The 72,089-nt window shown below is 38.3% G+C and overlaps 1 protein-coding gene across 3 annotated transcripts; it reads left to right on the top strand.

The window, feature by feature from the left end:
• The first annotated feature begins 34,802 nt into the window (after positions 1-34,802).
• Positions 34,803-69,309, top strand: LOC131243191 (mitochondrial import inner membrane translocase subunit TIM23-2-like). Of its 3 annotated transcripts, none has more exons than XM_058242355.1 (2): positions 34,803-35,609; positions 57,296-57,585. In XM_058242355.1, the coding sequence occupies exon 1, from the start codon at positions 35,051-35,053 to the stop codon at positions 35,606-35,608; it is 558 nt and encodes a 185-aa protein (XP_058098338.1). In that variant the 5' UTR covers positions 34,803-35,050; the 3' UTR covers position 35,609; positions 57,296-57,585. The 3 variants fall into 3 exon arrangements, with proteins under 3 accessions (XP_058098338.1, XP_058098339.1, XP_058098337.1); XM_058242356.1 differs by lacking the exon at positions 57,296-57,585 and adding an exon at positions 42,828-43,024; XM_058242354.1 differs by lacking the exon at positions 57,296-57,585 and adding an exon at positions 68,793-69,309 and having other exon boundaries at positions 34,804-35,609.
• Positions 69,310-72,089: the final 2,780 nt, after the last annotated feature.

Below are 72,089 nucleotides of genomic sequence, written 5' to 3'. Positions count from 1 at the left end.
TAGAAGAACTCGTAGGTTCCGTACAAACATTTGAACTACACTTCAAGCAAACTCCTAAACCCAAAAATAATGTCCTCAAAAATTTAAAGCACACTAATGAAGAGGATGAAAGTGAAAAGGAAAATGAAGATGAAAAAGTGGCTGTGTTGGCTCAACGGTTCAGAAATTTCTTCCATAAAAACCGTGGCCGACCATTTAAAGGAAAATAGTTGGACAACAAGCATTATACAGGCAAACCTGTTAAAAAGTCCAAAGAGCCACAATGCTACACTTGTCGAAAGTTTGGGCACCTGTCCACTACATGCCCTAATAGGAAAACTAAAGGAAAGGCGATGGCAGCCACATGGGATGATACTGAAGAGTCAAATTTAGAATGTAGTGACTCAAAGAGTGATGGAAACCAAAAATCCCTAAAAATTCTTATGGCCTCTACAGCCTCCAACATTTCCATAGAGACTGAGAAAATCAAAGAACCTCAAGCCACTAGATCATTTCCATCTGATGATGAGGAGACAGAGAAAGAAGAAGAAGAAAAGGATAAATTACAGGATGCCTATAATCAACTCTATATCCATAGCATCAATATCCTTAAAAGACTTAGGAGTAGTGAAAATAAAAATAAATTGTTGTAAATGGATCTGGATAAAATGTCAGAATTCAATACTCACCTAATCAATGATCTTCAGCAATACCACTCTGAAAATGATAAGCTAGAAAGAATCAATTTATCCCTCAAATCTGAATCCTTAAAACTGACTAAACAGATTGAACTATTGGAAGATGAAAATATACATCTTAAGAATGAAAACCGCACACTTAGGTTTGATGCAGAACAATCTAGGAAGTCTGTTGAACTAAATTACAAATTTTCCTAGAGTAGTGAAAAATTAAAAAAAACTCTTAGGGATGGGAAGACCTGGAAAAGACAAGAGTGGATTGGGATATGACAAATTCAAATCCAAGTCCAAAAATGCAGCACCAACGTTTGAGAAATCAACTACATCAGGGAGTAAAACAAGGGCTACTCGCATTTGTCATTTATGTGGAGATTCTGGCCATTATAAATTCGAATGCATGTCTCCTAGGAGTACTTAACTCAATTCTGGTCTAAATCATACTAGTAAATACAGACCAACCGGAAGAACAATACAAAGTGTCAAGAGTCCACCTAGGAATATGGCAAAAGGTATAACACATCCATCTCCACCCAGAATGACCAAAAGAATGGAGGAACTACTGAATGAAGTGGCTAACCTGAATCAGAAAACAAATGATCAAATGAAACAAGGAAAACTGATTCAGTTACCTAATGTACCTAGACATGTTCCTGACAAATCCTCAAGAAAACTTGTCACAACATGAGTAGTGAAAGAAAAGAAAAATTGTCTTGTTACTCACTCAAATCATTCAACAAGCAATTGTACTAAATGGTACTTAGATAACAGGTGCCCAAAACATGTCACAGGTGACAAATCCCTTCTTTCAAATTACTCAAATCTTGATGATGGGATAGTCACTTATGGGGATGGAAGCACCGCTAAGGTAATAGGGCAGGGAACTATCAAAGGAATGGATATGCTCAAAAATGAGAATGCCTTTTACATAAAAGGATTGACACATAATCTTCTAAGCATTTCTCAAATATGTGACAACGAGCATGTGGTTACTTTTGATAAACTAAAGTGCAAGATCCTAGACTCATCAGGAAAATCCGTTATGGAGGGTCTTCACACCAGCGACCACTAATATGTCATCAAAGGCAATGGAAAGGTTAATCCATATTCTTAGTAACAATTGAGCATGGAAAACATGTTCAGGTCATGGCATCTAGACCTAGATGGATGTTGAAATGATGCACTTTTGATGATTTTCATGATATATCTGAGGTCTCTACACCTCAAACACTTCTTTTTGTGTATAAGCATTACTGATGTTTATAATTTTGAAGGTTACAACTTTTTGTATAAATTTTGATGTGTATACAAGCTGATATGACAATATACTATGATATGCAAATATGAAAGATCATCGAAATGCTCAAACCAATATCATACTCTTACTCTTCGATAAGTCAGTCGATGAATCGGACTAATCCTCGATTATATCGATTAGATATTGATATCATCGACGACCGTTCAGAATTCGAAGCATCTCACATTATAAATTTTTATCAAAGACCTCTTCGATAACACCGACCTAAGGCGGTCGATGAGATCGATGTAGAATCAATGTTATCGAGAAATGTTGGATTGCATCGAAATCATCGAGAAGCTAAAATGTTGGAAAGATCTCCTATTACTCCCAACGGTCATAGGATCAGAATTTAATGTCATTATGAGTTATCTATTGATGAAATTAGCACGGATTCGATATCATCAATGAACTCTGTATAAAAACCCGGTCGACGTGTAGAAAATCCAAATCAAAACTTTTTGTGGAGAGTTTTATCATCTTCTTTCCCCATCTCAAGCACGTCCATCTCAAAAAGGAGGAAAATCCATCTGAAAAGAGAAAGGATGGTGAAAGGAAAAGGTAAGGAAGTCCTTGATGAACTTTCGAAAGGCAGAAAATTCAGAAAGGGCAAAACGATAGCTCATGGGCCTCCTCCCAAATGCCTTGAGTGGGAGAAGGCTGCTATTGTTAAGCGTGTTGTCCTTCCCAGCTGTATTGAACCATATGGTATAGACTTAGTGCTGGAAGTAATCGGATGGGAGAAAATACTAAAAATGGGAGGAACCTACCAATATGAACTTATCCACCAGTTCCTTCAATGTTGCCATTCCATTTGTGAAGATCCACCGAGCATCAGTCTTAGAGTTAGAAATCAGAACAGAATTATCCATCCTATGCTACTCAAACTCATATTGGATGTGGAAGTCACACGTGTACCCGTCACAGAACGCAATCTGAATGCGTTAGGGGTGTGGGGAGAGATAACGCATGCTCTATGTAATGGTCTCACTATTCCTAGAACCTAGGGAAACCTCCTCTGTGTTAATCATCTTGAGACTACCTATAAGATCATGCATGACATTTTTGGCACCAATTTTTATCCATGTGATATCTCAGGAAAACATCTCTCTCCTTTCATGCTCAACATCTTGTAAGACGTCTATCTCGAGATTCTTGTGTGCCTGCCTACTCTCATTTTAGGACAACTGATTCGCATTGTCAAAAGTGAAGGCCTTGTCACACTGCCTTTTCCATCCCTCATTTGTAAGCTTGTAAAATTTTTAGGACTTTCATCCACATCCAATGCAATATAACAGGAGGTGTGTTTCAATGATGATACTATTCAGCTCTTACTTCTAACCACCTCCTCTCAATCATTAGTCCTTCTCTGCCAAATCATGATGCTGAAAACAGTCAACATCTAACTCCATTAGGCTCGAATCGCACACCTCTCGATAGTCCGACCTTAGTCAATCACCAAAGGGACAATCATCCCAAAATTGGGCACTCCCTGCTGAGAGGTCAAGCTAATATCGAAGAGTGTCTTCACAACTGCGAGAGGCGCCTGACTGGGATCGAGGACAAAATCGACATACTGCAGCACACAGTACAGTAGTTCTTTGATCTAATGACGTGTTGTCGATATGACACGGTGCCATCTTCATCGGCACCAGCACCATAGAGTCGATAGGTCTCCTGCCACCACATACACCGATTACTCATCTGCACGTATGGGCATGGGTATCTTTTTGAATGCCCTATAGTCTTGTGAGTATATGTGGTGGCTAGCTAACATTGGAAAGTCTGATAATTTTTTGTTTTGGGTCATTACTTACTATGGTTTACGGATATCCTCTGGATGAGGAAAAACTTTACTTTGGTGTACCGGGTATTTGGATAATTTGTTTTGGGTTGGATGTTTAATACTACCAAGCTTGGGCAATTTTTATTTTGGATTTTTTATGGTTGATTGATAACTTATATATATTTGTTGTCAAGTCTATCTGCTCTAAATCATTATCTGATCTTTATGAATCATCTTATCTGGATTTATGTTGCATATCTGTGGAATGATGAATGGAGCTGATATAAATTGTGATCAATTTCTCTTAAATATCCTTTAAAGATTGAGACTTGGATTGTGTTTTCTGTCATTTGAAGTTATACTCCTATTTTTTTTTAGAACTCACAGCTCTCCTTTAACCTGATATGCATGGATGGTTTCCATGAGTTTGGAGATGTCGTTATCTGTTCTACATCTGTCTCTTACTGATTATGCATTTTAGAGATGTCATTATCTATTATGAATGGAAATGTCTGGGTCTCTATTGATTCTCCCATGTCTTTATGCTTCAACTTCAGTCAACTTCTATTGAGATATTGCCCTTTGCCAATGACTGATAAAAGGGGGGAGAACAAATCCCACCATAGGAAGAAAATTATGTGTCTCTATGTATGAATGGTGATGCAGGTGTTAGGGGGAGCAGCTGCAAGAAGATAGGGGGAGCAGCTACTACTGAATGTTACAATCTTATGTGTGAACTCAATAGCATATATGTAAATTTGTCTAAAGATCATGTAGACACAATTTAGGGTGTTGATCTAGATGTTGTTCTACGATTTCAGGTGTTTTGTCACATAACTGACAAAGGGGGAGATTGAAAGTGCCCTGGTTTGTCAATTAGCGTGAGTGTTGAGTCAGCAAGACAAGTGAGCCCCATAGGAAGAATGTTCAAGTATCTGCCTCAATCAGATGTGGCCTCAGAACTCTACCAAGGTAAACTTATCCTCACATCCCTTGTCCTAAAACACCAGGTAAAAATAGTTAGAACAACATAGGGTTTAAGGTGTGAAAACTGTTTTGCAAAATTAGGAAAATCTCTAAGTTTTCAGCCTTTGTCGATTTATCGATACGTGCTTTGATGAAATCGGACTCTATTATTGATGTTCTCGATACTCACTTGATGTTATCGAAATGAGGACTTCAGATGTCCAGTAACTAAAATGAACCTTGGGCTGAATTATCGATGAATCGATGACAGGATCGATATCATCGACCTTCGAATATCGAGTTCATCGAAATAGCTTGATAAAATCGACGTTTGGTCAGTTTGTGTCCTGAAAACAGTTAAGAAAAATCATGAGATTATCGATGTCTTGAAGAGAGCCTCGATATCTTCGAAATTCAAATCTCAATGAAATCGATGGACCTTCGATGATATAGGATTGAGACATAAATCCGACCAGCAAGCTTTCAGGTAAATTCTTTTAAATTATTCGAGGTATCGAGAATCACTCGATGATATCGATATTCAAAGATTGATCATATCGAGACCAGGTCAATGTCATCGAAATAGGACGCAAACTTTCTAGCGAGTTTATAGGAAAATTCCTTGAAAAGATCGATGAATCAGAACTGGTATCGATATCATAGATATTCAAAATCAGATGATATTAAGGGATGATCGATCATATCAATACCTGTTAAGTTTCAAAGGTAAGTTTGCTCTCATATTTTTAAATGTCGAGGAATCAAACCATGCATTGATGAAATTAGAGTTCGAAATTCGATGACATCGAAGCATCTTCGATATCCTTGATCTGTTAGCAAAAAAGTTCAAAAGCATTTGACAATTTGAGTTTGTGTCATCGAGCGGCCATTCGACGTTATTGAGAGTATACGCTCGATGATATCGAAGCTTGCTTGATGATATCGAACTCTATAAAAAATATGACTATTTTATTTTCATTGGAAGTTTTTGCCTATTTAATGAGAGCTTGCCTTAGGTTGTTTTTAGAGAAAAGAAGATAGAGCTTTTGAGTGTTTAATTCAGATCACCTACCCTAAGCCCTTTTCTCTTATGGGAGTTCATCCTCCAACCCACCCTCATCATTGATATTCAATAGAGTGGATTGGGGAATGAACTTCCGCATTCAAGGATCCTTTAGCTACCACCTTAATGGCAAATCATTGAGCTGGGATACCTTGAATGCTTAGATGCTTGGAATCACTCTATTTCTAAAATAGAAAAACATTTAATAGAGTAGGATTCCAACATTACCTTGACCCAACCCGTCACCATACATTGGAGCATCATTTATGTTGCGGTTCAAGGGAGCTGAAGATTCTTCATCAATAAAGGAGGAGATCTTTATCAACGTGCTTAATGGGGCTCATCTACTTATCTGTTAAGTCATTAGAGTCCAAAGACCCTGCTAATCATTCCTTTGTATAGGATTGGGTCACAGGTGATTCTCACCCCTTTTAAGTCCTCATAGGAGGCTTCCAACGGGAGAATACATGTGGGTGCTGTGTGTTGTCCCTTGCTCCTAGGGAGCATAAACTCGAGATTCCTTGTGTGGATCCGTGGCCTGTGTGGCCTAAAACTTAGGTATTGTGTGTTAACATTTGCTCTTGTGTAGGGCATAAACTCTTAGGTTCCTTGTGTGGATCCTTGGCCTGTGTGGCCTAAAATCTGGGTGTTGTGTTGACCCTTGCTCTTGTGTGAGGCATAAACTTGTGTCTTATGGAGACATGTTAGGTACCTTGTGTAGGTCCTAGAGTAAGCCTTATGTAGGTTGTACTGGTTTAAGGGGAACATGATTTGAAACCTCTGTTAGTAAAATTTGGTACACTCAAGGGTTGAGTGCGTCCGCCGGGAGTGGAGTAGGCAAGTGGTCGAACCACCATACATGACTGTGTTTAGGATTGTTATTCTCACTTTACTTTTCTATGTTTACTTTGAATGTTCACATGATGCATGATGACATGACTATTTAGAACTAATAAATATCACATTCTACACATAGTCACTCATTTAATCCAAAATAGACTAAATTTATATATTGCTTAGATATTGAATAGTCTTTTGATTGGATCCTCTATTTGGCTTAAAAGCCATTATAGTTAACTTAAAGATATCTTGATAAATTGTTGTATTAGATCAAGATAATAATGATAGGATTTTAAACTGTCATAAAATTTTATAAAGTCCTATTCACCCCCCTCTAGGACACTTTGACCTATTCCTACTTCTACTAGAGTGGTCATTACCGTAATTTCAGTTTTTGTAATTATGTAAGCCCATCTAAAGACAATTATGAAGGTTATAAGGTGAACCTTGGAAAACTTTTTTCATAGTGAAAGCCAATATCTCGTGGCTGTGGATATTGGGAGTAAACTAGTTGTGTGGTTGTTTTTCAAAAAGTTGGTGTACACACAAACGGACCACTATGATTCCTGGAGTTGTGGTGGATGTTTGGATTTACTTTTGTGTGTGAATGTTGTAATTTACTTTGAGCATTTGTGGTGAATGGTGTAATTTATTTTATGCACTTGTGGTGAATGTTGTAATAACTTAGTTTATTTCCTTTACCTCTTTATTGGTTTGAATTTTTTATACTTACAAACGTTCTAGCAAGGTTGTCCTATCATAAGCCTTTGGTTTTTGGTATTAGGTTGTCCTTAGAACTAAGTTTGTATCAACCTCTCAAGACTAGTACATTTGAGTTGTTATTTACTTGTGCATCTTTATTATTTAATTGTGCTATCTATCTTTCTATTCCGCATTTATTTTTAATTTGGCATTGTCCTATTCACCCCCTCCCCCCTCTAGGATGTTTAGCTCGGCCTTTTCAAAATCCTCCTTGTAAGATCCCAAAATCAGAGCTTGGCATTTGGGAGTTAGGAGCCGATAATGGGGTATTGTGGAGGCTATTAGTACCGAATTCGGTAGCCGGGAATTTAGTGAGCCCGATTCCCAAGTTCGGAATGTGACAGCCTCTAAGTCCATGTGGAAGAAGGTGAAGTTACAGCTAATAGATGAACCTTTTCACTTTTAAAGAACAACCTCTTTCACCTCCCTAGCTTTGATTAACATCCTTGAGAATACGTACTCATCCCACTCAATTTGGAAGTTGGCAACAAAGAGGGTGTGTGGGAAAGGATGCTTGTTTAAGTTGAAGGGTTGGTTTGGTTTGGGGAGCGTCGCCTAGAAATGAGAGTCAAGTCATCATCCTTAGTGGGAGTCAACATGGGAATCTTTCCAAGGATGCCCGGGTCATCATCTATCTACAGAGCAGAACCTCTAGTACGATGACCTCTACTCGCTAGGGGAACCTCCTGTTTGCCTCTGCCGATATTGTATCTACTGCTAGACCTGAAGTCCAAAGGATTTCTCCTCAACAAACCTCTAATAGAACCACTAATAGGGAGTAAAGGATATGAGACCAGAGAATGACGCATACCAACAGGAGGAAAAGTTTCTTTCATAGAGTGGGAATGCTTTGAGGAGCTAACTTTGCAAGAAGGATGGAGATAAAGCTCTCTCGGATAGGATCTGAAAAAAGGTTGGCCTCTGAAGTTATCGAGATGGCAACCATCACTTTATGTTTAAGAGGTCTCTCGTCTTGGATCCTCTCTTTGCTTTTAAGATGACTCTTCCCTTCGACACACTCTCTAAATGTCATTCCTCTTATCGTCTCTCTCTCTCTCTCTCTCTCTCTCTCTCTCTCTCTCTCTCTCTCACTCTCACTTTCTCTCTCTCTCTTCAAGTTTCTCTTTAAGGATCTTGCAGGAACTTTTTAATGTACATCACCCTATTCTACCCATCATCAATTCATTATTTAACATAAATAAATAAAAGAAAAATGGTTGCTAATGAAAATTATTTTTAAAAATTGACAAAATGTTGGCATTTTGCAATAACAATGAATTAGTAATATAATTAGTTGCAATTTTTTTACTCATATACACCCAAGGTTTTGTGAGAGCGTCGAAATACTGTCACTTTTTAAAACGTTATTTTTCTATATGCCTGTTCAATATTATCAATTTTCTCCAATGAAAATGTTTTAAACAACCTTTTCAATTTTCTATGCAACTATACCTTCTATTTTCATTATTCTCTAGCACACTCTTCTATTTATGCACCCTTTTTAATTTTTTATTCACTTTTATTTTCTTATGCATCTCAAAATTTGGTTTTTCTTCTTCTTTATTCTAAGAATTTTGCTTAGATGGTCCATTTGCCAAGAAACAAATAAAAGTAAGGAAAAATTACAAAAACTCAACTTTTAAGAAATAAGTTTTACTTTCTGGAAAGATTATCCTCAAATGGATCTGCTTAGGAATAAATTGATATAAGGATAGAAGAGATATCAAAAACTCCACTTTTAGAAAATAGGTTCTTTTTCTTTCTTTAAAAGATTAGGCTTAGATTAATCTTTTGCCAAGAGCTAAAGATTGGCCCACTTTTGAAAGGTTAAATAGTATCCCAATGAGACGACTCCAAGGCTATTTAAAAGTTTGTCAAATTATCGTTCCAGACAACCCAAAATCACCCTAATCAGACTTATAATGAGAGACTTATGACCATTTTCCTAAGATTGCATGATGCTGGAAATGAGAGAGAACTGATATTATATTTTAAGCCCACTTTTACAAGGTCAAAAGGTCTCTAAATGAAATGATTTTAAAGCCATCTGGAAGTATGTCGAATTATCTTTCCAATGAGTACAAGATCGTTCCAATCTAACTTGTAACGAGTGAGTTATAACCATTTTAATAGGATCGCGCAATGAAAGAAATGAGAGCAAATGCAACCTAAGGCATCATGGATTTTGGACCCACTTTCGAACAGTCAAATGGTGTCCAAATAAGATGATTCTAAAGAAATGTGAAAGTTCATCGAATTATCATTCCAATGAGCATAAGATCACCTCAATCGGACCTATAATGAGAAAGTTATTATCATTTTAGTGGGATCACATGCTGCTGGAAATGAGAGCGAACGTGACCTCACACATCATGGATTTTGGGCTCACCTTTAGGTGATCAAATAATTTTAAAATGAGACAGTTCTAAATTTATTTGAAAATTTTGAATTATCTTTCCAATGAGTACAAGATCACCCTGATCGGACATGTAACAAGGGAGTTATGACCATTTTTATGGGATCGCATGATGTTAGAAATAAGAGCGAAAACGACCTCCCTCATCATGGATTTTAAGCATAGTTTGGATGGTCAAATGAATTCAAAATGAAATTATTCTTAGTTGTTTAAAATTTCATCGAATTATCTTTCCAATGAGCATAAGATTAACCCAATTAGACCTATAAAGATGGAGTTATGACCGTTTTCGTGGGATCATTCGTAGTTGGAAACGAGAGCGAACGTGACCTCACACATCATGGAATTTGGCCCCAGTTTTAGATTATCAAATGGTATTCAAATGAGATGAATTTAAAGCCATTTGAAATTTCATAGAATTATCTTTCCAACAAGCACATGATCACCTCAATTAGACCTGTAACAAGGGAGTTATGACCATTTTTGTGGGATCGTGCGTAGGTGGAAATGAGAGTGAACGTGACCAAACACTACATGGACTTTAGGCCTACTTTTGAATGATCAAATGGTGTTCGAATGAGATGATTCCAAATCTATTTGAAATTTTATCGAATAATCTTTCCAACGAGCACACATTCGCTCTCATTTCCAGCATCATGCGTTTCCACGAAAATGCTTATAACTCCCTCGTTATAGGTCTGATTGAGGTGATCTTATATTCATTAGAAAGATAAGTCCATAAGATTTCAAATGGATTAAGAATCATCTCATTTAGACACCATTTGACCATTCAAAAGTAGGCCTAAAGTCTATTATGGCTTGGTCATGTTCGCTCTCGTTTCTAGTTGCATGTTATCTCACGAAAATGGTCATAACTCCCTTGTTACAGGTCAGATCAGGGTGATCTTGTACTTGTTGGAAAGATAATGTAATGACCTAAAAAATTTCGTGCTAAGACCCAAGTACTACCTCTATTTTCCTTAGAAGTTATGTGTGGGTTAATTAGCGTTAAACTTAACTGCTTGTGAAATTAGCATCAATCACTTTAAATTTGATCTGCATGACTCAAAACCTATAGAATCGTTAGCACTATGTTACTCTTAAATCTAGGATTCAACGCTAAATCCAGTTGCTCTTGGAAATTTTTAGAAGCTTTGGATCAGACCTGGACCACGTGTCGAAAGTCCGATAGCAATGATCTTAGATAGTTATGGTCACCATGTTGGACTTGACCATCACCTCAAAAATCAAGTCCAGATGATGTCCTGGGTCAATTTGATTGAGTCCAGAGTGAAGAGTGTAAGAACGGTGAGAAATTAAATGTGATTTTATGAAATTTGAGTCGTGTCACTTATGCGATGATTTTAAGCAATCTGACCGTTGGATTCTGACCCAATTTCACCCTCGGATCAGGGAAGATGGCCCAGGCATGTCATAGTGCTTGTGGACCTGATCGAGTTTCGGTGACCGTTGAATTGAGTGTGGTCCGCCACGGCTGATCTGTAAATCCGATCGGTACGAAAACTCAGCCTGACCTAGATCCATGGTCAGTGAGCTTAAGTCCGACCGCACGTGAAGAAAGGACTACCAGAAGTGCTCCGTTGGATCGAGAGAAGCCTGATTTGGTTATAACCTAAGTATACCTTGGCCCTGGGGCTATTTTCATCAATGTCAGGCCTATATAAAGACCTTAAAACCCTCACTCTCTTTTCCATACGAATTTCCTAACCTTAGCTAAGAAAGAGAGAGGAAAAGAGAGAGAAAGTGAGAGAGAAGTTGGTGAATCATCTTTAGATTCTTTCCTATTACTCTACATCCTTAACCCATCACTTTTGAATCGTTATTCTGGTGATTCTAAGTTCCTTCTTGGGTAAGTTAATCTAACCTTAATCTGTTTAGAGCTTCGAATAGCCTATGTGTTGTTGTAGCTTATTTCTATTCTTGCCTTAGGTTATCTAGTCGCCGTTGACGAGGACATATCGTCTGAATCAGTTTGGTGTGCTTTTTTTGGTTTAAGGTGCAGACTATATTCGCATAGGTTATGGTTTTCAAGGCTTTCAATGTCAGTTAATGGTTTATTCTTGTTGTGGGTGCAATTTCACATGTCAAATGCTATGTTTATTTTGCGTTCCTGATATGTATGTGTCATATTGAGATTTGTGTATTCTATGTATATGTAGGAAGTATCGTATATGTATAAAATATGAACATGTGTTTGCCATGATTATTTGTCGTGTACTTGTGCTAATTATATGTATGTCAACTCCTTAGCAAAAGGAATTGTCCAAATGCGTGTACTCCAACATACGTCATGTATGTTGAACTATGTAGTCTAAGTGTTTGTAGAAATGTTTGAATGGGCTAATGTGTAATACATTATCCTATTTGCGGGCATTGAGAAGAGATTCTCCACTCTCCTATTGGTGTGTATGATTTCTTACATTCAATTTACATTCCTTGTTCTTTAAGTTTAAGCACTACTTATGCTGAAATCCATGTTAAGTTGATATTCTTCAAATGCTCACATACTGTATGATTTGAATTGTTGTTCCATTACTATTCTAAATTGATTCTAAATTGTTGATATGAATATCTGTTGTAGTGGAATATGTTTGGGACTAGGAAATACTCCAAGAAATCGGTAATCGGCCTTGAGTTCGTGGCTGAGGTTGCTTTCGCCACAAAGGACGCGATTTGACGAACCAAAGTCGTATTAGAGTTGTTGGCAGTGGTTTGGCCACACGGAGTGTTTACACACTCTATGTCGTTCAACCCAACGTGCCCTCGTGCTAGTTGAGTTCGTCAAGTAACCCGATTGTCTAATGTATGTTCACCATGTATGGGCGCTATTGTTTGAATCTAGGGTACCAAACTTACCGATGAAATCTCGTTAACCGTGGTACTTTGATCCGCTAAGACTCATGAGCCGGACATGGTGGTATGGGACATCGTGGTTGAGCTGTCGGCCTACGCTGGGGTGACGAGCCTCCCTGTAACCAGTGAGCAACCAAACTCGTGAGCCGATTATGGTGGTATGCGACACTATATTCGTGCTGTCGACCTACATTGATTGGTGATGAGCCCTTTGTAGTGACCTCTAGCATACCTTGATACTGCATTAGGGCGACGAGCCTTAGAGTAGTAACGAAGGTATGATAGGCATGCATTGATTGGTGACGAGCCCTTTGCAGCGACCTAAAACCATATGATCGTATGAGATGGCCTAGGACTGACGACCCTAGAATGGATCACTGTATGGAAATTGATATGAGGAAGGTACCTTAGCTTCCCAATCCGGCTGTATGAAAAGGACTAATAACAACTTGGTAATCATGTTCATGCACCGCATCTGCATGTGCGTGGAAGTCGTTGGCACTGCGGGAGGATGTCATGCGTAACGTGAGATGAAGACGCTGAGGGAGTAAGGCAAGGGCATGCAGCATCCTTGCATTAACAAGAGTAATTAGGACATGTTTGATTGTTCTGCTTTATCATTACTGCTTGATTGAATTGATAACATATTAACCTTTGCTTTATTATTCCACTGAGTTGATCACTCACTCCCACGTTCTGGGCGGTGTTTAAACACCAACCAGACTCTGTCTTAGATGCAGATGTTGATGCAACCCCTGAGGCAGAGTAGGAGTTCGAGGGTGATGAGGCCGCATTTTCTTTTATGTAGTTCTCAGGTGGGTTCTTATGAGCCATGTCCTGATGCGTGGGAATTCTAGGTTTTCTTTTGGAATAGATAATGTCTTTTGATACTTGTATTTTTTGATAACAACACTTGTAAGTATGACCTGGCATGTATACGTATTTCAGGGATTTGCACACGTACATATATGTTTCTTTAAGTCTTCCGCTTGCGTCTTTCACTTATCTTTGAATTATGTTTGCAATTTGGCTTAATCTATTCCATGTTTTATGTACTATTACAGACAACATACATCCATCATTAAATATGTTGCATAAGTGATGTTTTGAAACTCGGGAGCTGAGTTATGCTCGACCCCCGAATTTTAGGGCGTTACATATAATTCAATGAAATTTCAAATGACTTTAGAATCATCTCATTTGGAAATCATTTGACAGTTCAAATGTGTTGCCAAATTTCACGATTTGGGAAGTTGCATTCACTCTCATTTCCAATTACATATTATCCCATGAAAATGGTCACAACTCTCTCGTTACAAGTCCGATTGGGGTGATCTTTTGCTCATTGAAAAGATAATTAGATGCACTTTTAAATGGATTTGTAATTATTTCATTTGGACACCATTTGATTATTGAAAAGTGGACCGAAAGTCCATGATGTTGGAGGTCGCATTCGTTCCCATTTCTAGCATTATACTATCCCACAAAAACAGTCATAACTCCCTCATTACACGTCTGATCAGGTGATCTTATGTTCATTAAAAAGATGATTTGATGAAAATTTAAGTAGCTTTAGAATTATTTCATTTAGACACCATTTGATTGTCCATAAGTGAGCCCAAAATTTGTGACGTATGGGTTGCATTTGCTCTTGTTTTTAGCATTGTGCAACCCTACTAAAATGGTAATAATTCCCTCGTTATAGGTCCAGTTAAGGTGATCTTGTGCTCATTGGAATGGTAATTCGATGAACTTTCACATTACCTTGGAATCATCTTATTTGGACACCATTTAACTATTTTAAAATGGGTCCAAAGTCCAAGATTTGTTAGGTCGTGTTTGCTCTCATTTCTTATATTGTGTTATCCCAATAAAACGGTTATAACTCAATTGTTATAAGTCAGATCGAGGTGATCTTGTACTGGTTGGAAAGTTAATTCGATGTGCTTTTAGATGACTTTGAAATTATCTCATTGAAGACCATTTGACTTTTCAAAAGTGGACCTAAACGCTATCTTGAGTTCTCTATCATTTTCAGCATTGTGCAATCTGAAGAAAATGATCATAAGTATCTCGTTATAGGTCTAATCAAGATTATTTTAGGTTGTCTTAAAAGATAATTCAATAATCTTTCAAATAACTTTGGAATCATCTCATTTGGATACCATTTAATCTTTCAAAAGTGGGTCAAACTCTAGCTTTTGGCAAAAGATCAATTTAAGCATAATCTTTTGAAGAAAGAAGAACTCATCTTCTAAAAGTGGATTTTTTTAATATCTCTTCTTTCTTTTTCTCAGTTTCTTTCCAAGCATATCTATCTTAGCATAATCTTTGTAAAAAGAAGAACCCATTTTCTAAAAGTTGTGTTTTTGTATCTTGTTTCTTTCCTTTTATGTATTTCTGGACAAATGACCCATCCAAGCAGAAATTTTTGAAGAAAGAAGAACAAGGACCCATTTTCTAAGATGCATAAGAAATTGAAAAAAAAATGAATAATTTTTAAAAAAAAATAATGTGCATATATAGATGAGTATGCCTGATAGTAATGATAATAGAATGTGTAATTGTATAGAAAATTGAAAATGTGTTTAGGACATTATCGTCAAAGAAAAATGGCAATATTGCACGGGCGTGTAGAAAAATAATAGTTTGAAAAAATTATGTTATTTTTGCACTCCCACAAAACCTTGGGTTTCTATAGGGAAGAAACCTTATTCGCAAACTTATTATTTTAAAGTTTGATTACTAAATACGTCTGTGTCATCCACAACACTCAAATAATGTCATAAATTTCTCTTATTGTCTAATTTCCCTTAGGATGATTGCATTCACTACCCAATCATTTATTCTCTATTTCGGGAACAGTCTACATTAAGGCACACCAATTTAACCATTTAAAGTCAACTGATGTGGTGGATGTGCCCTGATTAGCTGGGACGTCCAGAGGACTACCATAAGGGTTCATTTAACACAAATTTGGAGGTAAATTGGTGTATTTCAAATCCAAGTAGCTACTTTTTGCATTTGGGAACCTTGGATTTGATCATAAATGGAATTGAAAATATTTTAAATACCACCTTTTGATGTGTTTTGAAATCTCCGCAAAATGTTCTGAATACAGTGTAATCCAAAGGAAATGCCTTTTTTATTTTTATTTTTTGTTCTTTTTTAAAGGTAGAAGAGTCTCACGTGTAACAAAGGTGTTGCTAGGCTACAAATCCAATATGCATGTTGAAATTACGATCTAAATTTAATAGCCGCTACGATAGGAACTAGAAAGTAAGGATACATCCTAGAGGGGGGTCAATAAGACCTTTTAAAATTTTCTAAATTGAATTGTTAAGGTCCACCTTCAATCCCTTAACAAGATATAGATATACCAATTTAGGTCAACTCTAAAGCGTGAGTATAGTGAATCATTATGTATGCATTTCATCAAACATGTTGGCTACACTAAAGATATGCATTCATGAACATTCATCAAAAAATGAAAACCAACAATAAACAAGATTTATTCAACCCATTACACATTATGTATAGTGGTTCGACTATGTGCCTACTCCACTCCCGATTAACTCACTCTCTCCTGAGTGCACCAAATTTCACAATCATGATAGTTTTAAATCAAGTTTACCATAAACCTTTACAATCTACACAAGATCTACACATTTTGCATCCATCGATAGCCTGAACAAGGTCTTAATGAGTTTAGATCTCAAACTCAACAAGATGTCCTACAAAAGGATGACATACGTATGCTATTGTCGGAGGCCTATATAAGGACTTGGTAAGTTTGGTTTATTGAACTCTGAAACCCAACTCTACACAAGAATCAGTTTCCAAATAAAATGGACTTAAAAATAACTTTCTTACTCAAAGTGGATGAGTCCCCATAAACGCACATTGTTGAAGAGCTTCATCTATCATGAACACTTCTTCAACTCGATTGAACCACAACCTTGAAGTATATGTGCCTTTATAGTGTCGAGGTAAGGGAGAAGGGTAAAAGAACCTAACTCAAGGTGAGTGATCTTTATGGTACATGGTAGGATACCTAAGGACAAGCATTCAATGCCCTTTAACATTGAAGATTTGTCATTAAAGATCGGTGTTAGGGCATTAATGAATGATGGAGTTCATGTTTCAATCCGAGCTTTAAATGCTCAATGAATGTGATTAATCACAAGGATTGAATAATGAACTCCATGAGAAAAAGAGCTTGGGATGAGGGATTTTAATAATGGAATAGCACTCTCTCAAGACTCTATGAATTTCTCACCACCTTGCAAGGAAAGCCCTCTTTGGGTTAAATAGAGAAGTTTGTAATGGTAAAAAAAAAAAAGGCAAATTCTATTAGATTCAATGGCATCAAGAAAATCTGAATTTCATATATGAAGTTGATGGACAGTTAACACTTCTCTACTCGATGTCATCAAGTGGTCTTCGATGCCATTGAGGCAACCCTTTGATGTCATGGAAGGTCCCTCGATACTATCGAGAAAATAAGATAATATTGTCAATAACTTCTAGACAATCTGATTGCAATTACTCGATGCCATCGAGTGGTCTTCTATGCCATCAAAGACCCCTGGAGGATCACTTGATCGGATCGAATTAATATAAAATTTAAAGATTTGATGTAATCTAATTTCTTCCCATGCGTATTCGTTTACCTAACACTGGAATAGTTGTTCCTATTGGTCTTGGGCTAGCTAGAGAGACATAATTTTGAGACTTACATAGGGATAGGTTTTAAGGAGGACAAGGCACTTCATGGTTTTCTCATTTCTTCAATGCTTTGAACACCAGTAATCTTCGATGCTTCAATCTTCAACATTTTATGGGGCTCTCAGACTTTGACACATCATTCACACTAATTGACAAACAGTGTACTTACAATCTCTCCCTTTGTTAATTATGTGACAAAACCTATTCTAAGCATTGTTAAATGCTAACCCAAAATACAATACAACTCCCACACTTACATATCTCACATCATTTAATACATGACTCACAAATACAAATACAAGTATACAACTTAATATATAACCGACATGTATACACAATCTTCATTGCACCCCCTAAATCCTTGCACTAAAAATGCCTGCAAAAAGATATATCCCACTTTTGGTGGGAGTATGTTCTTCCCCTTTTTTCAGTGATTGAAAAATAATGCATCATGATAATTGCATACAAATGATAGCATAAAGTCCATAGTGATTTATCATAAAGACACATATAAATCATTATATACCAATCGAATATAGAAAATATGTCCATGGGCATAATAAGGAGAAACCGTAAACAACAAAGCAATCATGATATATATATATATATAGCAATGCAACACTATATGTAAAAAAACACAACACAATTACATATCATCCAAAATACATAACATCCCTAACACATACATGTATATCAATGTTCTTAAACCCATTGTTAGGTCATCAAAAAGTAATATATGATAGAGATTATCAATGAGTCATAAAAAAAACAAACACCCTTGGACTCTGAGAGCTCTACTCTCCCTAACTCGATGGGCCCGATCTTGATACGTAGTCACAGTGACAAGTCAGATATGCTAATATATCTTGAGCGGTGTGCTGTAAAGACTGAATCATCTGCTCTAGTCTGGTCAGATGCTTGTCATGCTAGACCTACTTTGCTTGTATTGAAGTCTGAGTCGCATGAATCTTTGTCTATGTCGCAAGTAATTGATCCATGCAGTCCTACTGCTGAGTTGATGTCTCTGATGGAGCAGCATCTGTACGGGCCTGGTGCACTGGTGAGGGCTCATCGGGCAGTATGTCACCAGCATCCATGTGCACATTATCACGCCCCAAACTCGGGAGCCAGGCTCATAAAATTCTTGGCCACCAAATTGGTGTCGACAGTTATTAGTATCAAAGCATAACTTGGGAATACCCGCGAATAACATCACATATATGCTAATGGTCTTATATTAACTACCCCTCACTACATGACTATTGTGAACTTAGAATGATTAAGTCCCCGAGCTCGAATACTTAGAAACTCACCTTAGGATCTATTTTCAAACTTAGATTAAAAATAGGATTCACTGTTGTGAACCTAGAAAATTTATGATATAGCTCCCTAACTTGTGTGTGTGTGTGTGTGTGTTCAAGAGTACTCAAAGCTAAAAGGTCCCTTATTCCTTCGTGTAGGACATGCCACCCAAGATGCCAAGGAGTGGGGTTGACGCATCCTAGACAGGTGCGGCCCCAGCTGTATTAGTAAGTGTAGACCAGTTTCAGCAGATGTTGTATGCGATGACCTCTATGCTACAAAGGCAGAATAGGCGATCCACTGATGCACCAATCCAAACCGAGCAAGAGCGCGCAAGCTCCCTTCTGCGTGACTTCAGTCGACTCATCCCCCACGTTTCCAGTGCAAGCCAAACCTGACGTAACGGAGCGATGAAGATTGAAGGTAGAGAAGATCTTCAACATGATGAGGTGTACGATGTAGTAACTGGTCGCTTTAACAGTATTCCTTCTACAAGGTGAAGCCAAGCATTGGTGGGCGTCGGTTACTCCGATAGAAGGAGCTAATTTCGAGTGGACCTGGGAGGACTTTTCCGAGCATGTTCGTCAGCAATGCACATTGGAGTTTGAGACTCTAGTCTAGGAAGACATGACGGTGTCCCAGTATAAGGCTCGGTTTGTCGAGTTGTCCAGATTTGTGCCATATCTTATGGCCGAGGAGGGGTGGAGGGCCCATTATTTTGAGGGCAACTCGCATCTTGGCCTTCAGAGTCGTGTCACTGGACACAAGCTCCTGATGTTCGAGGAGGTTATAGAGCCAGCCCAAATTTATGAGGTAGAGTGGACCAATGCGCAACGGATCCGTAGTCAAGGCAGAGACCCGAAGAGGAAGGCCCCCTCTGGTAACTCCTAGCAGCAGCAGCTTCGACCACCGCAGATGTGCACGATCCGACCACCCTTTCGAGCTCCAACAACACCCTCAACACTGCCTCAGAGATAGTTTATAGGTGTTTTCTATGGATATGGAGGGACAGGGCATTGTAGGTAAGAATGCCCAACCCACAGCAGCAGCCGAGAACGCCCCAGCAGCAGCAGAGAGCGCCCCAGCAGTAGCAGCGACAAGAGTATTAATCACTAAGACCCCAGCAGCAGCAGTGGCAGCTGCATCAGCCGCCGAGACCTCCCCCATAGTAGCAGAGGCAGTATATAGGTCGCCATAATAGCAACAACAGAGAGGACAGGCACCTCCCCAATAGGCTCAAGGTAGGTTTTACGCAGCCTAGCAGGATCCTCGGGCATCAGGAAGAGTCATTAAGGGTACACTTCTTGTTTCCTCATGCATAGCACACGTCTTATTTGATTCTGGCACATCCCATTCATTTGTATCCGAAGATTTTTGCCGATCGACTGGTTTTACGTTAGAGTTTGCGCGTAAGGGTCTGTCAATGTCAACGCCCTTAGGGAAGACCGTAGTATTAGGTTTGATTTACTTGTCTTGCCCCGTTCTGGTTAGAGAGACCTTATTGGATGACATGTTTTCCTTGTTGATGTCCGAGTTCTATGTTATCCTGGGCATGGATTGGCTTGCTGAGTACCAAGTTGTATTGGACTGCTCCATGAGGATAGTCACATTTTGTATACCCGGTGCGCCACAGTTCCATTTTGTAGCCGAGCCCATAGGTGAGCAGCTCTCTTGCCTTCTATCATGTGTCGTGGAGGAGCCAGTTGTGTTGAGCATCGACTAGCCATCGGTCGTTTGTGATTTTCTGGATGTGTTTCAAGAGATTCCAGGGTTGCCACCTCATCGGCATACTAAGTTTCATATTGACCTCATGCCCAGTACAACACCTATATCAAAGGCCCTATATCGCATAACACCATTGGAGTTAAGGGAACTGCAGAAGCAATTGGACGAGTTGTGCGAGTTTAGGGCGTGACAAACATGCTCTCTTGTATGTGATGCATCTTCTCCCACATTTCGTGTTTCCTCCTTTGGTTGTGGGAGATTCATCTTCTTCAAGCTATCCCCTATGATCTTGGTGGGGGGAACCGAGGTATCATTTGTTGGAGAAAATTTGCAATCCCTTGCCAATAGACAAATAAGATGACCAAATGGCGAAATCGTCGGTCGACTTCTCTTACGACATGTACAATTTAATGTATAATTATAGAAGGAAGATAGAGTCTAGCATGCATCCCGACATTATAAAGTATATCGACCATAAAAGATATCAAGTCAACACGGTTAAACCCTCTTGGATAGACATTCGTAGAGAAGATCGAGTGAAGAAGCCTATACAAATAGGGTTGTACACGAATCGAGCTAGCTCAAAAAGCTCGATTGACTCAGCACGAGTCATCTCGAATTGACTCGGCTTGAATGGCCGACTCGGGGCGAGTGAAGCTAGTTTTAAAAAAGCTTGAGTTGAGTTCGAGCTGAGTTCGAGCATGGTGAATATCAACTCGACTCGACTCGACTTGAAGCTCAAACTCGAGCTGGACTCGGTTCGAGTAATAAATATTATTATTATTATTATTATATTAATATATAATATATGTATATATATAACTTTTTAAAAAAATAAAAACATTTTACAAACCATACTCGACCCTACCTGACTCCCCATTCCTCTCTTTCCCTTACCCTACCCAGCCTGTCGTAGCCTGCCGGTTGCCATCTCCACCCACCCGAGGAGCTCTCTGCCCCTCTCTATCTCTCTCTTTCTCTCATTCTCCTGGATCTCCTCTCCCTGATCCATGCCCAAGTCCCAACCCAATTCGAATCAGCCCACTTAGCGACTTCTCTTAATCCACGCCCAATCCCGACTCGTCTCAGGCTCAGCCCATTCGGCCATTACAAAGGTGTGTGATTAATTTTTTTAAAAATTTATATATACATAGATCATGGATTAATATGAGTTGAGTGCAGGTTTGGGTTGCGGTGGGGGCTGGGTTGGGTCGGGTTAGGCACTGGGTTGAGTCGAGTGTGGGTTTCGGTCAGGTTGAGAGATGAGTTGACATATGAGCAAGATTGACTCGACTTGACTCGAACCACTAGCTCTACTCGAGATCAACTTGAAAGCTTTGGCAAATAAGCCAAGCTTCAATGTTGAGCTCCAGGGTGAGCTCAAGCTTGAGCTCGAACTTGAGTATAGCACGGATGAGTCAAGCCGAGCTTGACTCGACTCGGCTCGATGTACAGCCCTATATATGAACTAGACATCATGGATGACCAAAGGGCATTGCCTTTTATCCATGGCTTCTCGCGCCTATTGCAAAGAAACTTGGTCATCGTAACACGTATTTATGGGGAGGCCAAGTCATAATCTAGTTTGGGTATCTCAAGACACTAGAATACCAATGAGAGTGGCTATAATGAGCGAGGGTAATCCAAGTGAGACGACCACCAATAGTAACATATATGGATAGGGATGAAGGATTGGGTTTGACAGAAATTTATATACCAGTTTCTTTTGAACCATTCCCCCGAACTTTAAGACATTTTCCCAACTTATGGACTGCGATAATTCATCTATGTCATAAGGTTGAACTCACTTAACGTCAATGCTATGTTCGTAGATAATCTTACAACCTTTGTATTTGGCCAGTGGGGTATCCTTTACTTGTGTTTTAAGCACCAAAGTCTCCCTTGATGGTTTGGATGCACTAGATGAGGGTTGAGGAGATGGTGACTGATGGGAAGCATGGTTAGCCCTCCTAGGCACCAGTTTTTTCGTGTGGGTCTGTCGAGATGGCATGCCATCCATTAGAGCCTTCCTTTTGTTATCTTTTGGCATGATGTTGATTGAATTAACACAAGAACAACAAGAGGCAATCCCAATTACACAACCAATGGTCATCACAAAACCTTAAAGAGAAAATTGCAAATGAGGACAAATGGGGTATGGATTGTGTTGAGAATCTAAGTATTTCAACCTCTAACCACAATTCCTTGATGATTCAAACCCTAATCAAGAGAATGAGAGAGAAAATGGTGAAGAGCACAAAAAAACATAAGAATGTCAAAAGAAGAAGACACCCATCGATTAAGAGATACACCAAATCGAAAGTATGAAGGTTGAAGACGAACATTTGATGCAAGAAGCCACGGATTCGGAGCTTAGCTTGAGCAAGCACTCCCTCTTCAACCAAAAATCTGTTGTAAGCAAAAAAAAAAAAAACCCTAAAACCGGAATATGAATATGAAATGTCGCGAAGGGTTTTAAGTTGCTAACCCAACGATTCAATGGCATCAAAGTAACGGTTCGATGTCATCAAAGCATCCCGATGACATCATCGATGACCCATCGAACATACGGAGCCGGGGGGTTACTACATTCCAACTTTGTCAAAAAAAAGAAATTTTTTAAAAAGTTTATTCAAAGTTTGGGATTTCTAATCTTGAAATACACACTCAACAATTAAATAAATAAAAAAAAAAATAAAAAGAGGCTCGAATCCTCAAATTTGCCTATGAGGTCCACTATATGAGGCTAAACTCCTTAGATATACCAATGAAACCATTTAACATGATGACATATCTATAATGCACACACCTTAATGGACTTTTGAAGGTCTTCAAATCAAGGGTTTGGTTAATATATTGGCCAATTGCCTCTTAGTAGGCACATAATCCAGTGAAATGATTTGCTCATCAATGAGCTCTCTAATGAAATGGTATTGCATATCAATATATGTCATCCTAAAATGTTAGACAGGATTCTTTAATATGTTGATGGCACTTGTATTATCATAGACTCGTGTCATCTTGTCATGCTTGATCGCGTAATCCATCAACAATTACTTCATCCATAAGAGTTGGGCGTAACAACTACCTACCGTAATGTACTCAGCTTTCACAGTGGGTAGAGGGATAGAGTTTTGCTTCTTGCTATGCCATGATACTAAGCAGTTCCTGATGTAAAAACAATTGCCGCTAGTGAATTTTCGATCATCCATGTTCCCATCCCAATCAACATCTGAGTACCCTGCAATTGTTGTTGTAATATCAAATGGGTACCAAAGGCTAAAATCCGTAGTCCCAGCAACATACCTAATAATTCTTTTTACAGTAGTTAGATGTTTCTTTAGGGTCAGCCTGAAATCAGGCACATGGCCCCACACTAAATGTTATGTCTAGCTTGCTGGCTGTGAGATAAATGTTCACAACCCCAAGTGTAGGGTCGCGATGCAGTAATAATCTCAGTGAGACTGAGGTTGAATCCACAGGGACTAATCTCGTGTGTCATCTAAGAGCAACTAGAAGTAGAACTAGAAGACGATGTAAACCTAAATCAGGAAAGTAGAGGGAGTAAGTATAAAGTGTTCGTGTAAAAACTCAAGTAATTTAAAGGTGGGAACTAGGGTTTCCAGGGATCCACTTGCAGTATTAGGATATTTTTTTATTTGATTCAAGGCACTCAATTGAAATTGGAGTCTTATCCTATCCAATTGGAAGATATTTAATAAACTCAGATATGAACTTCTATTGACCTAATTCTCAACGAACGAAAGTTGTGAGGATTAGAAGTGATTCCATCACCTAACCATGCCTAGGAGACTATGGTAGACAATAGGATATACTGATCTAACAACCATCATGGGAGAATTGTGAAGAATAGAAGGGATTCCATCACTCAGTCATGCCCAAGGGACGATGGAGAACAACAGGATTTCCTATTCTCACAAACTCCAAACAGAAAAAGAAAATACTTCAAGCTATTACAGATCTATTGTAATTTAAGTCACAACAAACCATTAAAAATTAAAAGTATTCCTTAAATATCAAACTATAATTAAAGGAGTTCAACAATAAGAAGAATCAAACAAGAAAAACATCACAACCATGCTACAAGATTCACCCCTTAGCCCTAGCTAAAGGATCTAGCCAACCATATACACGATTGGATTAAAAACCCTATAAGAAAGCATTAAAAACTAAGAAGAAGGGAAGAAGAACTCTTGGGAAGCGGCTTCTCCCTTTTTCTCTACTTTTCCAAACCCTAGATATCTTAAAAAGACTTAGGAAACCCCTATTTATAAGTTAAGTTTTGCAAAATTGCAAAATTAGATCACCTTTACCCAGTCCACGTAAACATTGTGTAACGCCTTCGATGTCATCGAACACCTTTTAATGTCATCAAAGCGGTTTGAATCCGGAAGTCGTGCCTTTTCGCTTTTTCACATTGCCTCTTTATGTCATCGAACCGTCCTACAATGTCATCAAACAAAGCTTCGATTCATCAAACAGTTCTTCGAGTCATCGAAAATGTGTCCAAAACAGTCCAGCGAGTTGCTTCAATTTCTTCAATAAATTTGATGTCATCGAGTAGTCTTCGATGTCATCGAGCAACTTCCTTCGAGTCATCGACTAATCGAGAAAAGCACCCAATATGTCCAGCAACCAACTTGATTTTTCCTCATAAATCCAATGTCATCGACCAGTGTTCGATGTCATCGACCAGTGTTCGATGTCATCGAACGAATCTTCGATGTCATTGAACAGGTCTCGATGACAGTCTTTATGATTTCTACGCTTATTCTTTCGACTTCCTTCCTTTTCCACTTGGTTTTCTTGGATCTTGGAGTCCTGAAATCTTCAATCTTGGTCTCCAAATATCCCTTCTTTGCTTTGGTGACTTTTGAGAACTACATTCATGCTTTTAGCATTCTTTTAAATCCAATCTCTTAAATTCACCTTACAACACAAATACATGTAAAATATAACATTAACCCATATTATGTTTGTAAAACTAAGAAATAAATGGGGCATAATATGTAATATTTGACCCTCAACAATAAAGAAGGTCACCGATCATATCTCGGTACAGGTGTGAACCTACACTTTTTCCTAATATATCTTTAGATAACTTTAGTGTGGTGCTCATAGGCATATGATGAATATGACTAGACTCAAGGCCAAATCTTTGTACTTATTCCTTAGTTTACTTGGTCTAACTCACAAAAGTGTCATTTCCGAGTTGTTTGACCTATAATCCTAGAAAATAATTCAGCTCACCCACCATGCTCATTTCAAACTTAGATTATATCAAGTGGACAAATTGGTGAGCCATCTCCTCACATGTGGAACAAAAAACTATATCATCCATGTAAATATGAGCTATAAGAATAAAATCCTCAGTCTTCTAAACAAAGAGTGTCCACACCCCCCCTAGAAAAACCATGGTCGATCAAAATTGAGTTAACCTTTCGTACCATACATGAGGGGCTTGTTTAAGACCATAAAATGCTTTCTTCAATTTATATACCTAATGAGGATATTTAGGGTCGACAGACCCTTTAGTTGTTCTACATAGATTTTTTTCCTCTAGTACACCATTCAAGAAGGCACTTTTAACATGTATCTAAAATAATTTAAACTCTAAAGCACGTGTTATGGACATAAGGATCCTGATAGATTCAAATTGTGCAACTAGGGCAAATGTCTCATCAAAATCAATTCCCACAATCTGAGAGTAGCCCTGCATAACTAACTTAGCCTTGTTTCTAATTATATTTTCCATATTCATCTGATTTATTCTTAAAAATTCATTTAGTCAAGGTAATATTTATATCCTATGGCCTAGGTACCAATTGCCAAACCTCATTTCTTTCGAATTGTTACGGCTCTTCTTGTATAGCTTATATTCAAAATTTATCTTGTAGAGCTTCTACACCATTCTTTGGTTCTATTTTTAAGGTGGAGCAAAGATGACTATTTATAGTCTCAAGTTGTCTCCTGCTTTTCACACTGTGTTGAGTGTGAAATATTATATATTTTTCCCTATTTATACCTTAGTTTTATAAACATGATAGTGCTTAATTAATTTAATTATGTATATTTTCATGTGCGAGATAATTTCGAGAACTTAAGGTGAAATTGATGCTAAAAGGAAGATTTATACTCGAAAGATTACTAAATGAAGATTTAGAATTTGGAAGTCACTGATGAAGAATTCACATGCCAAAGATCCAAGAAAACCAAGTGAGGAATGAAGAAAATCAAATATTTGAAATGAAGAAAAGGAATCCTAAAATTATCCTGAAAACAAACATATTCATGAAATTATCCTGAAAAAGTATATTATGAAACTTCAAGTATATTTTGGGAAACCATGCAGAGTGCATAAGTTTAAGGCTGTTTAAAATCTGAGTTTATTTTGGAAAACTGCGCATAGTATGTAAATTTGAGGCAATTTAAAGTCCAAGTCTATTTTGGGAAACTACACAGTGTGTAAATTTGATGCAATTTCTAGATTTTTCCAATTCGGTGCGAAAGTTGAAGTTCCACAACTATAAATTGGACTCCCTAGGATGCTCCAAAGCATCTTCTAGTGTTTGAAAAGGTCTTAAGGAGCATGCACAAGAGTAGAGCAGCCATCGAAGAGTTTTCCTTCTTCCCTAGTTTATTTTTCATGCTTTGTTTAAGAGATTTGGTTTCAATCATGTCTATAGTTGGCTAAACTTCTTAACTAAGGCTAAGAGGTGAAGCTTGTGACATGTTTAAATGTTTATTTTTCTTTGATTCTTGTTCTTATTGAATTTCATTGATTTCTGATTTGATATTAAATGAATATTTTCAATTTTTTATGATTTATTGTAACTCAAATTACAATAAATGTTGTGATAGCGTTGGATATCTTATTTTTTTGTTTTAAGATAGTGAGATTAGTAAATCCCGTTGTTCACCATCGTCTCCTGGGCATAGTAGGGTGATGGAATATATTCCAATCATCACAATTCTCCTCCATTAAGAATTAGGTCAATGAACTGTTCAGATTTAATTTAAATTGCTTTATCTTCCCATTGGATAGGATAGGACTCCAATTCCAATTGTGTTCTTTGAATCAAGTAATGTAGCATCTTGATAGCTACAAGTGGATCCTTGGCACCCTAATTTCTACCTTTAAATTCATAAGTTTTAATCAACATTATTCATCATTACTCTTAATTATTCAAATTTCAATTTAGATCTTTTTCTAGTTCTAGTTCTAGTTATTTTTAGAATATGTACAAATTTAGTCCCTGTGGATTCGACCTTGGTCTTACCGAGTTATTATTACATTGCGACCCTACACTTGGGGTTGTGAACACACCGGTACTAGGATCTCTAATAATTTGATTGAGGGGATGATCCTTGATAACCATTAAGTCAACCGAAGGTTGAGACACTTTTAGAGATGATGGTTTTTCATTAGATTTACTTATATGCTTGGACTCTCATCCTTATCCACATCAATTAAAGGACCTAAGTTGTAAGTGGATTAGTCATCAACAACCACATTGACTGATTCTTGAATAGGAGGTTATACTTCAAGCCCTCCACGCAGAGAACATTCTCAATCTTGGGCAACCTTTCCCGGTAACAGTTCCTCACCCAACAATCCGAGCGGTGCTTTCATCTTTAAAATTGACTAACCCATTATCAAAATTAGTGTAATGGTAAAATTGGATCCTGTCACCTTTCATGTGTCTAGAGCAACCACTATCTAAATACCATCTGGCATTACTACCAGCTTTGGCAGCTATATGAATTACTAGACAGTTTGTTTTGTCATTTATGACCTGTTTTGATATAACTTTCTTTAGGTCTGGATTATTTTTTTGGAGATAGAGTTTCTTTCTTGGACTCATCTATTAGGGGCAGACTTTTTCTAGGAGAATGACTTCTCTTCTCAAACTGATCGTTGTCCTGATTCACCTGAATCATCATTTTCTTTGCCTTTTCATTCATTTGGGCAACTTACTTGGCCAATTCCTCCATTCTTTTATCCATCTTAGGGGGAGTGGAAAACTTTCTCCTCACATTCTCCTTTTTTTGTGGTGACTGAAAGTGCCCTAGTTTGTCAATTAGCGTGAGGGATGAGTCGGTGAGTCAAGTGAGCCCCATACGAAGATTGTTCAAGCTATTGCCTCAACCCAATGTGTGTTCCGAGCTCGTTAAAAGGTAAACTAAGCCTCACATCCCATGTCCCAAAAATACTCAGGTGAATAAATCCTTAAAAGCCTTAGAACAACATATGAGTTAAAAGTCTGAAAACCTATTTCAAAATGAAAATTTTCTAAGTTTTCAGCTTAGTTCAATGACATCGAACACTCAGGTTCGATGACATCAAACAAGCTTCAATGACATTTAATAAGACTTTTTATGTCCAGTAACCACAAAATATTTGGGCAGAATATTCGATGAATCGAACATACCTTCGATGACATCAAACATCAATAATCGATGACATCGAAGGCTAGTCGATGTAATCGAAGAACTTATAGCTTTGTTCAACAAATCTTCTTGGTAAAATATTCTGATATTGCTCGAGGAATCGAACGAGATTCAATGTCATCAAAATTCAAACTTCGATGACATCGAGCAAGGTTCGATGACATCAAATCTGGACAAGTCTGGTCGAGCAAGCTTGAAAGGAAAATCAAATGGAAATGTTCAAGGAATCGAGCTAGCCTCGTTGACATCGAAATTCAAACGTCGCTGACATCGAAACTAGTTCGATGACATCGAAAGTGGACAAGGAAGTGTCCGGCGAGCTTTCAAGGAATATCTTCTGAAAATATCAATGAATTGAACTAAGATTCGATGAGATCGAACTTTAAAATTCAATGCCATCGAATCAGGCTCGATGACATCGTGGTGAGCCTTAAAGCGTTTAACAAGCTCTTGTGTAAAGCTATGTCGAGGAATCGAACTAAAATTCGATGACATCGAATTTCAAATCTCAATGATATCAAATCAAATTTGATGGCATCGAAAGTATACGTTCGATGACATCGAACTTAGTAACTAACAATTTTATTTCAGTTACAACTTTTTACCTTTATAAGGAGAGCTTGTTCTTGGTTGCTGTATTGAGAAAAAGAGAGAGCTTTGAGAGAGTAATTGCATACCACCTACCTTAAGCCCTTCTTCTCATGGGAGTTCATCCTTCAATCTACCCTCATCATTGATATTCAATAAAGTGGATTAATGAATGAACTTCTTCATTTAAGGATCATCCAGCTATCATCTTAATGACAAATCATTGAGCTGGGATCCCTTGAATGCTTAAAGAGCTTAGAATCTCTCTGTCTCTCAAAATGAGTAACATTCATTAGAGTAGATTCCATCATAGCCTTGACCCAACCCGTCACCTTACATTGGAGCATCATCAGTGTTGCGGATCAAGGGAGCTGAAGAATCTCCATCAACAAGGGAGTATATCTTCATCAACGTGCAGAACGGGGCTCATCTACTTATCTGTAAGTCATTAGAGTCCAGAGACCCTGTTGATCATTCCTTGTGTAGATCTGGGTCACAGGTGCATCTCAAACCTTTCAAGCCCTCATAGGAGGCATCCGATGGAAGAGTACGTTTAGGTGCTTAGTGTAGGACCTTTGCTCTTGTGTAGGGCATAAACTCAGGTCCTTTGTGTAGGTCCTTGGCTTGTGTGGCCTAAACTCAGGTCCTTTGTGTAGGTCCTTGGCCTGTGTGGCCTAAAACCTAGGTTCCTTGCGTGGACCCTTGGCCTGTGTGGCCTAAAACTTAAGTTCCTTGTATGGACCCTTGGTTTGTGTGGCCTAAAACCCATGTTCCTTGTGTAGACCCTTGGCCTGTGTGGCCTAAAACCTAAGTTCCTTATGTGGATCCTTGGCCTGTGTGGCCTAAAACGTAGGTGTTTTGTGTAGGACCTTTGCTCTTGTGTAGGCCATAAACTTTTGCCTTGCGTAGGCATATTTAGGTACCTTGTATAGGTCCTAGAGTCAACCTTGTATAGGTTGTAAAGGTTTGAGGTGAACCTGATTTGAAACCTCTGTTAGTGAAATCCAATACACTCAAGGGTTAAGTGCGTCTGCAGGGAGTGGAGTAGGCACATACCTGAAGCACTATAAGCGACTGTGTTTGGGATTAATATTTGCATATACTTTTATTGTGTTTACTTTGAATGATCACATGAAGCATGATAACATGAATATGTAGAACTGATAAGAATCACATCCCACACACTTTCATATAGTTCATCCATCATAGACAAATTGCTATATCTTGTTTAATATTGAGTAGTCTTGTGATTGGATCCTCTACTTGGCTTGGAAGCCATTAGAGTTAAAATGAGTATATCTCGATAGTTACATTGTAGATCAAGATTAGGCAAATAGGATTTTAAATTACCATAAAATTTTATGAAGTCCTATTCACCCCCCCTTTAGGACACTTTGACCTATTCCTACTTCTACTATAGCGGTCCTTACCGCAATTTCAATGATCTCTTTGGAGGACTTCTCACTAACTACAGCATTCTCCCAATTGGTATAAATTTACCTATATCGCTTGAAACTGGGTTGGATCGTGAGTTTTTAAATACCATGCATTCAAAATTTAAGTGACCAATGTCACCACATGCATGGTAAACATGGGATGCTCTTGGTTTGCTTCCTAAAGCTATTGACTCGTTTCTTACCACAGGAGACTAGATGTTGAACTAGTCTTAAAGCTATTATAACCTGTACCACTCTTGTCCCCCGACCTCTTACCTATACCTAATAGTTTTTCTAGTTTTTATTCACGTTGGGTAAACTTGTGATTCACGTTGGCATATGATTTTAATTTGTCAATTTTTAATTTTAGACCATGGTGAACAGATTTTAACATTTTTAGTTCCATTTTAAGGTTTTTATTTTTCTTTATCAATTCAACCACTTCGCTTTCATATCTTATATTTTGCACAGTATAGTTAGCATTGTCTCTTGTAAATTCTTCAGCCTCATCAGCCAATCGTTCTTTTTCAGCATTAACTTCTTCAAGTTCATTTCTCAATTGTTTGTTTTCGGTCTTACCCTGACCAAGCTTCTTAAAGACTTTTAAGCTTCAGTGTACAACTAGCCATAGGCTTCTTGTAGACCGTCATTACCATCTTCTTCCTCTTCTTCCTATGAGGAAGACTTGTCTTGCTCATGATCACCATGCTCTCCCGTGTTCTTTGATTTTGGGAGAGCTGTGGCAATGGAGGCCATAAGTAATCTCAATGAGACTTGGTCTCCATCACTCTAGGATTCATCTAACTCCGAATTTGAATCCTTTGAGTCATTCCATGCGGCAACCATTGCCTTTTGATTTATTTTTTGTGGGACACTCGGATGTAAGATGACCATAAGCTCTACAGTTATAGTGTTGAGGATCTTTTAACTTTTTAGGAGATTTACCTATTTAGTGTTTTGAGTCATATTTCTTTCCCCTTTTGTAAAAGTTTTTTCCTTGGCTCTTATTGAAGAATTTTCTAAATTTCTTGGCCAATAATGCCATTTCTTCATCATTCTCATCATCATCACTATCTTCTTTAGATTCCTATTTCTTTTACGATGTTTTTAAGACAATATTTTTTTGATTTAGTGGGAGTCTTGAAATGTAGTTCATAAGTTTGTAGGGAACGTACTAGTTCTTCTACTTTCATTTCATCAATGTTTTTACATTCCTCTATTGTTGTTACTTTGAAGGTGAATTGTTCCGTTAGTGATCTCTTCCTACAAATGCGTGTACTAGAACCTTCTCTCCTAACCTCAACATGGAGTTACATATGACATTCAGTTTAGTGTAAAAATCTATAAAGGTCTCATGCTCCTCCATCTTATTATTCTCAAATTGAGTTGTAAGGAGTTGGAGTTTTGAGTGCTTAATTGTGATAGTCCCTTCGTTGATGGTTTTCAATAAATCCCATGCTTGTTTGGCAGTTTCACACATACATATGCATTTGAACTCTTCTTGAGAGTTTGTATAGTAAATTGCATTTAGTGCTTTTACATCACAACTAGACCTTGTTTTGTCATAATCAGTTCAAAGATATTGTGGTTTGGGTCTTGAGGTGGTAACACCATCATAAGATATTATTTGTTCCATTGGTACTTGCCACCCATTTTCAACAATATCCCAAACTGCATGTTCTAAGGATCTAAGGAAGATTCATATTCTTGCTTTCCAATATGCATAATTAGATCAATAAAAAAATGGTAGTTTACAAACTGAAGTCCCCTCGGTCTTAGACAAATTTTCAAGCTCCAACTAGAATCTCCCTTTAGGTTGTTAAGCCCTTGAAGAGGAACCCTCTCTAATACCAATTGAAATTGCTATCTAAGTTCAATAGCTACTAAGATAGGAGTTAGATATGAATCCCTTAGGATTAAAAATTTCTAAATTAAATTGCTAAGCTCCACCTCTAATCCCTTACTTAACTATACAAGATATAAATTTACTAATTTAGTTCAACTCCAAAGCATGAGTATAATGAATCATTATGTGTGCATTTCATCAAACATGTTCTTTATACTAAGGATATTCATTCATGAACATTCAGCAAAAAATGAAACCAACATTAGACAAGATTCATTCAATCTATTGCACACTATGTATAGTGATTCAATTATATGCCTACTCACTCCCATCTAACTCACTCTCTCCTAGAATGTATTGAATTTCACTATCACAATAGTTTTAAATCAGATTTACCATAAACTTTTACAATCTACGCAAGGTTTACACATTTTGCATCGTCGATGTTCTAGGCAAGGTCTTAGTGAGTTTGGATCTCAAAATCAACAAGATGTCCTATACAGGGATGACACACGTATACTCCCGTTAGAGGCCTACACATTTTATCAAACTCTAAAGTCCAACTACATAGAAGAATCGATTTCCAGATAAAATGGACTTAAAAATAACTTTCTTACTCAAAGTGGATGAGCTCCCATGAATGTGCCTTGTTGAACAACTTCCTCCATCATGAACACTTCTTCTTTAGCTTCCTTGAACCGTAACCTTGAAGTAGATGTGGCCTTGTAGTACTGAGGTAAAAGAGAATGGTAGGAAAACTTAACTCAAGGTGATGGATCTTTAAGGTACAAGTTAGGATACCTAAGGACCAACATTCAATGTCCTTTAACACCAGAGATTTGCAATTAAAGATCATGGTTAGGGCAATAATGAATGCTGGAGTTTATGTTCTAATTCGAGTTTTGAATGCTCAATGGATGTGCTTAATCACAAGGATTGAACAATGAACTCAATGAGAAAAAGTGCTTAGAATGAGAGATTTTAGCAAGGGAAGAACACTCTCCCAAGGCTCTATGGATTTCTCACCGCCTTGCAAGGAAACCCCTCTTTGGGTTAAATAGAGAAGTTTTCAACGGTAAAAAAATGGACCGAAATTTGTCAACTTTGATGACATCGAGGTTCCCTTTGATGACATCGAGAAAATTCGAATTTCATATGTGAAGTTGTTAGATGGTTTACACTTCTCTACTCGATGTCATCGAGTGGTCTTTGATGACATCGAGGTGACCTGTTGATGTCATTGAAGATCCCTTAATGTCATCAAGAAAATAAGATAATATTGTCAATAACTTCTGGATAATCTGATGGTAGTTACTCGATGTCATCGATGACCCTTTGAGAATCACTCAATGGGATCGAATCAGTCTGGAATATGAGGATTTGATGTAATCTGATTTCTTTCCATGAGCATCCGTTTACCTAGCACTAGAATAGCTATTCCTATTGGGTTTGGGCTAGCTAGAGAGACATGATTATGGGCCTTACACAGGGATAGGTTTGAAGGAGTTCAAGGTATTTCATGGTTTTCTCATTTCTTCGGTACTTTGAATGCCAATGATCTTTGAGACTTCAATCTTCAATATTTCATGGGGCTCTCTGAGCTCAATGACTCATCATTTACACAAATTGAGAAATAATACACTTACACATGTGGCGAGATGATGATACCCCAAAACAATATGATTATCAATTGCAACATTAAAATCATATCAATTGAATGTCTAAACCATCTGAGCACTGGACATCCAAATGTATGGTTAGAAAGCATCGATGAATCACTTGTATGAGATCCTTACATTTGTGGCCCACATAAGGCTAGAAAATTTCTCAATTTTGGCCAAAATATATATTTTAATGAGCTTATTACAATTATTCTATTAAATATCTCACACACACATAAATATAGATATCCATACACATTATTTTGGGATATTGATTCCAATGTAACCGTAATTCACCAACTATACTTGAAGATATGGAATAACCTTAATTCCAATGGAACAGTGATCTAGATTCCAATGCATTCCAAGACCCAAGCTCCCAAGCGGGCGCCAGCGAGCGCAGCTCCCGCGAGTTAGCGGCCATTGTTGCGTGATATCCACGCATACTCGACCCAATCAGCAACGTTTCAATGTTTCGACTTTTAGCTGAAGGCCTCGACCATTGAAAAGCTTTCTCCCTCCTGCCTGCTCGCTCGTCAAACGCAAGAAAACCAAAAGATCCCTGAAACCCTAACATTGAGAAAACCACAATCCTTAACAAAAAAAAAGCAGAGATGGCAGATCCAAGAAGAGATCGAGGAGCAGAAGACGATCTCCGTCGCCTCTACAACCCCTACCAAGATCTCCAGGTCCCGATCAAAACCCTCTACAATCTCCCTACTTCTCCTGAATTCCTCTTCCAAGAAGAATCCATTGCTCAGCGCCGCTCTTGGGGCGAGAACCTCACCTACTACACGGGCTCTGGCTACCTCACCGGGGCCATAGCTGGTGCTGGCAAGGGCTTTGTCGACGGCGTCCGATCCTCCGAGCCTGGCGACACGCTCAAGCTCCGCATCAACCGGATCCTCAACGCCTCAGGCCAGACTGGCCGTACGTTTGGAAACCGCGTTGGTGTGATTGGGCTTCTATACGCTGGTCTCGAGAGTGGGATTGTGGGTTTTAGAGACACTGATGATGTGGTGAACAGCGTGCTGGCGGGGTTGGGTACGGGAGCTCTGTTTAGGGCGGCGCAGGGGCTGCGGTCTGCAGCTGTGGCTGGAGCCATTGGAGGGTTGATGGTTGGAGCTGTGGTGGCTGGTAAGCAGCTTCTGAAGAGACATGTGCCCATCTAGGGTTTGTTCCCCCCTCTCTCTTTCTCACTCTTCCTGTTTCAGAATTCTTCTTGGAAAGATATAAATGTTCTATTTTTTTTTTTTTCCTTTCTTTTCTCTCCTAATTGTTGTAATTGTAGAATATTTGTATGGATGTTGAATAAATACAGGGAACGCACCATGATTGAGTTCTTTTATCAGTCTATAAAGGTCATGATTCACATTTCCTATTGAGTGTTGCGTTTATCCATATGCTACATATAGTTTGTAGAATGATTATGATTTGAGAACTTATCAGCTATTTTCGCTTTGGAGTCTGCCATTGTTCGTCAAGGATAGATGAATGTGTACTCTAGCATGCCATCTCGGTATATTTCCTGAGGCCTGTTTTGATGCATAACTAAAACAGACTGCAAACTATAACAACAATCTGGAATAATCCTGGCGAAATAAAATGCAATTTCACTGAATAGTGGCTGGTCACCTATTTGGATGCCCATACTCCCCAGTGCACTAACCCCATTAAAATCACACCTTCTCATTTAATAAAACACCCAATCCCATAAACAAATATGCATGGAAAGCTTCTAATGTGATTAGTAAGATTCATTTTCCGTTAGCAACTAAATTTCTGATGGATCCACTTTCCTCTTGTATTTTGTAATGACAACAAAGTTAACACTCATTCTCCACTACTAGAAATGGTCTTCTTCTTCTTCTTCTTCTTTTTTTTTTCACCCACTAGGGTTGTTCTATTCTTTCCTTTAATGATAAGTTTGTCAAAGTAATGCACTCGTCATTCATGCTTAGCACATTTCAATGCCCAACAATCATTAGTTTCCAAATTGGGCGAAATTACACATCTAGAAGGCTATTTCCAAGTTTTTATATGGATCGAGAGGGGTCATAGAAATCTTTGCCAAATGGGGAAGATATGAAATTGGTTAAGGTGACAGAATTCAGTTCTAGGTGACCTTTCAATGAACGATCGGTTTTTGTTGCAGTTTTCAAGATTGCACTTCATTTTTGAAAGGATCATTCTTGTCATGTATGCCTCTTTAAAAGAAATTATCTTGTCAAAGACTGCTTTGAAATTTCAGGAGGTCATTCAATTTGGAGTTTGGTTAAAGAGAAACTTGTAGGAATTTGAGCTTTAGCCATTGGGAGATCTCCTCAAGGTGTGAGAAGAGGTAAACCTCCCTAGATAGAATTAGAGAGGATCGCATTTAGGCCACACCAGTGTTTTAAATAGCGGTAGGGTGTTGCGTAGCGTTCAACCCTCCGTAGCGTGTAGCGAAATAGCGTAGCGTGTAGCGTAAGCTACACAATACTTCTATTTTTTAATAAAAAAAGAAAAGAAAAATATGATAAATATTAAATAGTAAGAAAAAAGCAAAATATATAAAAGTCACATTCTTCAAAAAAAAACATGCATTACAGTGGACCCCACGCATGTGGGCCATGCCATACACACACCATAGTGGACCCGCGCATGTGGGCCATGCCATACACACACAACAGTGGACCCCACGCATCTGGGCCATGCCATACACACACCACAATGGTCCCCACGCATGTGGGCCATGCCATACACACACCATAGTGGACCCGCACATGTGGGCCATGCCATACACACACAACAGTGGACCCCACGCATGTGGGCCATGCCATACACACACCACAATGGTCCCCACGCATGTGGGCCATGCCATACACACACCACAGTGGACCCCACGCATGTGGGCCATGGCTGCGCATGTGGGTCATGGCATAAAACACCATAGAGGACCCCCACACGTGGGCCGTGGCATAGAACACTACAGTGGACCCCACGCATGTGTCCCACGTGATGGTTGGATGAGTCAAATCCATGCCATAGACACCACAGCCCCCATAAAAAGAAAAAAAATTGAAAAAACAATGAAAAAATAACACAACATTTCAGTACAAATAAAAATAAAACTCATTAACAATGATTAAAGGCCTAAAACATACCTTGAATAGAGATTTAATCAACTAAAAATTGATTTTTGGGAGTTGCATGTCCGCGCGGCTGCGAAAAGAGGGATACGCGATTTCTCACTTGTTTGGGCTTCAATGCTTCTGAAATTCCAGCAAGATGATGCTCTTGTAATTCCGATTGAACTCCAAAAATCGGATTTGAGAAAGGGCTCTTCGAAATCTTGGAATCAAAGCTTCAAAAATGAGGAACCGCAATAGGGCTGTTCGAAAGCCCTAATACGATTGTTTTAAGTTTTAAAAAAAGTCTTGTAATATGAGTCTAACACCACCTACTCAAAAGGAAAGATGGCCAGTCATCACCATTTAAAAACAAGTTTTTAACTAAAACGACTTTTATTTTAAAATCCTTACGGTAGTCTTGAGGCGTACGCTATATACGCTACACGCTACTTATGTGTAGCATATGCTACAGCCTTGGTAGCGCACGCTACTGCGTATTTACGCTATTCCGCACGCTACGTAGCGTTTTTTGTACGCTACGCTACGTAGCGTACGCTACACGCTACGCTACCACGCTGTTTAATACACTGGGCCACACATCTCATGAAGTTTTTAATGAATGAGTTTTGTAAAGAACTTCATCCTAGTAACATGGTTAAACCTCCTAGCCAGTGTAGTCAAAGGCATTCAGGGTGCACGTCTAGGTGTTTTGGGTCACTTGTGCTACGTTTGGACTCTAGGTTAGGTGCTATCCTAGGCATGCACCTAGTCACATGCCTAGCGCTTGGCGTCCACTGTTCAGGTGCACCTGGGTGCCATTTGCATAATGTTGGGTACCACAAAGAATGGTCTTCTAGGTATTTTGACACCCATTAAGGGTGGGAAAATGTCTTATAAACTCCTTTGAGCACAATTTCTTCATTTAATTTAGATTCAAGCTTTGATTCGTGTAAAATATTTCCTTCCAAGTTTCTTAAATTTTCCATAAGCAATAGAAATCTTCTTTCTTACTTCTTTTATTGGTGTTTTACGCACTACATTGGACTTAAGGGAAATTTGAATTTCCATCTAAGCCATACAAGAGATAAAAGACGAATTGGGGATTTTAGGTGAATTGTAAAATTTATGATGGATAATTTTGATATCAAAAATTTTGATTTTTAGGATTTAAAAAATTTAGGGATGATATCGGGTTGGGAAATTTGGGGGAGTTGGAGAAATTAGGAAGTTTAGGGTTACGTGCGAGAAATTGGAAATTTGGGTGATGCAGGACAATTAACCACTTGGTCTAAAAGCTCGAATTGATAGAGCGTGACGAATTAATCCCTTTATCTCATAGCCTAGGCCCCAAATCAATGGGTTAGGTCCTTGGCCGAACTCTCCTTGTGGGCCCCAAATTCATGGGTTCTGCCTCACACGACCCCAAATCCATGGGTTATGCAGGCCACCCACCCCGAGTGTGCCCCTGCATCCCACAGGCCACCCCACTTGAGCCTTTATCACCCTCGATGAGGAGTCTCGAACACGAGACCTCCTGCTCTGATACCAATGTGATACAGGACAATTAACCACTTGCTTTAAAAGCTCGAACTGATAGAGCATGGTGAATTAATCTATTTATCTCATAGCCCAGGCCCTAAATCCGTGTGTTAGGTCCTCGGCCAAACCCTCCTCGTGGGTTCCAAATTTATGGGTTCCGCCCCCTCGTGGGCCCTAAATCCATGGGTTCCACCTCATACAAGCCACCTGCCTCACACAGCCCCCAAACCCATGGGTTCTGTGGGCCGCTCACCCCGAGTGTGCCTCTGCATCCCACATGCCACTCCACTCGAGTCTGGTGGGAATATGCCCCTGCATTATTGAGTCTAAAATTGGGAGAATTTAGGAGAACTTTGAGATATGAGGTTTTGACCTAAGAGGAATTGAGAATTTCATGACATCAGGTTTCTTAGGTTTAGGAAATTAGGAGTTTGAAGTTCTAGGTTTTTGTGGGTTCATTGGAATGTTTGTGTGGATGTAAATTTTGGGAAGTGGTCTATCAATAACTTTACAATTAGTTTGTTTCATCCCACTCTTAGAGCTAAAACTAATGATGAAATCAATATAACATATATGATATAAAAGGATGAAACAATTGCACTTGGAATCTCAAGGCATCCGCCTAGGGGTGCCTAGGTGTTTCGGGTGTTCCAGGTGCAATTGCACCATGGGTGCGCCTAGTGTCTTCTACATTGTTGCTTGCTTTAAGTTTTGGGGCCCCTGACTGTGTTCCTCCTCAAGTAGAAGCTTTTTTGGTTGGGCCATAGTGGCCAAAAAGATTTCGTGTTGGACCACTTATAGAGGATAAATGTGTCCCTTTCTAATATGTGTTTCTACAATGTGAAATGGTTGGGGATATTTTGGTTTTTTCTTTCATCTATTTGGGTAGCCCTTTTAAGTTTTAAGTTTCAATTATATGGGATATATGGATTATGGAAGGAAATGAATAGTATAATTTTCAACGGTAACTCTTGGCCCTCTTAGTCTTTGGTAGTGCAGATTTGAGTTTCATCTTGTAGGTTGGGACTTTTGTCTATTTGAACTATAGAATTCAAAAGGTTGAGGATTTCTAACTTGCAAAGTTGTTGGACCAAAGCCATCCAAGGTGGAATATTGAACCTTAAGGAGGAAGGTTTATTGGATCTCTCCTCCTAGGTGTTGGAAGTTGAATTTGGACGGGAGCTCTATGGGAAATCTCAGAAATTCTGGAATTGGTTAGGGTGATCTATGACCACCATGGGGTGATAAAAGTGGCAGCCTGGGCTTGGCGGGGATTCATGATAAAATTTTTGCTGAGATATTTGCAATTAAAGTGGGGTGATCATGGTTCTAATATCTGTAACTTATGGCCTATTGGTTGATGTTGGTACACGAAATGTGTGAAATGGTCTGACCCAACGCTACCTAGATTGCTGGTCACTTTGGTTCGTGGTACTAGAACAAGCACATGGTATTCTACTTCCTCCAGTATTCGGTACCCTAGGGATTGGATCATGTGGTTTCCTCCAGTTCATACATTAGATACAAATTCATGTTGTAATTTATATTTGAATGATGGATGTTGTTATTATTATATTTTATCAAACTATGTAATAGACTGTTACATAGCGTGTGGGGAGTTTTGTGCTTTCATTGCTGATCCCAAGCCCGGGTAAATGAGGGTTGTGTCTAGTTGGCAACCGTCATGAAACTTTTGCCAATAACTTCCTAACACTACTATTATTATACTTTATATATGAAACAACGAATTTATGCATGCTATTGTATAATTCAAGGTATGAATATCTACATGTAAATATAAATTTACGTTACAGCTTAATCAACAATAATAGTATAGAGCAATACTAGGCCTTTAAAGGGAATATGTACTATCTCGTGAATAGAAGCTAGAGAATCTCTCATCATTCCTTAACCTCCCTATTTCTCATCTATAATTTTCTTTTGGCCTTTTTTTTTTTTTTAAAAAATAAAATTATTAAACATTGAGTTACCTTCTGGAAAAAAGTAGAGTATGGAATCATAATCTTAATGACCTATAATCTAGATTGTGCGATTCGGAATCATAATTTTTTGTTGATATAATATGTTTGTATATTTACCATGTAAGTCATCCATCATGTGGGGCCTACCCTTGACTGCCCATCCATCTCAAATCACTTTGAGTGTACTCTCATAGCCATTTGATCAATGGCTACAGAAATGGACATTTCAGATTTATTACAAGAGGTTTGGTAATTGATATAGAGCATAGGTCATGACTCATGAGGGGCCCACCCTCAATTGCTTGTCCCTCTCAAATCACTTTGGCCGGATGATCCTACAGTTCCTAACCACCAGATTAGTGGTTTGGGAAATGGATGGTCCATATTGAGTATATACTAGATGGGTCTAATAATTGATGTGGATTGTCCACTATATGTGGCCCACCCTCAATTGCACAGCCTCGTCATATCACTTTGAATAAGATCATTATAACCATTGGATTAGTGGTTTGGTCAATGGAAGGTTCATCTTCAGAATACTAGAGGTCAAGTGTTGATGTGGACTGTCCATCTTTTGGGCCACCCTTTAATTGCATGCCCCTCTCAAATCACTTTGATTCCCCATTCCTCTCAAATCACTTTGATTGGATACTGGTAATCATCATATTAGTGGTTTGGGAAATGGGCGGTCCGTATTGAGCATAATGAAGCAGAGATTTGGACCATCCATGAATGGCCCACCTTTGACCAACCATTCTTGTCAAATCACTTTAATAATATGATCCTAGCCATCGGGTTAGTGGTTTTGGAAGTGGATGTACATTTTGAGCATAATAGAGAGTTCTAAGCATTGACGTGTCCATTATGTGTGGCCCACCTTTGATTGTCAATCCCTCAAATCACTTTGACTAGATGATACTAACTATCAGATTAGTGGTTTGGGAATAGATGGTCCATATTGGGTTTACTGGTGAGGTCTAAGCACTGATGTTAGCCGTCCATCATGTGGGTCGCACCTTTGACTGCCCATCCCTCACAAATCACCTTGATCGGATGATCCTAACAATTGAATTAGTGGTTTTGGAAATGGTCCATGTTGAATATAATAGAGATGTCTAAGCATTGGTGCAGCCCATTCATCATGTGGGGTCCACATTTGATTGTCTATCCCTCTCAAATTACTTTAATCAGATGATCCTAACCATCCAATTAGTAGTTTGTGAAATGAACAATCGATATTTAGTATACTGGAGAGCTCTAAGCATTGATGTGGACCATCCATCATGTGGTGCCCACCTTTAATTACCCATCCCTCTCAAGTCTTAAATCACTTTGTAGGAGGATCCTAACCAACTGATTAGTGGTTTGGGAAATTAATGGTCCTTATTGAGTATATTAATGAGTTTTAAGAATCAAGGTGTGCCGTATCAGTGCCTACTGAAACTGATATGCTTATTGGCCGATACGACAACATGACGGCCATTACCCTTCTTATCGGCAACCTCGACTCCGGCATGCAAACCTTGATTCTGTGATCCTGGATTACATAATGAAGAACCTTTTCATCAAAAAATTGAACTCAACGTTCATACAAAAATGGCCATTTATACAAAAATATCACGCTCCTATCATACAAAAAATATTCAAACTTACAAATATATACATCAGTAGTGTATAATCACACACACACAGAAAAAAAAAATCATATTTATATCTAAATTTCTTCTTCTTTCTATGATATTTTCTCCTTGTTGCAGGTTTAGTGGCCGCCTTCCTCTTCCTTTGCACTGGGACATCCAGTTGGGTTCACAATACCTTTATCTCCTCTCCTTCTTCATCGACCTTATTTTTTCTTTTCCTTTTCATTAGTTCTTGGTCCTTCCAGCTTCCTAATGTGTTGGAGACAATCAAACGAAAGGGATTGTCTGAATTTAGGGATTTCTTCCTGCAGGTTAAATTCGAAAGTAACACAATTTAGTCTAAAAAAATAAAAATAAAAAATATATGTGATATGCACACCCACATACATATTTGAAACTTACTGGGAGGAAATCAATTGTCTTTTAACTACATAAGAATTCATTGAACTTCATCATGTAAATGGTGTAATCTTCCCCATTTGTTTTGCTTTGGGCGACTGTTCATCATTATGACGCTCCGTTAACCTCCTAGAAAGAATTCCCATTGTCAAATATATGAAAGAGCCACTTGACTCTATTGACCAATGCTTTGACGTATCTATCGTTTTTGGCCTCACATTCGTCATGTAAACTGTTGACCAACACAACTTGTCTTTTGGAAGGGTGGATGACGACCAGAAACCAATGTTGTTCACGCACGCTATGTGGGACGTACACCTACCAAGCATATACAAATAATATAACTATAATTACATCTATTCAATAACAACTACTATCATTTATTCATGTAGATATGCAACTGTAGGCTTACAGAATCATACTCCCACAGCCTTACGCTCGTCAAAGCCTTTCACCAGAGCCAGAAGGTTTTTATTAACGTGCTCGAACTAAATATCATATCTATCCTGGTGATTTCCAGCACCATACTCACAGATCTTATCGACATCGATCTCTAGGAGTTGCTGTCATAGAAGAACAAAAACTAATAAGAAACATCTTTACCATACCTGTTCATTGAAAAAGTGAATCTACAAGTTGGAAATGGACGTTACCATTAAAAAAGTCGTCATGAATATGCAATCCTGTGGGTAAGCTAGGTGATATAGAATGCAATGCTCGGTAAAAAAAAAATCAATATGCAACTTTACTCCCCGTGTATTAAAACAAGTCTCATTAAACATGGATAGTAGAAAATCTCAAATAACGTAAGAAAAAGCAAGTCTACTTCATCATTGACCTATGAATTTAGTTTCCATGGGCATCTCAACCATATGAGATCCTTCGTGTCATATGCCTTTTTTCACTTCGGCATACTCTTATGGGATTAGGCTTCTATGTGGATCCATATAATCCCGCAATAGGACCAACGACATCATCAAGCTTGGTGCGGGGTGCCATGTATGTAGTGATGGGTATTTTGATGGATGTACATCGCTCCTCATCAATGTTTGCGGGCTGGCCCCCCACCTCATCCGTGTTTGTGGGCTGGCCCCTTGCCTCATCATGTTCATGGGTTGGCCCCGCTCCTCATTCATGTCCGGGTTGGCCCTCTGCATCATCCATAGGACTCTGTCGGTCCCCAACCTCCTCCCCTAGAGTCATTAGGCTCCTAGTCTGTATATAAATCACATGTTAGAGATGCAATATTGGTAACTTAATATCAAAATGTAATGACTTAGAGTTGTACAATAAAGCAATCACGAATTAAAATACCTTAAAAGCCTTTAACTTTTCCCTCAGTACCTTCTTCCCCCATATTTTCAGTCTTCCCTCAATTGCTTCACTTCTTCACGCCTCTTTTTATTCTCCTCTCAGCTCCTTCACTTCTCTTTTGGTGTTCCCAACCCTATTTGACACCTTCACAATGAATTTTATACCACCAAGGTGACTAAATACCTTAACAGTTAGATCCTCAACCAAGGCTTTGAACTCCGCTTTTAGTTCTCCCTTCCCCATCTCCTTCTTCCTCACCTCCTTCCTCAACTCCACATCTTTTTTCCCCACCTCCTTCCCCAACTCCACCCCCTCACCCTTTTGCTCCCTCAAGTAAAATTGTCTAACGCCTTTAATGGCGTCCGTCTGTTCCTCATCGGTAGTTGGAGTGAGCTCACCAGACACCATCTACAAAAGCAAGTATGCTTTGTCATGCAAAATCATAACCATAATGCACCTTAAACAAACAACTAAATGGAATCTGACTTACCGACACTTTTTTGAAGACCTTTGACAATAGATTAAGTGCAGCCTGTAGAGTACTTGTAACTCACAGTCGGGTTGCTCATGCACTCATACAACGCACCTTTGTACGGAATCCACTTGAGGAATCTTGGAATTTGGGGGAGAGCCTTTCTCATGGCCCATCCACCAATGCCGAATAGCTCGGGGAATCACTCATGTGCTCATATTTGTTGCACCAAAGAAAGATGCATTATACATTAGTCAGGACAAGTAAGGAATATAATAATGAAAACAAAACTTCTCTGTGAAATAAGTCAACAATAATTACATGTAGCGCATACGAGCATCCACACACGTTGTATGTTTCGAGATGGTGATCATTTATTGCATAATCAGCCATTTCTTTCAAATATTAGTACTCCACAGAGCCCAAGGGGTATCTATTCAACTCTATTAAAGAATATGCTAACTCTATGTATTCATTTACACAACCATTCTTACTAGGAGATCCTACAAGTAGCATTTTGACATGTATGCTTAGTGCTAGCTTGATTGCATCCGTATGTTTTTTTGACCCACGAAGTTATCGAAAAGCTACTTTTAAATTGTTCTTCATAACAGCTACCTGGCACAAAATTTTCTCCCCAATGTCCTTCCCTTTCTTACCCCCATCAATCTCCATCGTGATCAGGGTATCCCAAATCGGTTACGTTTCGGCCGTAATGGCCGATACGTAACGGTAACGGCGGTTACCGTTACGTGATACGGGGCTGAAACGGAGAGGTGCAGAAAACGGAACCGAAACGGCCGTTACAAGGCATAACGGCCGTTACGAGCCCGTAACAGTTGTTACAGGCAGTAACCCTTAAAGAAAAAAAAAAAAAAAAAGAAAACGAAAAGAAAAAGTGAAAAAAGAAAAGAACAGAAAAGAAAAAAGAAAAAAAGAAAAGAAAAGAAAAAAAAAAGGAAACGAAAAGAAAAAGCGAAAAAAGAAAAGAAAAGAAAAGAAAAAACAAAAAAAGAAAAGAAAAGAAAAAAAAAAACTAACCTTATTCTCGCTTCCTCTTCTTCTACTTCTTCTTCTTCCTCTTAGTCTTCTTCTTCTTCTCCGCGGCGCTGCTGCAATTCATCATGGCGCTGCTGCAGCTCCTCCTCCTGCTTCTTCTTCTTTTTCTTTCCCCTCTGGTGCAACTCCCTCTCCACCCTCTTTCTTTTTCCCTCTCGTTTTCTCCTTCTCTCTCGTTTTCTTTCTTTCCTTCTCATTTTTTTCTTTTTATTTTTATTTTTTCCCCTCATTTCTCTCTCCCTCTGTCGCAGTCTCAAAAAAAATGAATGGGGGCGTTGGCCGGACGCGGATTAGATATTGACAGGTTAGTAGCGAGTCGGCTACTGAAGTGACGTTACCAAGTTCTGTGGGCCCCACTATGATGTATGTGTTGTATCCACACCGTCCATCCATTTTGAGATATTATTTAGGGCATGAGCCAAAGAATTGAGGTAGATAAAAAGATGCAGTGGACCCCACCACACAAAACAGTGGGGAGAGTGATTCCCACCGTTGAAACTATCCTAAGGCCCACTATAATTTTTATTTGAAATCCAACCTATTCAAAAGTTAAAAAAGACATGAAATAAGGTAAAACACAGATATCAGCTTGATCTAAAACTTTCGTGGCCTTTAGAAGTTTTTAATGGTGGGCATCACTGTCCCCACAGTTTTCTGTGCTGGGGTCCACTGGAGCTTTGGATTTAACTCATTCTTTGGATATTGCCCTAAAATGATCTCTACAAATGGATGGAAGGTGTGGATATAAAACATACATTATGGTGGGGCCCACGGAACTAGGTAACGTCACTTCAGTAGCGTGTCTCGCTACTCAAACCTGTAGGTAGCTAATCCGCGCCCGGCATGACTATTTTACAGCCACGTACGTACCTTATTTTATCGGTAGTCTGCAGCGTATGCCGCTTAGTGCACTTGCATTATTTTAGCGCATGCGGCTCACTTTAATTTGTGTTGTATTATATATCCATGCCACCCATCAGTTTTTCCTGATCATTTCAAGGCATAGTCCCTAAAAGGAAGCAGATCCCGATCTCAAGTGGACCGCACAGTAGGATTGAATGTCCACCGTGCACTTGCATTGTTTTTGTGCATGTGGTCCACCTTGATTTATGTGTTATATTATATATCCATGCCACCCATCAGTTTTTCTTGATCATTTCAAGGCATGGTCTCTAAAATGAAGTAGATTCGGATCTCAAGTGGACCGCACGGTAGGATTGAATGCCCACCGTTAAAAACCTATTATGACCCACTGTAATGTTTATTTACCGTTGAAACTGTTGACAAGGTTGCATGGACATGGATCAAGGAAAACACAAGTTCGCAACTTAAAATAATATTAACAAATAATAATAATAATAATAATAATAATAATAATATAAGTTTTAATTTTCGGAATTCAATCCCTATTGTGTGGTCCACCAAAGATTTGGATTTGCCTCATTTTTTGGACCATGAGTTGGCAAAAAATGATGGACAACATGGATATACAACAAATGCATCAAGGTGGGTCCTATGTTCAGTGCGTCATTCACTAGTGGTCCACCTAAGATTTAAATCTACTTGATTTTTTGGATCATGCTTTAAAATGAGTTGGCAAAATAGATTGACGGCACGGATATACAAATACATCAAGGTGGACCCCAATTTCAAGGCCTCACCCACTAGTGGTCCACCGTAGATCTGGATCTACCTTATTTTTGGACCATGCCTTAAAATGATTTGATAAAACAGATGGATGTCATTGATATACAATACATATATCATGGTGGGCCCTATGTACATGGCCGTAAAAATTGTCCATGAGGCATACTTTAACTCAAAATTAATAAATTAAATTATGGCACTATTGTTGCCAAGTCACAATTTCAAAATTAAATTGTTTAAATGATTCTCACCGTTAATTTGCAAACACTTGTTTTTTTGAAATATGATCATTTGATATTTTTCATTTATCACTGTTCAATAAATATCCACCAATCCATTAGTGAGATAAGTGCCAATAGATTGCATGAATTTAACATTGATTTGGGGCATCAAATGGTCCACCAAATCAGTTCTAAATCAACAACACTATTTACTTGAATATAATTTCAAATTTTTTCTTAAGATTTATTGGGAAAAGTTATATTAATTTGTTAGATATATGAATTATATAATTGGACATAAAAGTCCCTAGATTGTATGTTGAAATAAAATGTACACAAGTCACAAGGTATGTAATACAACAAACCTACAAATATGAGATATTTTGGTATTAGATTTATTTTAATTAATTCATATTGATATCATATGGTAAAATAATTAAATATAAAATATCTATAGCCAATACCAGGTTGTCTGGTTCATAAATTTATCAGACAATCCGATACAGCTTCTCACCAAAGAGTGGACCGTTACACCACTATAAATATGTTCCAATTTATAAATGAATGCATATTTGGAATGCTTAGAATATTTCGGATTTAATCCATATTTTTTCATATTTTTTTGGCAATTTTTTTTATTTTTTTTTTGCACCATTACGGGCCGTTACTCCCCCGTATCATCGATACACCCCCGTATCCGTATCGGTATCGGTGGGCACCGTTACGTCAACCGATATCGATACGAGATACCTTGATCGTGATATAATGTCCAAACCTCAGGCCCATAATTAGGGCGAAGTCCATCTCCGTGAATGTCAAAATGTGGCCCAACACATCAAATCTTAGGCCACCAATGTGCCTTTATATAAGACAGTGGACCAGTTGACCGGAAGCTCGCCATTGTGCTTAACCAAAATCAATCAAAAATCCGAAGCATGATTTCCTCAACAAATCTCTCTGAATGTAGCACTTGTCAAAATCATTGTTCATGTCCTTTAGAAATTGAATGGAGCACTTGGGTGATACTGACACATTCTCATAATCCAAGTAGGGACTAGCCATTCTCGATATTTCTGAATTTGCAATGCATGACAGAGATAGTATTAACATCTAAGATAAGATAAAAAATTAATAGCATAGAAAAATAGAAGTAATTAAAATAGTAAGGGTCATGGTTGTTACGTAGTAAGAGTTGTGGTTGTAATGTAAAAAGGGTCATGGTTGTTACGTAGTAAGAGTTGTGGTTGTAATGTAAAAAGGGTCATGGTTGACATGTAATAAGGGTCATGGTTGACATGTAATAAGGGTCATGGTTGACATTTAGTAAGGGCGTGTTTGGGCGGTGGGATTAGAAGGGATTAGGTGGGATGGGATTCAAAAAACATAATTATTACCCATGGCAGGGATTGTCCCCTGTTGCCATGGGATAAGATTAATGCCATGCTTTGTTGGTAATACGATGGTACATTGAATGGATATACCCACCATCATTTGAAAGTATTGAGAATAACACACGTGTTATATCTAAACTGTTCATTTGTTTTGTAACCTTATTTTATGGCATGGGCCTAAAAATGAGGTAGATCCAAAACTTATGTGGCCCCAAAGAAGTTTTCAACGGTAAGTATTCAATCCCCGTTGCTTTCTATGGTGGGGTCCACTTGAGCTTTAGATTTACCTGATTTTTTGGCCCATGCTCTAAAATAATCTCGAAAAATGGGTGGACGGTGTGGTTATAGCCCACACATCATGGTGGAACCTACACAACTTGCTAACATTGAGTGAAATTGGCACGAGACCCAATGCAATTACATCTAATCTAATTCCAAGCTTTTCCATTCTTCCCAAACATGGAGTGGAATTGGCACAGGACCAGATGAATCCCATCCCACCTAATCCCTTCTTATCCCACTGCCCAAACACGCCCTAAGGGTTATGGTTGACATGTGGCAAGGGTCGTGGTTGTCATGTATGAAGGGTCGGTAATTTTCATATACTAAGGGTCGTGGTTGTTATGTACTAAAAGTTGGTGTTGTTTAACAAGTGTTCATCAAAAGCAAACACAAGAAAACAAAAATCTTCTTGCTTGTGTTCAACATTACAACCTTGACCCTCATAACCTCAAACCCATACGGAGATCTCCTCCCCATAATAAAAACAATCAAATGTCTCTGTACAACCTTCCCTTCGACTCATAAGCAAATCGAATGGTATCCCCCCCCAAAGAAAAAAAAGAAGAAGAGAAACATTAAACTTTCTCCTTCCTTGTGGCCACCATATTTCCAACTTATGATTCTTCGGTGTACTGCCCTTGGGCCTAAGCGAATGCCAGAGGGTTGCACGCTGAAGAATCATAAGTTGGAGAATGGAACACCAGATAATGGAGTGGGCTAGAGAGCGGTGGTGGGTTCCACAGATGAAGCTTCAAAAGGAAGAAGGGTGACGAGGACATCACTTCACGTACACCTTTGCGTACGTATCAGAGGAGGTGGGTTGCACCGATTTCCCTGTGGCTATTCGAGTACCTGTGATCGTATTGAAAACCCCATGTGCATGTACAAGCACACTAGGAAGATGCACATGGGCTGCTTTATGGAGTGATCTAGACCGTTTTATTGGAGGGACGTGATGATTGGACCGTTGGATCACATGATCAGACCATTGATCGTGGATTGTCCATACTAGTTTTTCTTAGATTTTATTAGCTTATAGGATTTGGTTTTGTTTATGTTATGTTTGGGGGGGGGGGGAGAAGCTTTTGCTCATTTCTTCTTCTTCTTCCATCTTCATCAGATTTGAAGATACTTCCATGTGATTTGGAATGGAGATTAGTATGAGGCTAATCTTCATTAACAGAGGTGCTATGTCTCCATCTATCCCCACATCATCATCCGTTTACTCTCCATCAAGGTATTTTCTTTAAAGTTCTTCGATTCTCCCATCCCAAATCTTCTTCTCTTAAACCCAACTTTCTCATACCTATTAACAATCCAAATCCTAAAAGACCTAAACCCATCCAACCTAGCCACATGTGTGATCGTACGACCACACGTGTGAACCTCACGGGTTGCCACACCTTGTTCCTTTTAGGTTTCCCATCGCCCTAGAATCAAAACCCTCTTCTCTAGAAATCCCTAACTTTACTACTTTTCCAAATTACTAGACCCTAACTTTTCCCATTCTTCAATTCACTCAAAATCCTTACACCCCTTCTACCCCAAACCCTAATTCCCACATCCTAACTTATAAACCCTTTAATCCATTAATTGATTCCATAAACCCTAATTCCTAGATTTCCCCAACTTCCCTATCCCTAATTTTATCCTAGGTTGTATTAGGTCTTTTACTTTGAAATAGGCTTTACCCTTTGCTAATTAGATGTCCCTACATCCATTAGATCCTAGTTTCCTTTATTTAATGATCTTGTGTGACGTTGTTGGTAATCTATGCTAGGATTATGCACGATATTCTTTTGATTTTTTTGATATTTGTAATGATAATGGCAATGTTTATGTTTTTTTTTTTTTTTTTTTTGTTAACTACCTTAATTGTGCTACTTGATCTTATATGATATTTGGTTCATGCATCGGTCCTGCATCAAATGGTCTTTTGAAAATCGGAAATTTAAAATGGGGTCCTTTAAACTGACTTGGCCCTATCAAACGGTTTTGAGGCATCGTTTGTGGGGTCCATCGTGAGGTCTGTGTCAAATCCACTCTGTCCATTGGATTCATATTTTAATTTAAGGCCATGGGCCTAAGAATGAGGCACATCCACAACAAAGGTGGACCACACAACAGGAAAGAGTTGGGATTGAACGTTGGCCGTTATTGGTTGTTGTGGGCCACAGAGGGCTTGGATCGGGCTGAAATTAGTGTTTTCCATTTGTCCATGCTTGTCGAAGAGAATGAATGGATTGATTCTCCCCTAATGTGGGCCCTATCACCACTTGATGGGCCATGTCATACCACGGGATGGGCCCCTGTTTCTTATCTCATACGCCTTCACTGTATGGGCGTGCGACTCGATTCCAAGGGCAGTTTTGTCCTTGGCAAAAAAAGAAAAGAAAATAATGATAGAAGGCCAAAAAAAGGAAATGAAGAGGGGGTCTAAACACTTGCTAGGAGCGGACCTTGTGGCCGTTTTAGTAAAAATCCCTTCATTATATAGTAACCAATAAACATTTTCCTTTATTTCAAATTTTAAATAAATTTTTTTTTTTTTTGAAGGATGATAAAAATTATGGTAAACAATCTTATTTAACTAATAAATTTTTTGTTAATGAACCAATTCTTCTGAAAATGATAATACTCATTTAATATAAATATGCAAAAGGGGTCACCCACTACATAACTCCATTAATTTCATAATTGTGTATTTTTTAATTATCAAAATATTTTTTTCTAGAAAAATGAAAAGGTATGTAGATTGGCCTACGCTTGTCAACGTAGATCTTTTACACACAATGCAATTTTAAAGGATGAAAATGGAAGAAATTTGGCATTTTTCACCTTAAAAAAATGAAATATCATGCTAGAAATCCATTTTAATGCATGGAACTCATGCATAGATATGGACTTCTACTTGTTTTCTTGCTAATTTTTTGGAAAAAAGAATAACTTGAACTAACTTTTCTCACCTTTGCAGTTTTGGCCCAAAATCAGATAACAATTTCTCCACTGAATTCGTATTTTGATGTGAAACAACTTGAATGGAGTTGTTAAAACTTACCAAGAAACACAATTGCCAAAATATTTGGGCAAAACTAGATTTTTCTATTTTTGGATTACTTATTCTCTGTCAAATATAAGATGATGTCTGTCAATATTTATGATGATATTGAGTAAACTTTCTAACTTGACCCTTGCAGATGTTTCAAGATAAATTGAATATCCTAATACATTGGCATGTATTTACAATTATTTTTTTGATACCCCCCTCGTTTTATATCATTGGCTTCAAGGTATTCTGTATCAGTAACGGTGGTCATAATGGTCACCACCATTACTAATACGGGTATCAGCCACGGCTGATGCTTGGGCGTAATCACCATCATGACCCCCGTAACGGTTGGAAAAAAAATCTCCGAAAAATTCTGAAAAAATATCTAGAAAATTCATAATAATGTAAATATTTCAAATATATATTCATTTTTTTTTTTGAACATGTTTATGGTAACATAACGGTCCACTCTTTGGTGAGAGTGTTGTATCGGGCTGTCCGGTGAATTTATGAACATGGCTATATGTTTCTAATTTTTACACCATAACCAAGCATTTGAACTAGAAATCGAAAAAGAACCAATTTTTTTATTTTTATTTTTGAACAAATGGCAATTGAAGCTTTTGTTTGCTCAAGTCGCTTCAATCTATGGTTTTAGTCTTAAAAATGATAGTAAGGAGTGGTCGAAATCTGATGTAGAATGATCTATAAGAGAGTTTTTGTAATGTGAAAAGTTAAAAAAATGAGGAGAAAAATTAATTTAATGTACTGTTTTGATAATTAAAGTTTGGAAAGGAGTGAAGAATGGCAGTTTTTCTTCAAAGTTGTTCTATCTTTCCATGTCGTCTGATGTTGGAACGGCATCTTGACTTGGCTAAGGTGTGGAATGCTTTGGTGCTACCTAAGGTGCGAGTGTTTGCATGAATTGGCATGGGTAATACAATTGTTATAATTGAGAACCTCAAAAGAGGAAGCTGCCAATTCCTAGCAGGTGTGTCATGTGCAAGGAGGCTGAAGAATTGAGTGAGGAGTCACCTCTTTCTTCATTGCAACATTGCAACTTCTTCTTTAATATGTTTGGGTTTCTATTTGGGTTATCTTGCGTTCTCAACAATCCATCTAGATTTGATTGAGGGTTGGAAGGGCCATTTAACTTGTAGAAGATGGTGTCGTTTACCGTAATGTGGTAAATATGGAAGGAATTGAATACCAAATGTTTGAAGGTCAGAAGGCTCTTCAATAAGCAGTGAAAGAAAGGAAACAATAGGAAAAGAAACTGATTTTCCTTTCATAAGATGTTTTTCCCGCTTTGATTTACAAAGAAAACTGTGGATTCCAGGAAGTATGTTAGCCTTTTTCACAGTTGCAATTCTCTAGTACATGAATCACAGATTTCTGCTTGTGAAACAAACATCTTCCTAAAAGTGGAATCCATTTCTCAGTAGAACCGATGGGAAAAAAATCATTAAATAATCATTACGAAGTCCATGTTTTTTGTTTCTTTTCCTTTCTTTTCTTTCCATATCAAGTTGTTGGGTGGGTTGTACATAAGCCATGCTTTGAAGGGATGGCCTTGCACATCATCACAAGTGATTTAGGACTACTTTCTGCTGTGAAGACTCATCGTCTTGAATTGTAGTATGTGTTTGTCTGCCGTTTTTTGATGTGTTTTGAATGAGTTAAGTAGCTTGTGTTCTTACTGGAAGTAGTATCTTGTTCTATTCTGGTCGTAGTATTTGCCTTTCTTTTCTGATGATCTTTTGTTGCCTTTAAGAAAACAAATAATTTAAGGTTTTGCTTAACCTATGCATGTGTATAGATGTACAATGCAGGTGCGAACAGTGAATATGTGTGCACTAATGTGTAAACAATGCACGCATATGGCATCCACAATATGTTCGGTTTACTTGTGGGACCCACCAATCTAATAAAATCACATGTGGGCCCACCTTCTAATTAAAATCAGTTGTCGTGTTCACAGGTATGGTCTGTTCAGTTATGGGGCTCACCATTTTGATTATAGGTGGTAAATTGTTGCCGACTGGTCAAGGGTTTGGTTACATCATTTCCCCTAGCTTTTTAAGAACTCACTCTCAACTCTCAAGTTCTGCCGAATTGTTGCTGACTGGTCAAAGGTTTAGATACATCATTTCCCCGAGCTTTTTAAGAACTCGCTCTCGAGTTCTGCTTTCATGCTAGTCGATAGCCACTAACCTTCTTTGTATCACATCTTTTTCTAATTCGATGATTGCTGGTGATGTAATCATGTCTGCTTGGCACAACTTTTGCCAGAGTCCGGTATAGATCATGTTGCTTCTGCTATTGCTTTTGTGCAACCTTAACATTTTGTTGTGTTCAATTTCCTATAGTCCTTGGATCGTTCGTTCCAATACTTGTGCCATGTAATACATATACAAATTTTCTGCACCATAACTGATTCTGCAGTATAGCAGACATTTTCTGTCAAAATTTCCACAGGTCGGGTTTTCGATGCTTCTGTCGATTCATCTTTTGATTCTTCTGCAGCTCCATTAATTGATCCTTCTTTTGATCCAGCCATCGACCATTAACAGATGCAATCCACACTTCGCTATTCTAGCCTTTGATCCATCAGCAAATCCATTTGTTGGTCTGCCCATATATTTATCTTGGTGACCCTTTCTTCGGTGTGTCCGTGGATTTCTGAAGTCTTCATGGGTATCTTTATCTTCTTTGTCTGACCTTTATTATGAACTTCCTCCTTGGGAATGCATAAGTATTCCTTCTGGTATCATGGATGGATTTTTGGTCCTATATTCATAGTTTTCCCCGAAGAATATGGCAAAGGTTCATGGAAACTGATCAATCTAGTTCTCGGCAATTTCTCGATTTGGAAATTTCTTGGGGGTTTAGATTTTGAGTTAAGGTAGCACCAATGTTTTAAATATCGTTATCGCGTAATGTATCGCACCCTTGGGATACAGATAAATATCGGTTATCGCATGGGATATATCGGTTGTATCGCGTGATGTATCGTTGTTGTTGGGAAACATGGGAACATTGGGAAATTGGTCAAATTTTTCAATAAACTTCATGGATTGTTGAAAAAGACATCAATACACACTTAGAAATCAAAACATTACAAAAAAAAGAAGTATACATAATAGGGGTTTCCTTTGTATGGGGTCCTAATATATGTGCTTTCCAACTGAACTGATGCAAATATATTCAAAGTCTATTCATATAATTTATAAACGTAAGAAGACATGTATGGAAACACAAGCAATACATTCAAAAGCAAAAGAAGAATCACTGGATCAGGTTACATACATGTTTAATTTTGTGTTTGGATATGAAGATTGCAACTAATTTGTGAGAAATTGAGAAATTATGATTTTCTCAAATTTTCGCAACTTGATCCATCTCCCACAAATCTCGAAATCGAAGTTCCAAATCCATGATTTTTCATAGAAAACATGAAGAATCATAGATTTGTAACCATTTGACATTGGTTTAACGTGTTTTACAACAAAAACATGGATCGAAAATTGAAAATGCTCACTGGATAGAATAGGTGAGATATGTCGGCACTACCTGTGCGTTTCGTATTGCACAGGTGGATACAAGATATATTGTGGGATATATCGGCTGATATCGTCGATATTTAAAACACTGGATAACACTACCAGGGATTGAACACTGGATCACTCACACACACTACACTGTCTCTACCAGCTCATCTAACGAGTGGGAGACATAGTTTGAGGATTTCTCGGGATATTATTAGGAAAATCTCCGTGAAAAATTAGAAAGTCAAAATTATATCTTATAAATTAATGAACAGCTTAAAAAAAATTAGATATACAAGCATACGATGAATTATTTAAAGTTTTAAATGGTTTTTGCATTAAGATCGCAATCAAATTGCAGAAAATTAACAACTGCTGATACTAAAGTGAAATATTGTTTAATTAAAATTTTGCAAGATATTGTGAGATTTTCAAAATGTCAGTGATACTTTTCAGAGCATCGGAATGACCATGCACCACACGATCTTGAGAGGGGAATTCTCTACAGGAAAGCATCAAAAGGTTCGAAGAGTTGGATTATTCTTCAACGCTTTGGCATGGGCATATTCGAGAACTTTGTTATCGCATGCTCTCAGTTGAAATTCTCACAGCTATTTCCGGTTTTCCATCACTACCATCCTCTGCGTTCTTTACATGTACCATGCATCTAGTTCTAAATGGATCAACCTGTGAATCCTAGTGTTTGATTACTAGAACTCCATAAAAGACCTGTGGTGGGTTATATTGTCAAGGTTGGGAATGAAAAGAGGTGATTATGGGCTGTCGAGGGATATAGATATGTTGTATGGACTGTTGATATGGGTGGAAAACTGACAAAGTCCAGGGTTATGAATGGACAGTAGGGGGTGAGAATTAGGATTCTTTTGAGCAGGACAGTAACAAAAAATAACAAGGACCAATAGGTCTAATTAAGAAAGTCCGGTAATTAAACCTGATCAACAACTAAAGATAGATTCAATTGATAATTCCAATTGTTTCTTAATCACACCTTGCAAGTTGGGAATCAATCCGTTCAACCAGAACTTTGCAATATGCCTGCACCTTTTTTTTCTTTTTTTTTTGCACAATAATTGTTGATAATAGATGTGCAAAATTAAAGTAGGGGTTAAAACCAGATCGTTTAGGGTTGATGAAAGAAACCACCATCAACTTCCAGTGAATTCTGAAAATTTTGTAATGCAGGAAATTTCAGCAACTTTACAACCAGGAGCAGAAAATTCTAGCAACAACAGTTGGACAGTCGGGTCAAGAATTGATGCAGAAGCTGGTGAGTTGAAGATGAGAACTGGTTCTTTATGTGGGATTTGTGCAAAAAAAAAAAAAGAGTCAGATTTAATCAACTGATTTTATTATCAAATTTGTAGTTGAAAATAGATCCAGGCTTAACTGTTCAAAAGTCCCAACCTCACCTGACTGACTAACACAGGAAACTGAAAATCACTTTACGAGATTGGATTCCACACCAGTTGGGGGCAGTACGAACTCTCTGTGGAAATGTTCAATGGATAAAATGAGAAAACAGATACTTTATGACAAAAAATTGATGCACGAAGATGCTGAATGCAGAAATAGATTAACAGAGGTGGAAAAACAAGCTTTTACAGAAACAGAACTTGCTCTGAATGAAACTTGATGGGGTAAGAAGCGAAAGATTGAAAATTCAAGTCAGAAAGTATGTACTAGATTCAAGATAATCTGTCTTCAAAAGCCTTCACAAGGTGAAGCGAAATCTCCTAAGAAATAAGAAAAAAGGGACTTTTAGGAAGTTTTGACAACCTTTCAATGGTATTATTAGAACGATGCTTTTCTACAATTAAAGAAACCTCTTTGATTATAACACCAGTTGTTGCTTGTTGAGCAAGTTAAAAAAGGAAAGAAACTAATAACAACTATTAATGGGGTTCACATGATAATAGAGATAATAGAGAGAGGAAAAGAGAGAAAATGGAGAGAAGAAAGTTATAGGACGCCCCTTTCCTCCTATCATCAATATAATGAAGTGGGGGGGGGGGAGGGGGAGGGGGTTTTGAGATGGTACTTCTTAAGAGTATACTCAAGCACCACACACACACACACTCACTCATAAACAACATATGTACTCCATTATTTCCTATCCCCCCTTGGAGAGTTAATATTGGACATGCCTAACTTGTATATAATCCCAAGCTGATGGAAATTTGTAGATTGGGTGAGGACATCCGCTAATTGTAGTTTTGTAGGAATAAATGACAACAAAATTCCTTGGCAGCAATCTTCTCTCGAACAAAATAACAATCATCTTCTCTTGAACAAAATGGCAATCAATCTCAACATGCTTTGTGGTCTCATGAACACAAGATTGATGGCAATGTGAATTGCTGCTTGGTTTCACAATGGAGAGGGACAAGAGTACTTGCCAATAATCTTGTCTCATACTGTTTATGCCTAATTTGACGTAGTCAGATCTAGGGACTCAAATGATGCCACATGGCAACAAAAATCTTAACAAGAGATAGATAAAAGATTTCTTTGGTTGCCTTGACTGCTGAAGAACAAAATTCATAAAGTCATAAGTAGCCCAAAAAGGTTAAGCTCAGTTAGCTACAACAATGATACATGTGTCGCGTATCTTGCTCACATGGAAAATATGACCGAATATGGGTTTCGACTAATACTTCGTCTCATCAAGTGACGAATTTGGCCGATGCATTGTCGGCCGATACACCATGGTATCACCTAAGAACTTTATGGCCGAAAATGTTTGAGCGGAATAACAATTACACTAACTTGGTGGAGTTTCATGGTGCATTATTCACATTCGTTTTCGAGAAGGAGATGGATATCATCAACATGTGGTAGCTCAAGAGAAGACTCTCGTCCACATAATAGGAGTAGGACATGCGCGCAACCAATGGCCAACTCATGATAAACGACTAGCATACATGGCATCGTTTGATAGACAACTGTCTTCGGGCCCACATGGTTATTTTCCACATCAACTGACATGAGAAGTGGATATAAAGATTTCTTTCTTGCAACTGCTTTAAAATTCTATAAATAGGAAGAAGATAGAAGAGTTTCGGGCTTTCGTCAATGTAACACAAATCAAATTAAATATATAGTGCAACGCTGCTTATCATTTTATTTTATCTTAGTATACCTTATCCTAGACTAGGACAACTCGTCTATGCTGCTATGCTGGACGGACTTTACCATATGAGTAGTGTAATCCTATTTGTCTACGTTGTTATGCTGGACCGGCCTAGATATATAGTAGTGTAATTCCCTTCTATCTATGCCAAGTGCTGGACCGCAAGGAAGACCTTTTTCTTTTCTTTTCAATAGTGTAATTTCCTTCATCTATGTCTAAGTCAATGGACCAAGGAAGACTTAGATTTAGGTCCTCACCATCTACGCTACAGACATTGGATTGCCAAGGGATATTATTGTAAGTTTTATTTTTGTTTTGATTCAATACAGTTGAGTTCTTTCTCCTCTCACATTGCATGAATCTAGTTCTTTGCCATCACGTTGAGAAAAAGTTATTCGACTGGATGATAAAAAGAACTCATTAGAAGGATGAACCCTCTCCTTTGTAAATCGCATGATTTCATTTATAGGTGGCTATATAGACGACCAAACTGCTCCAGTTCTCGGTCATTCTCTATCTATCTTGGCGTTTGGGGTCGTAGGCGTTCGGTTCGGATCGAGTTGCAAAAGGCTCTAGCATGCCCGACACCATCCATGCATACCAATGATTGAATTTCGAGCCAAATTCATACATAAGATGTTTGAGCTATAGAAGCTCATAAATTGTGTCAACCATTGATCGATATCTTACTGGATGAAAGAGCAAGCTATAGCGCTTTGCTTCTTATTTTGCAATGTCTCTAGATTTCCCTCCAATGAATGTGCAATATCTGGTGGTCTTGTAGACTTTTTATCATTGGATGATCTAAATCAGTCTACATAACAGTAACAACTGAGGTTCAAATGGAGCCCCTTGCTAGGAGCTGATTTTGAATATTGAGAATGTGACGACTGACCTCATGAACACATGGGGCGTATGCATAAACTGTCTGACCACACTAACCATATAATTGATATCTAGTCGAGTGATGGAGTAAATGAATTTTCCCACAAGTCATTGATACACATCAAGATGAGGAAGAGCGTCGGACTTATCTTTGTGCTTACAATGATTAACTTCAATAGGTGATTCAACAAGCGGAGCTCCTTATATACTAGGATCTAGTAGAAGGTCAAGGATGTACTTAATTTGGGAGTTACTGTGTCTGGATTGAGAAACTTTGCTTCACAAGTATTGTAATGGAACCCAAATCTTTAATACACTTTTCACAAGTATGATTTGATCTTCTGAATTTCTTTACAGTCCTATTGTGTGGACATTGTCATCAGCATATATGACAATGATGGTCGTAGCAACTCCACCCCATTCTTCTTAACAAGTACTAAATGATCAGAAGCACTTTGTTGGTTGCCAAACTGAACCATCATTGTACTGAACTTTTCAAACCACATATCTAGAGATTACTCAAGGGACTAGTTGGATGCACCCTCAAAAGGGGCGTTTGGCACCTAAAGGCCATTTTGAGGCAAACCCCAATTCATGTTGTGTTGGATGCACTTCGCAAACCTTGTTTGATCCCCCAATCGGCGAAATTGGTGCTAAAAAAGCCCACTTGTCAAAAACCAACTGGATTAGTGTTCAACTGCCAAAGCTATGAGAAACCCCTTTTAGTGGGAAACCTCCCTTTGCGAGAGACCCCTTTAGTCGATTAAGGGCCCAATTTGTTTTGAGATGAACCAAAAACAAAACAAACAAATCCAAACACTTTTGGCAGCAAGGAAAATAAGGCAGATCCAGTAACAAAACTTCTATAGGATATGTACCATCAAGAAGTGGGGTTAGCATCAATTAGTCATATAGGCAAAAGCTAAGACTGCATCTCAATATATTTAGGAAAGCCACATTCCCAACATGATGACTTGGGTAACCTCTAAAAGATGTTGATTCTTCCTCTTACCACCCCATTTCGTTAGGGTGTATAGGACAAAGACATTTGAGACTCTTATCTGATGTTCTAAGGGCCTGTTTGGCCAGCTGTATTTGGTGGGATTAAGGTGGATGGAATTGTAAAAGTTACAATAAATGCATGTGTAAGGTATTGTCCTTGGATTGGGTTTATCCCATGTTTTCTGATACTATGTTTGGAATGTATGCATTAAAAAATAAATCCTAGGATTTACTTTCAAATTGCATTTGGATTGAACGTTGATGCAGCAAAAATCCATCATCCGTGGGATTAGTAATCCCATCTCACACTTTCCAACACAAGGCTTATTTTCCAAAGCCTATAAAGTTAATTTTAATCCCATCTCACACTCCTTCCAAACATGCCATCCCAAATTTCAAAGTAGGATTAGTAATGCAATCCTATTTAATACAACTTAATACACAGTCCAAACAGGCCCTGAAAGTACCCTTGCAAATCATGAGTTCTAAGCACCATAATATCCACCTCAAATTGTATATGAACCATTTTATGAAACATTTTAACAATGGATGCTACTTCATCTCTATGTTTCATCAAATATATCCAAGTCATGCGAGGGTGATCATCAGTGAAAGAAATGAAGTATCTATAACACAATGCAGAAACAGTCGGAGCCAGCCCACATTTTTTTACACACCCACACCACACCTACACTCACACCCATACCACATGGATACTTGATCCCATGATCTCAGTGTTGAAACAGAGTCTGTCTACCACTAAGCCATGGAGCTGCCTGCATGTAAGTGTGAACAAGAGAAACAACAAGAGCTTTTATTGTTACTCAGGGATAAGAAGTTCAAGTGTGTTTAGAACTTAGATAATTGACGTGTTTCACATTGAAAATTCAAGGTGTTCTTATCTTTCAAAAAGAGAAGGACAAAAGGAAAAAAAATTCTAGGCATTCTCAAACTTATTAGGAAACAATAGTTGGAGATATTTAGTGGACACATGACATAGATGTTTGTGCCAAAGGTGCACATGCTTTATTGATAAACTCAAGCACAAAAGTTGTAGACCCACTCCATGTCTTGAGAAAATTAAGTCCATTAACTTCATGACCGCCACCAATCTCATTCTTCATTCTCAGGTCCTGCACCTGAAAATGAGATGGAAAGATCCATAGGCTAATGTTATGCCATTAGAAATGGGATAACAGGAAAGAGAACCTTTCTTACTTGTTATGTGGTGTGAGGTACCTAAATTAATAATCTAGGACGTGGGAGGACAAGAATGATAACCATACGTTTGATTGGCAGCTATGGATGTACCCCGGTACTCCATCTTTAGATTAGAACTTGTCGGGGCTTGAAGGGCAGCTAGTTGTTGTTGCAACTTGTTAATATCCTTGTCCCGTGGGTCTGGTGATAAATCCCAAGTTGAGTAAACTCCCCTTTTGATGTAGTAGCATTAGCCATGGCAGGTTTTGGATTAAGGCAAAGATAAGGGTAGAGGTTTCAAAATTGCTCTCTTACATGTCTCCCTTTCCTGCAATGAGTACACACTTCTGCTTTTCATTATTAGCAGTGGAGCTCCACTTGGACACCTCCTAGCCAAAGTAGGCATGGTTAGTCTTGGAGGATTAGCCACTTGAGCAGATCTTTCATCAGTAAGTGTTACATTTATTGTTTAGTGGATGACTCTCTTGAAGAATTTTGGCCCAGGGGCACGTTGCAATGCCGTTCCTTGAAGATAGTTTATGCCTCCCAAACGGTGCAATAGAGCTCTTGCGTACTGTCCCAAGATTCAACTGAGCCCAGACCCTCCCAGAGTCTGTATCTGGTCTTAGTACTATAATAATGTCTTTCGTTGGTTTGCACTACTAAAACGATAAAACCGTCATCTTTCTAACATTACTTAAGAAGCAAGAGGAATTTGAAGAGGAGAGAATGAGTAGAGAAGATTTTCGATGCTCCCCAAATGGGCTAAGGTAATGTATATAGGTGTTAAGTGACCTTTGGTGAAAAGTCACATGCACATGAATTAGATTAATGTAATAAACACATTAATGCCTCATTTGGCGAATGCATGTATCTATGATTATGAAAGGATGCATCCTTTGGTGCGCGCGCACACACACACACACATATATATTGTTATGAATGCTCATGCACTTCATGGATGATACACATGCACATTTAATTGAAACACAAGATATATGCATAGCATACACTAAACACATATGCAACAATTCCCTACTAGTTTCAAATACATGGTTCATATAACCCCCACTATTTTTTAGAACTTTAGAAAGAAAGGAAATTCCTTTTGTATCTAGGAAAATTTTGTACATAAATAAAGGTGTCTTTTGGATTTGAACCTGTAGTGTAGACTGGTCAAAGTTCATTAAGGCATATAATGATGAATGTTTTGAACTACTTTTCTCCTGTTGATGGAACCATCAAAGCCATATATACGAACACTACAACAACAACGCCATACAACAGTGGATTTTTTCACTGTTATATATCTGAAAATCCGCTACTGTATGCTATAGCAGCAGACCAACAACAGAAAACATATCCACCATCGTTGCGGCCGTCGGTATATCTTTAGTGGCAGATATTTCATCCATCGCTTTTTATACTTACTACGGTGGAAGATCTGTCGATATATATCATTAAAATACATCGGTGATTGATCCCCTCTGCTGTAGAGTAACATGTAGCGGCGGATATATCCCCCGTCGCTGAATAATATCAATATATGGCATTGATGGCTTATAGCGACGGATATATCTACTGCTATATACCATTAAAATACAGCGGGGTTCTTGTAGCAGTGAATATATTCGCTGCTGAATAACATTAAAATATTTGTAACAACGGATATATTGACTGCAATATTTACTACTTATAGCAGCAGACTATGAGATCTGTCGCTATGTAGTATGGTATGAAAAAAATACAACTGCTGTATTTTTGTAAAGAAAAAAAAAATCAGATTAATAGTTTTTTTTTTTTTTAAATATGTTTTGACTGGACTCTCTGCAACCAACAAAAGAGCTGCCAACATACTACTCATTGTGATAGGTTTTGATCATTGCAGTTCATCGTCATTAAACTTGAATTGCAATTGATTGCATTTTCTTCATATTTAGATGAATGTGAAGAGGTAGGAGAAATAAGTAGCCTGCACGAGCTCCATGCGGAAATTGACTTCTTTGTGTAAGGCTCAACTAATAAATTTCTAAGTGCGTAGTATAGATCGTCTATTGGTGGGTTAGGCTGACCAAATGAGGTGAGTCCAAGTCACTAAAAGAAGATCTCCACAATGCAGTAAGAAATCTATTAGTTGAGCTCTACACAAAAGATATCCATTTCATCATGGAACTGATGTGGGTTACTTATGTTTTCTTCATGTTCTCATTCATCCAAACATAAAGATAAATAGAATCAATTGGATTGCAAGTTACATATATGACGACAAACTACAATGACTTAAACCTATCAGCGTGATAAGATCATGTCACTGTAGTTTAATAACAAGAAGATATCCATAGGTTTAGGGTTGGAGATGCATGGGACTTAAAGCGGAGCACCACTACCATCAGGTGCAGGAGGAGTGTCGTTAGGTGGAGCTTATAAACAATGTTACTTTGATTATTAGTATAAGGAAATACAAGCGTTAAAATTCTCAGTTTAAAAGATGGAATAGAAAGTTATTACCTGTGTACTACGTAGTATACTATCCATGTCTAAAGGATTGCTGAGCTGCTAACCCATGTATTGCAACAATGCATTGAAGGACGTTGCCTCAGCGGTCTTTTGTTCTACATGCGCAGCCCGTGCCATATACTCATGATGGTTGGGTTCAGAGCCCCACAACGTGGATGGACTAATTCCCGTCCCCATCATCTTCACACAAACATGTTTATCTTCTCCCATGACATAGGAGAAGATGTCATTTCTGACTATGCTGCTCTGGGAGCCCTCTGGTTGCTGGGACTCCCTCTCTTTTATTACGCACTACAATAAATTAAACATAATCAATATTAACACATTTAAAAAAAGAAAAACATAAATGTAATTTGGACACATACTTACAAACACCTCTTCTGTATCCTTATCTACAAAATTCTCATCATTTCTTATATATGTTACTTTCAACATCTCCACCTGGGACAGCTTTGCCCTAGCGGAGAGTTGTATCTATTAATAATCAAACAATAATAAATTAGTACACACGTCAATACAAAAAATAACAAGTTTCAATCTATTGGAGTTCACCTTCTCGCACTTCCTTTCGAAGTTCTTTGTGCCAGTTGTGTGGGGAAGTCTCTGGATCGTGCGGTTTTGTGTATTTTTTTGTTCGTACATCTACAAGGTAAAGAATGAAAAAGTTAAAATCTATTATGATATAAATGAATGTATATATAATTATAGCTATTACTCATACCTTCCCAACATTACTCTCCTAAAAGTCGGCCAACCTATCCCACTCCGCTTGATCGGCGTTCTGTGGGCAATGCTTCTTAGCTTCATTCGGATAACCTTGGTAAAGATATAGTGTCTTTTTTAAGGTGGACTTGTAATCCTTCCATTTCTTAGTGAAGGACTCAAGAACTCACTCTTTCAGGACATGGTTGATCTCAAACTTCTCCTACAACACGTTTAAAAAGCATTTGAGAAAATATTTTTTATTGTTTGAATAAACACGAACGATTAATAAACTTCAATTGAACTATTTATTAAGTTATTTGAACCAACTGCCAAAATTTCTCTGTCATTGGAAGGGACATTTCTCCAGTCTCCATATATGAGAGAGAAACTGTGGCTTCTTAGCCAAGGTGCCTAAGAACCGCCCAAGTGTCCCTGCCACTTTGCAGTAGGTTGCTCAAGATCGTTGGCCTGAACATGTGTCTTCGAAGCCTCTAGGCCCGTGCTTTAGTGTGACTCAAGACGTGTGCTACTTTGCCCACATCTTTGATGCGTCTTAGAAGACCCTATAAAAACACCATGTATAAGAGATAGATTATTGATTTGCATTATAAACTTAAACAAAATTATTGATTCTTACATGCAGTGGAAGCATCTGCTTGATTTGGAACACGTGCAGTATCATCCCTTTGACATTGTGGATGCATCCTAAAATAAAGTTAAGGAATAATACAATAATATTTGATAATAATGAGCAAGTGCAACATAGAGAAGTTGGTCATATGCAAAAATAGGGTCATGTTGTATTAAACTATAAAATCAATAACTACATTAAATGTGCAAGAGTGCTGGAAGCACTGAACTATACAACTAATAAATATATGTTTATCCTTACATGTATTATACAAAGCCAATGTCCTTGTCAATACTACTGTAATCCGATTCGTCTATGGTGTTGTCTATAATCTCATCCGTAGCAACCAGAGGTGCATTGATCGTTGTTTTAGGCACATCTGACCTATCCCAGGTTACGTTGTTGTTAGCAACAATCAAGGTATCCACCACACTCCAATCATCACAAGGCGATCGTTGTAAGTAATCATCGATATCTTCTGCAGAATCTCTGGCCCCCATTTCAAACATGTCCCTCAGTTTTACCTACATAGTTACATGCTAGTTTGAATCCATGAGGTCTTTGACATAAAAGGCCAGCGCTGCTTGAGATGCTAGTACAAATGGTTCATTGTAGTTATTTGCTCCAGTATTATACAAGTGTGTGAAATTCACAAGTGTGAACCTCAATTCATCCGTCTTGATTCCTCTTGTGACATCAACCCAGTCACAATAAGGATAAGTGCCCATTGGTGCTTCATCTGGACAATATAGCATATGCTGGGAAGTCACTAATCATCCATAACAGCGTCGCTTTCATTTGGAAGGTCTTATTGCTATGTGCATCGTAGGTATCTACGCTAAACTCCCACAACTGTCTCAACTTATTTGCTAATGGTTGTAAATACACATTGACATCATTGTTGGCTCTATAAGCATCGGGAATCAACAACGACATCATAAGATAAGGCCACTTCATGCACATTATGGTGGCATATTGTATATTGCCAGGATAATGGGCCATGTGCTATAAAAAATACTTATCGTCCTGAAAGGATTGAAGTCTAACATTATGATTTTCTGAAGAGAACAGCCGGTGTTTGGCGTTGAAATCTTTCCAAGCAAGGGAGTCAGTGGTATGCCTCAAGATCCCGTCTCTGTTCTGGCTCTCATCATGCCATCTCATGAAGAAGGTGGTCTTGGACGACATGAACAACCTCTTAAGCCTGGGAATCAATGGCAAACGACACAATATCTCGGCAGGAATCTTTCGGTCTTTCGTCCTCGAAGAGGTTTTCTTGTTATCCGAATTATTTCCAACATGCTTCCATTTGGAAGTACCACACTGCTTGCATAATTGGTCGTTGGCCGGCTTCTTCCAATATAACATACAGTCATTGGGGCACACATTGATATTCTTGTAGTCAAGTCCCAAGTCTCTGATGTTCTTCTTCGTGTTGTAAAAGGATTTCGACAATGTTTTCCCCACTGGGAGTGCTTCTTTCAAAAGCCTCAGTAATATGTTGAAGGACTTGTTGCTCCACCTGGATAGACACTTTATGTGATACAACCAAATAATGAAAGAGCTTTGTGAACTTGGTGCATCCTGCGTATAACTTGTAATCGGCATGCTCAGGCAACCTGAAGAAGCTCTCAGCTTTGGCACTTCTTCCTTGTGTAGGTTCATGTGAGGCATCAGGTCATTGTCCATGCTCGACGTATGAAATGCATCATGTATCATACCATACACATCAACGCCCACTGAAGCATCATCACATGTAATGTTAGGTGCAAATGTCGGAGAAGTTTCCCCATGATATGTCCAAAGGGTGTAGTGCTCCATAATTCCATTGAGGATGAGATGCTCCTAGGCAACATCCCGTTTTAAGAGTTTAAAGTTGATGCACTTCTTAATCCACAGGGGATGAGGTCAGTTGATGTATTGGAAAATGTGAAGTCGATGAATTTTTCAACACCGTCCCTCACCTTACATAAGACAACAAAGGAGTGAAACTTGTAAAAACAATGGAACAAACTCATTGGGGTATAATCGTTGATAGGAGATCCTACATAGCCAAGTTTATCACATCTTTTTCATCCAACTCTTGTCCATCACTTGATAGCTTAGTTTAATCTTACTTCTTGAAATAATTGGACCATCCACTATGATTTGTGTTCACCTAAAGGATTAGGCAAATTAGTTCGGTGTGTTATGCTTGATAGAAGAAAAGAAATGCACAACTTCTGGATTTCAATGGTCAAAATTGATATGTTATGCTCCGCAGAATCTCCAAGAGAACAAATGTGAATGAGAGATGTTGTTGTAGAAGTACATGCAATCAAGGACTTGTATCTTGGGGTCAGGATTTACCGATCAAGGACTTACATTTTGGAGTCGGGATTCACCGCTACAGACAAACTTGGAGGATAACTAAAAATGCTCCCAAAACCCACAAGAATCAATTGCCTAAACTAGTTATGGACATCAGAAAAACCAATGAGAATAATAAGCCAAAGAAATAAAAGAACTCCTCGTGTATCATCCATAGCCATTATAAGAAGAAATATTGCCATTATTCCAGTTGTATTGAAAGAGGAATCATAATGCAGCCCCATTTTTATTGTATGCAGGGCTGGCTGAAGTTTGAAGCGTTGAACCATCTTTAGTCATCGAAGTTGATACTTGCCCGTGCTCTTGGTCGCTGATTGCCTATGCCCCGGGGGGCATGAAGTTCCTATAGTCGGAAGCTCTGTTGGGCCCACAGAGATGCCCGTGACAAATCTACTCCTACTCCGTCCATCCATTTTGTAAGACCATAAGAGTACAAGATTCTAAAAATCAGGCAGATCCAAAACTCATGCGGGCCATACCATAGAAACAGCAGGGATTGAACACATATCATCGTAAACTTTGTGGGAGCCACATAAGTTTTGTACCAGGATGATATTCGTGCCTACAGTTTATCTGAGTGGTAATATCCCTATGAACGGTTTGGATGGCATGTAAACATCTTGGTCAGCTTCAGAAAAGTTTCAACAGTGTACATTTCTGCTCACACTGTTTTGTTTGGTGTGGAGCTTGATTTTTAGACTTCTATTCTATTGTGGTATTGTGAAATTGATGAACTGAGTGGATTTGTTCCAGGCATCTCTGTGGGCAGTCACAACCCAATCCAGTTTATCCACATTGTTGATCCTTTGGACAATCACAAAAACACACTAAATGGATGGACGCCAGTCATCCGACTTTCAGTTTGAACCATTGACTAACAAGAAGTCTCAGCCATCCAGACTTAACAAGAAAAAATAAGCTTTAACAAGAAAACGAGAAAGAAATAGCCTATAAATAAAGCTTGAACAGTCGTATAAACCAAATTACTCATATTTTGGTCAGATTTTAGGTCAGATTAGAGAAATTTAGTCCCCAAACACACTGTCCAAAGTGGACAGATTTGCATGACCTAAAATCACAAAAAAAGAAGAAGAGGAAAAGATGCATACTAGAATGATGAACAATATCATGGTTTTTATGAACAGCAACTAATGGCGGATATGATATAAAAGAATGGATGGAATGTATAGTCTAAAGTATAATTCAATGGACTGATTAGCATGCCAATATAGTGGACTAATCAACATCGGAAAAAGGAACAATTGGATGTCAGCAAGATGGTCCAGAGTGAAGTAGTTTGGAGGTCATGTCATGGCCCAAACTTAGGCAGCATTGGACATCTGACCATGACCCAACCTTGGTCAGCAATTGAAGTCTGATGATGGCTCAAACTTGGGCAACAATTTATATATCCAAAGATGGTCCCAAAATCAAAATCCCAGAAATACAATCTTTTCTCCATGCCTCCATCAAAACAAAGTATGGCAATTAATTAAAATCAAAATCCCAGAAATTCACTCAAAAAAAGTTAATTCTCTACACACAAATTTAAAGTGATGCTGAAAACAGAGAAAAACCAAAATGTTCAGAATTTTAAACTAGAGATAATTCTCTGATGATAAATTTGAGAATCTCGCTTGTGATATTCATTCAAGTTCATTAACTAATAAATATTCCCAAAAGAAATCCAATCTTATCACATCGATTAGAAATCTAAAGTGATACTAAATACAGTGAATGCTCGAATTTTCAGAAACTACATTGAGATATTTCTCTCATAATCATAAGGAGTTTTGTGAGATTCAGATATGCAAGTTGAGCAACCCTAAGGAATTTTGTGCGATCTTTAGTTTAATATACACATCCCTTGTAGAATTCAAAGGGTGTAGCCACAAGACAAGGTTCTCTTCGTGCTTGGTGTAGGATGTTGCCTCGTTTCATAATCTTATCAATATCTAGTGAGTGAAAGTTTAGTGATATAGTTATATAACAATAACCCAAAAAAAAGAAAAAAAAAAAAGGAGAAGAAGAAGAAGAAAGAAAGAAAGAAAGAAAAAGAAAAAGAAAGAAGCTTTAGACTCACTACTAGTATAAGCTGTGACTGAACAAATTCATTCATATCATGAAGTCCAGTAAAAACCATGCATTAATGCCATTGGCAACAGCAACAACAATAACATGCAAAGCAAACCCAAATGTAAACAACGACTCTTTCTGGCCATCGCAGACAATAAGTTTACCAACACCGTTCGCATGCCAATCCATTCACTTCTTCCTTACAAGTTTGCTAGCTGCAAACACACCTCTACACACAGTAGACTGACAAATTTTTTACGAATGGGTACCCACAAGACATCAACCTTGCTTTAACAAAGATATGGCATAGAATCACATTGACACCACTCATGTGCCAGCATGGTCCTACTCTATATGCAACTCCAGCCCAATATTTATATGCATGCTTCAGAGGGTGAGCCTAGTCACCTACCAATGCAAGTTTACAAAACACCACCCACATGCCAATCCATTCACTCTCTACAGTACACATTACAATTTTATGTTATTTTATTTTATTTTATTTATTTATTTATTTTTATTTTTTTGAGAAAACAATCAATGATTTAAAAAGAATTCTCAAGTTTTTGTAGTAGACCTGTCAAATGGCCTGAGTTTTTGGCCAGATGATCTACACGTGTGTCACATGTAGCCTCGAGTAGGGGAACACGTGGGGCTAGCTAACCTCTCATCTTTTATAAATTTTTTTGTTATAATATTCTCTCTCTCTCTCTCTCTCTCTCTCTCTCTCTCTCTCTCTCTATATATATCTCTCTCTCTCTCTCTCTATATATATATATATAGATATATTTTAAGATTTAATAAAAAAATTCCATACATGTGATTTGGGTGCTATAGTGAAGAAATAGCAACACGTACACAAGTCCTTGTAGAATAAGCTTATTATACAAGGGTCGTGCATGAGGCTGTCATTGTGTATGGCATCCAACCTGTCTAAAAGGGCCATTCCACTATAAATGTTACACGCCCGGAAAATGGGCCAATCCAACCATTATGTGGGCCACCATAAACTTGAGACTTTTGGGTGATTATTAATTGTTTTCACGGTGTGGCCCACACATTGATTGGATAAACCTAATTTTTGTCAAAAGCCATCATCATGGTGGGGTTCAATGCACAGATTAGATGGAATACACACAACACATGGCCTCATTTTGCAATATTTGGAAATTCTAATTTGAGTAGAAAATTTGAAATTATTTTAATTAGAGTACCAAACTCTACTGGTCCACCTACTCAATGAGAGTTCCAGGAAATGGATTGATAACCCACCTTCACAAATCACTCATTATCAAAGTCCAAGGCCTGATCATGTCCCTGTTCACATGAACAAGTGAATTTACAAAACAAAAGCAAACAAAGGATGCCATCGAAGAGTCACCTACCCCAAGTATGATAAAAACCCAAATGAAATTAAAAAAAAAAAAAAACAATGACCCCTAGATAGAAGAAGATGCACA

Source organism: Magnolia sinica, chromosome 4 (assembly GCF_029962835.1).
Source record: "Magnolia sinica isolate HGM2019 chromosome 4, MsV1, whole genome shotgun sequence".
NCBI classification, from domain to species: domain Eukaryota; kingdom Viridiplantae; phylum Streptophyta; class Magnoliopsida; order Magnoliales; family Magnoliaceae; genus Magnolia; species Magnolia sinica.
The sequence above is the reverse complement of the archived record's forward strand: the minus strand, read 5'-3'. Positions and strand labels throughout refer to the sequence as shown.

Bases quoted from the DNA above. Each gene is read 5' to 3' on its own strand.
- LOC131243191 (XM_058242354.1), top strand. From the start codon at position 35,051: ATGGCAGATCCAAGAAGAGATCGAGGAGCAGAAGACGATCTCCGTCGC.